This window comes from Phyllobates terribilis, unplaced genomic scaffold (genome assembly GCF_046119375.1).
Source record: "Phyllobates terribilis strain yellow unplaced genomic scaffold, ASM4611937v1 Scaffold_1__5_contigs__length_1240528914, whole genome shotgun sequence".
In the NCBI taxonomy this organism is placed as follows: Eukaryota; Metazoa; Chordata; class Amphibia; order Anura; family Dendrobatidae; genus Phyllobates; species Phyllobates terribilis.
This window is the reverse complement of record NW_027362761.1, coordinates 144,816,358-144,888,446: the sequence shown is the minus strand read 5'-3', so window position 1 is coordinate 144,888,446 and position 72,089 is coordinate 144,816,358.

Here is a 72,089-nt window from a genome sequence, read left to right as displayed (position 1 = left end):
GGATAACACTGAAAACAGAGGAGCCAGAGGTGTAATTGGAGCAACTTTAAAATCTGTAGTAGTGAGAATGTGGGCAGAGCAGGAGAAATTGCCGTCCGCACAGCACGGAAACAGCTGACGTTACTGAACCCCAATAACATGGCAGCAAGTGTTGACTGTGCAGACGGCACTTCCGAGCGCCAACTGGCGGTGTTGGAGCTCAGGGATAATACTGAAAACAGAGGAGCCAGAGGTGTATTTGGAGGAGGTTTTAAATCAGTAGTACAGTGGATGTGGACAGAGCAGGAGAAAATGCCGTCCGCACAGCAGGGGAACAGCTGACGTTACCGAACCCCAATAACATGGCAGCAAGTGTTGACTGTGCAGACGGCACTTCCGAGCGCCAACTGGCGGTGTTGGAGCTCAGGGATAATACTGAAAACAGAGGAGCCAGAGGTGTAATTGGAGTAACTTTAAAATCTGTAGTAGTAAGAATGTGGACAGAGCAGGAGAAATTGCCGTCCGCACAGCAGGGGAACAGCTGATGTTACCGAACCCCAATAACATGGCAGCTAGTGTTGACTGTGCAGACGGCACTTCCGAGTGCCAACTGGCGGTGTTGGAGCTCAGGGATAACACTGAAAACAGAGGAGCCAGAGGTGTAATTGGAGCAAATTTAAAATCTGTAGTAGTGAGAATGTGGACAGAGCAGGAGAAATTGCCGTCCGCACAGGAGGGGAACAGCTGACGTTACTGAACCCCAATAACATGGCAGCAAGTGTTGACTGTGCAGACGGCACTTCCGAGCGCCAACTGGCGGTGTTGGAGCTCAGGGATAATACTGAAAACAGAGGAGCCAGAGGTGTATTTGGAGGAGGTTTTAAATCAGTAGTACAGTGGATGTGGACAGAGCAGGAGAAATTGCCGTACGCACAGCAGGGGAACAGCTGACGTTACCGAACCCCAATAACATGGCAGCAAGTGTTGACTGTGCAGACGGCACTTCCGAGCGCCAACTGGCGGTGTTGCAGCTCAGGGATAATACTGAAAACAGAGGAGCCAGAGGTGTAATTGGAGCAACTTTAAATTCTGTAGTAGTGAGAATGTGGACAGAGCAGGAGAAATTGCCGTCCGCACAGCAGGGGAACAGCTGACGTTACCGAACCCCAATAACATGGCAGCAAGTGTTGACTGTGCAGACGGCACTTCCGAGCACCAACTGGCGGTGTTGGAGCTCAGGGATAACACTGAAAAGAGAGGAGCCAGAGGTGTAATTGGAGCAACTTTAAAATCTGTAGTAGTGAGAATGTGGACAGAGCAGGAGAAATTGCCGTCCGCACAGCAGGGGAACAGCTGACGTTACTGAACCCCAATAACATGGCAGCAAGTGTTGACTGTGCAGACGGCACTTCCGAGCACCAACTGGCGGTGTTGGAGCTCAGGGATAATACTGAAAACAGAGGAGCCAGAGGTGTATTTGGAGGAGGTTTTAAATTAGTAGTACAGTGGATGTGGACAGAGCAGGAGAAATTGCCGTCCGCACAGCAGGGGAACAGCTGACGTTACTGAACCCCAATAGCACGGCAGCAAGTGTTGACTGTGCAGACGGCACTTCCGAGCGCCAACTGGCGGTGTTGGAGCTCAGGGATAATACTGAAAACAGACGAGCCAGAGGTGTAATTGGAGCAACTTTAAAATCTGTAGTAGTGAGAATGTGGACAGAGCAGGAGAAATTGCCGTCCGCACAGCAGGGGAACAGCTGACATTACTGAACCCCAATAACATGGCAGCAAGTGTTGACTGTGCAGACGGCACTTCCAAGCGCCAACTGGCGGTGTTGGAGCTCAGGGTTAATACTGAAAACAGAGGAGCCAGAGGTGTAATTGGAGCAACTTCAAAATCTGTAGTAGTGAGAATGTGGACAGAGCAGGAGAAATAGCCGTCCGCACAGCAGGGGAACAGCTGACGTTACTGAACCCCAATGACACGGCAGCAAGTGTTGACTGTGCAGACGGCACTTCCGAGCGCCAACTGGCGGTGTTGGAGCTCAGGGATAATACTGAAAACAGAGGAGCTAGAAGTGTAATTGGAGCAACTTTAAAATCTGTAGTAGTGAGAATGTGGACAGAGCAGGAGAAATTGCCGTCTGCTCAGCAGGGGAACAGCTGACGTTACTCAACCCCAATAACATGGCAGCAAGTGTTGACTGTGCAGACGGCACTTCCGAGCGCCAACTGGCGGTGTTGGAGCTCAGGGATAATACTGAAAACAGAGGAGCCAGAGGTGTATTTGGAGGAGGTTTTAAATCAAAAGTACAGTGGATGTGGACAGAGCAGGAGAAATTGCCGTCCGCACAGCAGGGGAACAGCTGACATTACTGAACCCCAATAACATGGCAGCAAGTGTTGATTGTGCAGACGGCACTTCCGAGCGCCAACTGGCGGTGTGGAGCTCAGGGATAATACTGAAAACAGAGGAGCCAGAGGTGTATTTGGAGGAGGTTTTAAATCAGTAGTACAGTGGATGTGGACAGAGCAGGAGAAATTGCCGTCCGCACAGCAGGGGAACAGCTGACGATACTGAACCCCAATAACATGGCAGCAAGTGTTGACTGTGCAGTCGGCACTTCCGAGCGCCAACTGGCGGTGTTGGAGCTCAGGGATAATACTGAAAACAGAGGAGCCAGAGGTGTATTTGGAGGAGGTTTTAAATCAGTAGTACAGTGGATGTGGACAGAGCAGGAGAAATTGCCGTCCGCACAGCAGGGGAACAGCTGACGTTACTAAACCCCAATAACACGGCAGCAAGTGTTGACTGTGCAGACGGCACTTCCGAGCACCAACTGGCGGTGTTGGAGCTCAGGGATAATACTGAAAACAGAGGAGCCAGAGGTGTAATTGGAGCAACTATAAAATCTGTAGTAGTGAGAATGTGGACAGAGCAGGAGAAATTGCCGTCCGCACAGCAGGGGAACAGCTGACGTTACAGAACCCCAATAACATGGCAGCAAGTGTTGACTGTGCAGACGGCACTTCCGAGCGCCAACTGGCGGTGTTGGAGCTCAGGGATAATACTGAAAACAGAGGAGCCAAAGGTGTAATTGGAGCAACTTTAAAATCTGTAGTAGTGAGAATGTGGACAGAGCAGGAGAAATAGCCGTCCGCACAGCAGGGGAACAGCTGACGTTACTGAACCCCAATGACACGGCATCAAGTGTTGACTGTGTAGACGGCACTTCCGAGCGCCAACTGGCGGTGTTGGAGCTCAGGGATAATACTGAAAACAGAGGGGCCAGAGGTGTAATTGGAGCAACTTTAAAATCTGTAGTAGTGAGAATGTGGACAGAGCAGGAGAAATTGTCGTCTGCACAGCAGGGGAACAGCTGACGTTACTGAACCCCAATAACATGGCAGCAAGTGTTGACTGTGCAGACGGCACTTCCGAGCGCCAACTGGCGGTGTTGGAGCTCAGGGATAGTACTGAAAAGAGAGGAGCCAGAGGTGTATTTGGAGGAGGTTTTAAATCAGTAGTACAGTGGATGTGGACAGAGCAGGAGAAATTGCCGTCCGCACAGCAGGGGAACAGCTGACGTTACTGAACCCCCAATAACATGGCAGCAAGTATTGACTGTGCAGACGGCACTTCCGAGCGCCAACTGGCGGTGTTGGAGCTCAAGAATAATACTGAAAACAGAGGAGCCAGAGGTGTATTTGGAGGAGGTTTTAAATCAGTAGTACAGTGGATGTGGACAAAGCAGGAGAAATTGCCGTCCGCACAGCAGGGGAACAGCTGACGTTACTGAACCCCAATAACACGGCAGCAAGTGTTGACTGTGCAGACGGCACTTCCGAGCGCCAACTGGCGGTGTTGGAGCTCAGGGATAATACTGAAAACAGAGGAGCCAGAGGTGTAATTGGAGCAACTTTAAAATCTGTAGTAATGAGAAAGTGGACAGAGCAGGAGAAATTGCCGTCCGCACAGCAGGGGAACAGCTGACGTTACTGAACCCCAATAACATGGCAGCAAGTGTTGACTGTGCAGACGGCACTTCCGAGCACCAACTGGCGGTGTTGGAGCTCAGGGATAATACTGAAAACAGAGGAGCCAGAGGTGTATTTGGAGGAGGTTTTAAATTAGTAGTACAGTGGATGTGGACAGAGCAGGAGAAATTGCCGTCCGCACAGCAGGGGAACAGCTGACGTTACTGAACCCCAATAGCACGGCAGCAAGTGTTGACTGTGCAGACGGCACTTCCGAGCGCCAACTGGCGGTGTTGGAGCTCAGGGATAATACTGAAAACAGACGAGCCAGAGGTGTAATTGGAGCAACTTTAAAATCTGTAGTAGTGAGAATGTGGACAGAGCAGGAGAAATTGCCGTCCGCACAGCAGGGGAACAGCTGACATTACTGAACCCCAATAACATGGCAGCAAGTGTTGACTGTGCAGACGGCACTTCCAAGCGCCAACTGGCGGTGTTGGAGCTCAGGGTTAATACTGAAAACAGAGGAGCCAGAGGTGTAATTGGAGCAACTTCAAAATCTGTAGTAGTGAGAATGTGGACAGAGCAGGAGAAATAGCCGTCCGCACAGCAGGGGAACAGCTGACGTTACTGAACCCCAATGACACGGCAGCAAGTGTTGACTGTGCAGACGGCACTTCCGAGCGCCAACTGGCGGTGTTGGAGCTCAGGGATAATACTGAAAACAGAGGAGCTAGAAGTGTAATTGGAGCAACTTTAAAATCTGTAGTAGTGAGAATGTGGACAGAGCAGGAGAAATTGCCGTCTGCTCAGCAGGGGAACAGCTGACGTTACTCAACCCCAATAACATGGCAGCAAGTGTTGACTGTGCAGACGGCACTTCCGAGCGCCAACTGGCGGTGTTGGAGCTCAGGGATAATACTGAAAACAGAGGAGCCAGAGGTGTATTTGGAGGAGGTTTTAAATCAAAAGTACAGTGGATGTGGACAGAGCAGGAGAAATTGCCGTCCGCACAGCAGGGGAACAGCTGACATTACTGAACCCCAATAACATGGCAGCAAGTGTTGATTGTGCAGACGGCACTTCCGAGCGCCAACTGGCGGTGTGGAGCTCAGGGATAATACTGAAAACAGAGGAGCCAGAGGTGTATTTGGAGGAGGTTTTAAATCAGTAGTACAGTGGATGTGGACAGAGCAGGAGAAATTGCCGTCCGCACAGCAGGGGAACAGCTGACGATACTGAACCCCAATAACATGGCAGCAAGTGTTGACTGTGCAGTCGGCACTTCCGAGCGCCAACTGGCGGTGTTGGAGCTCAGGGATAATACTGAAAACAGAGGAGCCAGAGGTGTATTTGGAGGAGGTTTTAAATCAGTAGTACAGTGGATGTGGACAGAGCAGGAGAAATTGCCGTCCGCACAGCAGGGGAACAGCTGACGTTACTAAACCCCAATAACACGGCAGCAAGTGTTGACTGTGCAGACGGCACTTCCGAGCACCAACTGGCGGTGTTGGAGCTCAGGGATAATACTGAAAACAGAGGAGCCAGAGGTGTAATTGGAGCAACTATAAAATCTGTAGTAGTGAGAATGTGGACAGAGCAGGAGAAATTGCCGTCCGCACAGCAGGGGAACAGCTGACGTTACAGAACCCCAATAACATGGCAGCAAGTGTTGACTGTGCAGACGGCACTTCCGAGCGCCAACTGGCGGTGTTGGAGCTCAGGGATAATACTGAAAACAGAGGAGCCAGAGGTGTAATTGGAGCAACTTTAAAATCTGTAGTAGTGAGAATGTGGACAGAGCAGGAGAAATAGCCGTCCGCACAGCAGGGGAACAGCTGACGTTACTGAACCCCAATGACACGGCATCAAGTGTTGACTGTGTAGACGGCACTTCCGAGCGCCAACTGGCGGTGTTGGAGCTCAGGGATAATACTGAAAACAGAGGAGCCAGAGGTGTAATTGGAGCAACTTTAAAATCTGTAGTAGTGAGAATGTGGACAGAGCAGGAGAAATTGTCGTCTGCACAGCAGGGGAACAGCTGACGTTACTGAACCCCAATAACATGGCAGCAAGTGTTGACTGTGCAGACGGCACTTCCGAGCGCCAACTGGCGGTGTTGGAGCTCAGGGATAGTACTGAAAAGAGAGGAGCCAGAGGTGTATTTGGAGGAGGTTTTAAATCAGTAGTACAGTGGATGTGGACAGAGCAGGAGAAATTGCCGTCCGCACAGCAGGGGAACAGCTGACGTTACTGAACCCCCAATAACATGGCAGCAAGTATTGACTGTGCAGACGGCACTTCCGAGCGCCAACTGGCGGTGTTGGAGCTCAAGAATAATACTGAAAACAGAGGAGCCAGAGGTGTATTTGGAGGAGGTTTTAAATCAGTAGTACAGTGGATGTGGACAAAGCAGGAGAAATTGCCGTCCGCACAGCAGGGGAACAGCTGACGTTACTGAACCCCAATAACACGGCAGCAAGTGTTGACTGTGCAGACGGCACTTCCGAGCGCCAACTGGCGGTGTTGGAGCTCAGGGATAATACTGAAAACAGAGGAGCCAGAGGTGTAATTGGAGCAACTTTAAAATCTGTAGTAATGAGAAAGTGGACAGAGCAGGAGAAATTGCCGTCCGCACAGCAGGGGAACAGCTGACGTTACTGAACCTCAATAACATGGCAGCAAGTGTTGACTGTGCAGACGGCACTTCCAAGCGCCAACTGGCGGTGTTGGAGCTCATGGATAATACTGAAAACAGAGGAGCCAGAGGTGTATTTGGAGGAGGTTTTAAATCAGTAGTACAGTGGATGTGGACAGAGCAGGAGAAATTGCCGTCCGCACAGCAGGGGAACAGCTGACGTTACTGAACCCCAATAACACGGCAGCAAGTGTTGACTGTGCAGACGGCACTTCCAAGCGCCAACTGGCGGTGTTGGAGCTCAGGGATAATACTGAAAACAGAGGAGCCAGAAGTGTTATTGGAGCAACTTTAAAATCTGTAGTAGTGAGAATGTGGACAGAGCAGGAGAAATTGCCGTCCGCACAGCAGGGGAACAGCTGACGTTACTGAACCCCAATAACATGGCAGCAAGTGTTGACTGTGCAGACGGCACTTCCGAGCGCCAACTGGTGGTGTTGGAGCTCAGGGATAGTACTGAAAACAGAGGAGCCAGAGGTGTATTTGGAGGAGGTTTTAAATCAGTAGTACAGTGGATGTGGACAGAGCAGGAGAAATTGCCGTCCGCACAGCAGGGGAACAGCTGACGTTACTGAACCCCCAATAACATGGCAGCAAGTGTTGACTGTGCAGACGGCACTTCCGAGCGCCAACTGGCGGTGTTGGAGCTCAGGAATAATACTGAAAACAGAGGAGCCAGAGGTGTATTTGGAGGAGGTTTTAAATCAGTAGTACAGTGGATGTGGACAAAGCAGGAGAAATTGCCGTCCGCACAGCAGGGGAACAGCTGACGTTACTGAACCCCAATAACACGGCAGCAAGTGTTGACTGTGCAGACGGCACTTCCAAGCGCCAACTGGCGGTGTTGGAGATCAGGGATAATACTGAAAACAGAGGAGCCAGAGGTGTAATTGGAGCAACTTTAAAATCTGTAGTAGTGAGAATGTGGACAGAGCAGGAGAAATTGCCGTCCGCACAGCAGGGGAACAGCTGACGTTACAGAACCCCAATAACATGGCAGCAAGTGTTGACTGTGCAGACGGCACTTCCGAGCGCCAACTGGTGGTGTTGGAGCTCAGGGATAATACTGAAAACAGAGGAGTCAGAGGTGTATTTGGAGGAGGATTTAAATCAGTAGTACAGTGCATGTGGACAGAGCAGGAGAAATTGCCGTCCGCACAGCAGGGGAACAGCTGACATTACTGAACCCCAATAACACGGCAGCAAGTGTTGACTGTGCAGACGGCACTTCCGAGCGCCAACTGGCGGTGTTGGAGCTCAGGGATAATACTGAAAACAGAGGAGCCAGAGGTGTAATTGGAGCAACTTTAAAATCTGTAGTAATGAGAATGTGGACAGAGCAGGAGAAATTGCCGTCCGCACAGCAGGGGAACAGCTGACGTTACTGAACCCCAATAACATGGCAGCAAGTGTTGACTGTGCAGACGGCACTTCCGAGCGCCAACTGGCGGTGTTGGAGCTCAGGGATAATACTGAAAACAGAGGAGCCAGAGGTGTATTTGGAGGAGGTTTTAAATCAGTAGTACAGTGGATGTGGACAGAGCAGAAGAAATTGCCGTACGCACAGCAGGGGAACAGCTGACGTTACTGAACCCCAATAACACGGCAGCAAGTGTTGACTGTGCAGACGGCACTTCCGAGCGCCAACTAGCGGTGTTGGATCTCAGGGATAATACTGAAAACAGACGAGCCAGAGGTGTAATTGGAGCAACTTTAAAATCTGTAGTAGTGAGAATGTGGACAGAGCAGGAGAAATTGCCGTCCGCACAGCAGGGGAACAGCTGACGTTACTGAACCCCAATAACATGGCAGCAAGTGTTGACTGTGCAGACGGCACTTCCGAGCGCCAACTGGTGGTGTTGGAGCTCAGGGATAGTACTGAAAACAGAGGAGCCAGAGGTGTATTTGGAGGAGGTTTTAAATCAGTAGTACAGTGGATGTGGACAGAGCAGGAGAAATTGCCGTCCGCACAGCAGGGGAACAGCTGACGTTACTGAACCCCCAATAACATGGCAGCAAGTGTTGACTGTGCAGACGGCACTTCCGAGCGCCAACTGGCGGTGTTGGAGCTCAGGAATAATACTGAAAACAGAGGAGCCAGAGGTGTATTTGGAGGAGGTTTTAAATCAGTAGTACAGTGGATGTGGACAAAGCAGGAGAAATTGCCGTCCGCACAGCAGGGGAACAGCTGACGTTACTGAACCCCAATAACACGGCAGCAAGTGTTGACTGTGCAGACGGCACTTCCAAGCGCCAACTGGCGGTGTTGGAGATCAGGGATAATACTGAAAACAGAGGAGCCAGAGGTGTAATTGGAGCAACTTTAAAATCTGTAGTAGTGAGAATGTGGACAGAGCAGGAGAAATTGCCGTCCGCACAGCAGGGGAACAGCTGACGTTACAGAACCCCAATAACATGGCAGCAAGTGTTGACTGTGCAGACGGCACTTCCGAGCGCCAACTGGTGGTGTTGGAGCTCAGGGATAATACTGAAAACAGAGGAGTCAGAGGTGTATTTGGAGGAGGATTTAAATCAGTAGTACAGTGCATGTGGACAGAGCAGGAGAAATTGCCGTCCGCACAGCAGGGGAACAGCTGACATTACTGAACCCCAATAACACGGCAGCAAGTGTTGACTGTGCAGACGGCACTTCCGAGCGCCAACTGGCGGTGTTGGAGCTCAGGGATAATACTGAAAACAGAGGAGCCAGAGGTGTAATTGGAGCAACTTTAAAATCTGTAGTAATGAGAATGTGGACACAGCAGGAGAAATTGCCGTCCGCACAGCAGGGGAACAGCTGACGTTACTGAACCCCAATAACATGGCAGCAAGTGTTGACTGTGCAGACTGCACTTCCGAGCGCCAACTGGCGGTGTTGGAGCTCATGGATAATACTGAAAACAGAGGAGCCAGAGGTGTATTTGGAGGAGGTTTTAAATCAGTAGTACAGTGGATGTGGACAGAGCAGGAGAAATTGCCGTCCGCACAGCAGGGGAACAGCTGACGTTACTGAACCCCCAATAACATGGCAGCAAGTGTTGACTGTGCAGACGGCACTTCCGAGCGCCAACTGGCGGTGTTGGAGCTCAGGAATAATACTGAAAACAGAGGAGCCAGAGGTGTATTTGGAGGAGGTTTTAAATCAGTAGTACAGTGGATGTGGACAAAGCAGGAGAAATTGCCGTCCGCACAGCAGGGGAACAGCTGACGTTACTGAACCCCAATAACACGGCAGCAAGTGTTGACTGTGCAGACGGCACTTCCAAGCGCCAACTGGCGGTGTTGGAGATCAGGGATAATACTGAAAACAGAGGAGCCAGAGGTGTAATTGGAGCAACTTTAAAATCTGTAGTAGTGAGAATGTGGACAGAGCAGGAGAAATTGCCGTCCGCACAGCAGGGGAACAGCTGACGTTACAGAACCCCAATAACATGGCAGCAAGTGTTGACTGTGCAGACGGCACTTCCGAGCGCCAACTGGTGGTGTTGGAGCTCAGGGATAATACTGAAAACAGAGGAGTCAGAGGTGTATTTGGAGGAGGATTTAAATCAGTAGTACAGTGCATGTGGACAGAGCAGGAGAAATTGCCGTCCGCACAGCAGGGGAACAGCTGACATTACTGAACCCCAATAACATGGCAGCAAGTGTTGACTGTGCAGACGGCACTTCCGAGCGCCAACTGGCGGTGTTGGAGCTCAGGGATAATACTGAAAACAGAGGAGCCAGAGGTGTAATTGGAGCAACTTTAAAATCTGTAGTAATGAGAATGTGGACAGAGCAGGAGAAATTGCCGTCCGCACAGCAGGGGAACAGCTGACGTTACTGAACCCCAATAACATGGCAGCAAGTGTTGACTGTGCAGACGGCACTTCCGAGCGCCAACTGGCGGTGTTGGAGCTCATGGATAATACTGAAAACAGAGGAGCCAGAGGTGTATTTGGAGGAGGTTTTAAATCAGTAGTACAGTGGATGTGGACAGAGCAGGAGAAATTGCCGTCCGCACAGCAGGGGAACAGCTGACGTTACTGAACCCCAATAACACGGCAGCAAGTGTTGACTGTGCAGACGGCACTTCCAAGCGCCAACTGGCGGTGTTGGAGCTCAGGGATAATACTGAAAACAGAGGAGCCAGAAGTGTTATTGGAGCAACTTTAAAATCTGTAGTAGTGAGAATGTGGACAGAGCAGGAGAAATTGCCGTCCGCACAGCAGGGGAACAGCTGACGTTACTGAACCCCAATAACATGGCAGCAAGTGTTGACTGTGCAGACGGCACTTCCGAGCGCCAACTGGCGGTGTTGGAGCTCAGGGATAATACTGAAAACAGAGGAGTCAGAGGTGTATTTGGAGGAGGATTTAAATCAGTAGTACAGTGCATGTGGACAGAGCAGGAGAAATTGCCGTCCGCACAGCAGGGGAACAGCTGACATTACTGAACCCCAATAACACGGCAGCAAGTGTTGACTGTGCAGACGGCACTTCCGAGCGCCAACTGGCGGTGTTGGAGCTCAGGGATAATACTGAAAACAGAGGAGCCAGAGGTGTAATTGGAGCAACTTTAAAATCTGTAGTAATTAGAATGTGGACAGAGCAGGAGAAATTGCCGTCCGCACAGCAGGGGAACAGCTGACGTTACTGAACCCCAATAACATGGCAGCAAGTGTTGACTGTGCAGACGGCACTTCCGAGCGCCAACTGGCGGTGTTGGAGCTCATGGATAATACTGAAAACAGAGGAGCCAGAGGTGTATTTGGAGGAGGTTTTAAATCAGTAGTACAGTGGATGTGGACAGAGCAGGAGAAATTGCCGTCCGCACAGCAGGGGAACAGCTGACGTTACTGAACCCCAATAACACGGCAGCTAGTGTTGACTGTGCAGACGGCACTTCCAAGCGCCAACTGGCGGTGTTGGAGCTCAGGGATAATACTGAAAACAGAGGAGCCAGAAGTGTTATTGGAGCAACTTTAAAATCTGTAGTAGTGAGAATGTGGACAGAGCAGGAGAAATTGCCGTCCGCACAGCAGGGGAACAGCTGACGTTACAGAACCCCAATAACATGGCAGCAAGTGTTGACTGTGCAGACGGCACTTCCGAGCGCCAACTGGCGGTGTTGGAGCTCAGGGATAATACTGAAAACAGAGGAGTCAGAGGTGTATTTGGAGGAGGATTTAAATCAGTAGTACAGTGCATGTGGACAGAGCAGGAGAAATTGCCGTCCGCACAGCAGGGGAACAGCTGACGTTACAGAACCCCAATAACACGGCAGCAAGTGTTGACTGTGCAGACGGCACTTCCGAGCGCCAACTGGCGGTGTTGCAGCTCAGGGATAATACTGAAAACAGAGGAGCCAGAGGTGTAATTGGAGCAACTTTAAAATCTGGAGTAATGAGAATGTGGACAGAGCAGGAAAAATTGCCGTCCGCACACCAGGGGAACAGCTGACATTACTGAACCCCAATAACATGGCAGCAAGTGTTGACTGTGCAGACAGCACTTCCGAGCGCCAACTGGCGGTGTTGGAGCTCAGGGATAATACTGAAAACAGACGAGCCAGAGGTGTATTTGGAGGAGGTTTTAAATCAGTAGTACAGTGGATGTGGACAGAGCAGGAGAAATTGCCGTCCGCACAGCAGGGGAACAGCTGACGTTACTGAACCCCAATGACACGGCATCAAGTGTTGACTGTGCAGACGGCACTTCCGAGCGCCAATGGTGGTGTTGGAGCTCAGGGATTACAGTTCAGGTGGTAGAAACATGAACAGAACAGTAGACCTGGATACTGTTGCCAACAATTATTTATTCTGGAAGAGGACTGGCAAATTCATGAGAGATCCAGGCCTTGTTCATTTTGAGAAAAGTAAGCCGGTCAACGTTATCGGAGGATAGTCGCATGCGACGGTCTGTTAGTACACCACCTGCGGCACTAAAGACGCGTTCCGATAATACACTAGCAGCAGGGCAAGCTAGCACCTCCAATGCATACTGACTAAGCTATGGCCATGTATCCAGCTTACAGACCCAAAACTTGAAGGGAGAAGAGCCGTCTGGGAGTACTCTAAGAGGGCAAGACATGTAGTCTGTCACCATCTGACGGAAACGTTGCCTCCTGCTGACTGGAGCCGTCTGTGATGGTGTAGACATTTGTGGCGGCGGGGACACAAAACTTTGACACATTTCGGCCATACTGGTCTTGCCTTGTGCTGAGGCGCTGCTTCTGCTCCCTCTTTGTGCAGAGCTTCCTCCACTGCCTCGACGCACTGAGCTGCTTTGTAAAGCACTAGCAGCACTGCTCTCGGTTGGAATGGAGAACATGATGGAATACACCAGTGCGTCTTGGTACTCCCGCATTTTACGCTCCCGGTCCAACGGTGTTATGATACTTTGTAAGTTGTCCCGGTAGCGAGGATCTAGGAGGGTGGACACCCAATAATCAGCCGTGTTGAGAATGTGGGCGATGCAGCGGTCGTTTCTCAGGCACTGCAGCATGAAATCAACCATGTGCTGCATACTGCCAACTGGCCAAGAAACGCTGTCCCCTGCTTGAGGCGTGATCTCTGCCTGCTCTGCATCACCCCACCCTCGCTCTAGATACTGACTACTAGAGCATTGTGTACCTCCCTCCTCTGGACAGATGTCTTCCTCATCCATTGACTCCTCCTCATCCTCCTCACAAAGTGTCCCCTGCCTAGGCCTTTGTGAGGAACCACGTTGCGCAGACTGTAGAGAAGCAGATGGCATTTGTGACTCCTCATCCTCCACCTCTTCCAAAACCTCATCCCTTAGTGCTTGCAGTGTTTTTTCAAGCAGGCAGATAAGGGGGATAGTCATGCTGACTAGTGCATCATCTGCACTCGCCATCCGCGTGGAATAATCGAAGGCACGCAAAACGTGGCAAATGTCCTTCATAGAGGACCACTCAATGGTGGTGAAGTGTGAACGGCGCGCACTGCGACATGTTTGCGCCTGCTGCAGCTGGTACTCCATTACTGCTGCCTGCTGCTCACACAACCTCTCCAACATATGTAACGTTGAATTCCACCTGGTGGGTAGGTCACATATGATGCGATGTTCCAGAAGACGTAATCGGCGCTGCAGAGCTGCAATGCGTGATCTTGCATTGCTGGAACGCCACAAGTGAGCGCACTCTATGCGGACCTTGTGAAGCAGTGCATCAAGATCCGGTTAGTCCCTCAAAAAACTCTGCACGACCCAGTTGAGCACATGTGCCAGACATGGGATGTGAGTGAGGTTGCCTAGGCCCAGAGCTGCCACTAGATTTCGGCCATTGTCACACACTACCATGCCTGGCTGGAGATTCGCTGGCACAAACCACACGTCGCTCTGCTGCTTGATGGCATTCCAGAGCTACTGCGCTGTGTGGCTTTGATTCCCCAAAGAAATTTATTTTAATACGGCCTGTTGACGTTTGGCCACGGCTGTGCTCATATTGGTCACCATAACAGGTAACCGTTCACGGGTCGATGTGGAGGTAGACCGTGACGGCTCCTGCAGCGCTGATTCAGAGAAACTGGAGTATGAGGAGGAGTCAATGTGTACCGACTGGATTCCTGCAATCCTTGGAGTTGGCAGAACACGTACAGCGCCACTCTCAAGATCTGTACCCTGCTCCACAACATTTACCCAATGGGCAGTGAGGGAAAGGTATCGTCCCTGTCCATGCTTACTGGTCCACGCATCGGTGGTCAGGTGGACCTTGCTACTGACGGCGTTTTGTAGCGCATGTTTAATTTTTCCCTCCACATGATGTTGCAGGGCAGGGACGGCTTGCCTGCTGAAATAAGAGCGGCTGGGCATGTTGTATTGTGGGACTGCCAATGCCATAAAGTTACGGAATGTGTCAGTCTCCACCAGCCTGAATGATAGCATTTCAAGGGCCAGTAGTTTAGCAATGCCAGCATTCAGAGCCTGTGCTCGGGGGTGGTTTGCCGAGTATGGGCGCCTTTTCTCCCATGCCTGTGCTAACGATGGCTGTAGACTGGCCTGGGAGTGTGAGGATGACTGGGAAAGTGGTGCTGTGGGTGGAATTACACTGTGTCTCTGTACAACAGTGCCAGAGATTCTTCCATGGCGATTCTGTGAGGAAGCCGAACCAGCTGTGTGTGAGCTCGAGGAAGAGGCTACAACACGAGCTGAAGAGGTGGTAGGTGGCGCTGTAGGTTGGCCTAGGTCTTCAGTGTGTTTTTGTAACTCCACCACGTGATTGGTCCGCACATGTTTCCACATATTTGTGGTATTGAGGTTGCTGACACTTTTCCCTCTTTTCACCTTCTGATTACACAGCTTGCATTTGACAAAGCAAATGTCATCTGCAACTGTGTCAAAAAAGGACCAGGCACTGCAAGTCTTGGGAGCACCCACTTTGGATTTTGGAAGAGCCATGCTCCTAATGGGTGCAGAAGTGGAGGCTACAGGCAACCAAGTCTGCCCCCTCCCTCTCCCTCCTTTTTGGGCTGTTCGGGGAATCTCTTCCTCAGAGCTGCTCCCACCACCTTCCTGTCCCTCACGCCATGATGGGTCAAGGACATCATCATCTACACCACCCTCTTCAAACAAGTGCTTCTCCTGGGTAGCCTCGACAGCACAGTATGCACCAGAAAATGGCACCTGAGTCTCATCATCAGATGCGTACTGAGGTGTGCTGCTGACCATAGGCACTGGCCCACCCGCCTCTTCAGATTCAGAGAGACAAAACGGTTGCGCATCACTGCATACTACCTCTTCAAATTCTCGAATTCGGCTTGGCTGGCCCCCTCTTTCCAAGCCAAGAGATTCAGAGAACAGAAGTAGTGATGGCTCCTGTCCAGGGCTCTCTGACTGCCTGGGCAATTTGGCAGGTGGTGAAGAGACAGATGGGTGCTCTTCAGTTCTCAGGACCTGAGAGGATCTGGAACTAATTGAAGTCGATGCGTTAGCTGCCATCTATCCGACAACGGCTTCAATTTGGTCCTCCCGCAGCAGTGGGGTACGGCTAGCTCCTACAAACCGGCTCATAAAGGACTGTTCCCTGGTAAAACTGGGGGATGCTGAGTCACTGGTGCCCGCAGCAGGCACAGAATCCCCACGTCCTCTCCCTGCAGGCACAGAATCCCCACGTCCTCTCCCTGCAGAAACTCCACGCCCACGCCCACGACCACATGCCTTACTCCCTGCCTTCTTCATCTTGGTAGACTGATAAAGATAGGCAGAAAAGTACTAAGGGCTTAGTGTGCTTATTCCTGAATAGCTGCTAACAGGTATAAGAAACACTAATTTTATAAAGTGTGGACTAGACTTTAATATGAGCTAATGTGGCCTACACAACTGTAAAGTGGAGTGTTTGGTGAACTTTATTTAGTTTTTTTTTGTCACAAAAAGACACTGGATGTGCCTAAAGATGTAATAACGATAGTATCACAAACTTTTTGTAGCTATTACAATGTAGGAAGATAACCTACAATGCAATAGATGAGGCTACAAAAAATAGGCTAATACTAATCTGGCTGGGGCTGCAGGGCCAAATGCTGCAGAAAGGCTCCTCTAAATACTCCTATATAGTGTGTTTGGAACCAATTTAGATGAATACGGATGGAACCACCACACTAATAGGAGAAATCAGGAAAAATTATGAATTGGCAAAAAAGGACAATGTATGAGGCAGTGACACACACTGAGTGCACTACAACCAGACGTGGTTGAAGCACACACTACAGGGTGAGCTGCACTCACACCAGACCTTGCAGACAGCGGTGAACAGTACAGATGCAGAGCACTGTGCACTAGTGCTGCAAGACCAAAAAAATTTCTCTATCTACTCCTATATAGTGTGTTTGGAACCAATTTAGCTGAATACGGATGGAACCACCACACTAATAGGAGATATCAGGAAAAATTATGAATTGTCAAAAAAGGACAATGTATGAGGCAGTGACACACACTGAGTGCACTACAACCAGACGTGGTTGAAGCACACACTACAGGGTGAGCTGCACTCACACACCAGACCTTGCAGACAGCGGTGAACAGTACAGATGCAGAGCACTGTGCACTAGCGCTGCAAGACCAAAAAAATTTCTCTATCTACTCCTATATAGTGTGTTTGGAACCAATTTAGCTGAATACGGATGGAACCACCACACTAATAGGAGATATCAGGAAAAATTATGAATTGGCAAAAAAGGACAATGTATGAGGCAGTGACACACACTGAGTGCACTACAACCAGATGTGGTTGAAGCACACACTACAGGGTGAGCTGCACTCACACACCAGACCTTGCAGACAGCGGTGAACAGTACAGATGCAGAGCACTGTGCACTAGTGCTGCAAGACCAAAAAAATTTCTCTATCTACTCCTATATAGTGTGTTTGGAACCAATTTAGCTGAATACGGATGGAACCACCACACTAATAGGAGATATCAGGAAAAATTATGAATTGTCAAAAAAGGACAATGTATGAGGCAGTGACACACACTGAGTGCACTACAACCAGACGTGGTTGAAGCACACACTACAGGGTGAGCTGCGCTCACACACCAGACCTTGCAGACAGCGGTGAACAGTACAGATGCAGAGCACTGTGCACTAGCGCTGCAAGACCAAAAAAATTTCTCTATCTACTCCTATATAGTGTGTTTGGAACCAATTTAGCTGAATACGGATGGAACCACCACACTAATAGGAGATATCAGGAAAAATTATGAATTGTCAAAAAAGGACAATGTATGAGGCAGTGACACACACTGAGTACACTATAACCAGACGTGGCTGAAGCACACACTACAGGGTGAGCTGCACTCACACACAGAGACCTTGCAGAAAGCGGTGAACAGCACAGAGAACTGTGCACTAGCACTGCAAGGCACAGCGATTTATAAAGTAGCTTGGGTAAAGCAGAATAGACCAAATAGGTAGCTAAAACTGTCCCTCAGAACAACAGCGTCCTATCCCTAACTGAATTCACAGCAGAGTGAGCTCAAAATGGCGGCGGCGGCTTTTATAGTGCATCATGATATCATTTCAGCAGCTAATCACAGCCATGCCATTAGTTAAGATGCCTACATGCCTAACAGGATGTGCCCACACTTCTTAGGATCCTCATTGGCTGAATAAAATGAAAATGGCTCATTGCATTATGGGAACTTCCGATTCCGGTATACGATATTGCAAAAGTATCGGAATTAAGTATCGGAATTCCGATACCGCGAATATCGGCCGATACCCGATATTTCAGTATCGGAATGCTCAACACTACCTGTAACATAAAAATAAATGAACAACTGGAAATGACAAACAACTATATACCTGAGGAATACCTAGGGTTTCAAAATCCTAACTAAAGTAATCTTGCAGAAAACAGAAAACAATTAACAGGGCGGGCCTGCGAGGCCCCAGGTATGCGTTCAAGGGTTAAATACGAAGGTGGTGTAGCTTGGTACAGATGGGCTACTCCAATGAGTAACAGACACTGCTACTATGCCCAAAAGGTTTTACTTGGCTAGATTCAGTTAAAAATTGTTATTAAATACAAAGTTGGTGTAGCTTGGTACAGATGGGCTACTACAATGAGTAATAGACACTGCTACTATGCCCAAAAGTATTTACTGGGCTAGATGCAGTAAAAAATTGTTATTAAATACAAAGGTGGTGTAGCTTGGTACAGATGGGCTACTACAATGAGTAACAGACACTGCTACAGGCCCAAAAGTATTTACTGGGCATTTTGCAGTAAAAAATTGTTATTAAACCTAGAACGCATGACCATAAAAATGGGTATTTTCAATAACGAGTTGTTATGCTGAAACTGCCTGTAACATAAAAATAAATGAACAACTGGAAATGACAAACAACTATATACCTGAGGAATACCTAGAGTTTGAAAATTCTAACTAAAGTAATCTTGCAGAAAATAGAAAACAATTAACAGGGCGGGCCTGCGAGGCTCCAGGTATGCGTTCAAAGGTTAAATACGAAGGTGGTGTAGCTTGGTACAGATGGGCTACTCCAATGAGTAACAGACACTGCTACTATGCCCAAAAGGTTTTACTTGGCTAGATGCAGTTAAAAATTGTTGTTAAATACAAAGTTGGTGTAGCTTGGTACAGATTGGCTACTACAATGAGTAATAGACACTGCTACTATGCCCAAAAGTATTTACTGGGCTAGATGCAGTAAAAAATTGTTATTAAAAACAAAGGTGGTGTAGCTTGGTACAGATGGGCTACTACAATGAGTAACAGACACTGCTACAGGCCCAAAAGTATTTACTGGGCTAGATGCAGTAAAAAATTGTTATTAAATACAAAGGTGGTGTAGCTTGGTACAGATGGGCTACTCCAATGAGTAACAGACACTGCTACTATGCCCAAAAGTATTCAATGGGCTGGATGCAGTAAAAAGTTCTTATTAAATACAAAGGTGGTGTAGCTTGGTACAGATGGGCAACTACAATGAGTAACAGACACTGCTACAGGCCCAAAAGTATTTACTGGGCTAGATGCAGTAAAAAATTGTTAATAAATACAACGGTGGTGTAGCTTGGTACAGATGGGCCACTCCAATGAGTAACAGACAATGCTATAGGCCCAAAAGTATTTACTGGGCTAGATGCAGTAAAAATTGTTATTAAATACAAAGGTGGTGTAGCTTGGTACAGATGGGCTACTACAATGAGTAACAGACACTGCTACAGGGCCAAAAGAATTTACTGGGCCAGATGCAGTAAAAAAATGTTTTTAAATACAAAGGTGGTGTAGCTTGGTACAGATGGGCTACTACAATGAGTAGCACACACTGCTACTATGCCCAAAAGGCTTTAATTGGCCAGATGCAGTAAAAAATTGTTATTAAATACAAAGGTGGTGTAGCTTGGTACAGATGGGCTACTCCAATGAGTAACAGACATTGCTACAGGCCCAAAAGTATTTACTGGGCTAGATGCAGTAAAAAATTGTTATTAAATACAAAGGTGGTGTAGCTTGGTACAGATGGGCTACTACAATGAGTAGCACACACTGCTACTATGCCCAAAAGGTTTTACTGGGCTAGATGCAGTAAAAAATTGTTATTAAATACAAAGGTGGTGTAGCTTGGTACTGATGGGCTACTACAATGAGTAACAGACACTGATACTATGCCCAAAAGTATTTACTGTGCTAGATGCAGTAAAAAATTGTTGTTAAATACAAAGGTGGTGTAGCTTAGTACAGATGGGCTACTACAATGTGTAACAGACACTGCTACAGGCCCAAAAGGTTTTACTTGGCTAGATGCAGTAAAAATTGTAATTAAATACAAAGGAGGTGTATCTTGGTACAGATGGGCTACTACAATGAGTAACAGACACTGCTACAGGCCCAAAAGTATTTACTGGGCTAGATGCAGTTAAAAATTGTTATTAAATACAAAGGTGGTGTAGCTTGGTACAGATGGGCTACTACAATGAGTAACAGACACTGATACAGGCCCAAAATTATTTACTGGGCTAGATACAGTAAAAAATTGTTATTAAATACAAAGGTGGTGTAGCTTGGTACAGATGGGCTACTTCAATGAGTTATAGACACTGCTACAGTCCCAAAAGGTTTTACTTGGCTAGATGCAGTAAAAAATTGTTATTAAATACAAAAGTGGTGTAGCTTGGTACAGATGGGCTACTACAATGAGTAACAGACACTGATACTATGCCCCTAAGTTTTTACTGGGCTAGATGCAGTAAAAAAATGTTTTTAAATACAAAGGTGGTGTACCTTGGTACAGATGGGCTACTACAATGAGTAACAGACACTGCTACAGGCCCAAAAGAATTTACTGGGCTAGATGCAGTAAAAAATTGTTATTAAATAAAACGGTGGTGTAGCTTGGTACAGATGGGCTACTACAATGAGTAACAGACACTGATACAGGCCCAAAATTTTTACTGGGCTATATGCAGTAAAAATTGTTATTAAATACAAAGGAGGTGTAGCTTGGCACAGATGGGCTACTACAATGAGTAACAGACACTTCTACAGGCCCAAAAGTATTTACTGGGCTAGATGCAGTAAAAAATTGTTATTAAATAAAAAGGTGGCGTAGCTTGGTACGGATGGGCTATACAATGAGTAACAGACACTGATACAGGCCCAAAAGTATTTACTGGGCTAGATGCAGTAAAAAATTGTTATTAAATACAAAGGTGGTGTAGCTTGGTACATATGGGCTACTCCAATGAGTTATAGACACTGCTACAGGCCCAAAAGCTTTTACTTGGCTAGATGCAGTAAAATATTGTTATTAAATACAAATGTGGTTCAGCTTGGTACAGATGGGCTACTACAATGAGTAACAGAAACTAATACTATGCCCAAAAGTATTTACTGGGCTAGATGCAGTAAAAAATTGTCATTAAATAAAAAGGTGATGTAGCTTGGTACAGATGGGCTACTACAATGAGTAACAGACACTGCTACAGGCCCAAAAGTATTTACTGGGCTAGATGCAGTAAAAAAATGTTATTAAAACAAAGGTGGTGTAGCTTGGTACAGATTTGCTACTACAATGAGTAACAGACACTGCTACAGGCCTAAAAGTATTTACTGGGATAGATGCAGTAAAAAAATGTTATTAAATACAAAGGTGGTGTAACTTGGTACAGATGGGCTACTACAATGAGTAACAGACACTGATACTATGCCCAAAAGTATTTATTGGGCTAGATGCCGTAAAAAATTGTTATTAAATACAAAGGTGGTATAGCTTGGTACAGATGGGCTACTACAATGAGTAACAGACACTGCTACAGGCCCAAAAGTATTTACTGGGCTAGCTGCAGTTAAAAAAAAAATATTAAATACAAAGGTGGTGTAGCTTGGTACAGATGGGCTACTCCAATGAGTTACAGACACTGCTACTATGCCCAAAAGGTTTTACTTGGCTAGATGCAGTAAAAAAATTTATTAAATACAAAGGTGGTGTAGCTTGGTACAGATGGGCTACTCCAATGAGTAACAGACACAGCTACAGATCCAAAAGGTTTTACTTGGCTAGATGCAGTAAAAAATTGTTATTAAATACAAAGGTGGTGTAGCTTGGTACAGATGGGCTACTACAATGAGTAACAGACACTGCTACAGGCCCAAAAGTATTTACTGGGCTACATGCAGTAAAAAATTGTTATTAAATACAAAGGTGGTGTAGCTTGGTACATATGGGCTACTCCAATGAGTTATAGACACTGCTACAGGCCCAAAAGGTTTTACTTGGCAAGATGCAGTAAAATATTGTTAGTAAATGCAAATGTGGTGTAGCTTGGTACAGATGGGCTACTACAATGAGTAACAGACACTGATACTATGCCCAAAAGTATTTACTGGGCTAGATGAAGTAAAAAATTGTTATAAAATACAAAGGTGGTGTAACTTCGTACAGATGGGCTGCTACAATGAGTAACAGACACTGCTACAGGCCCAAAAGTATATACTGGGCTAGATGCAGTAAAAAATTGTTATTAAATACAAAGGTGGTGTAGCTTGGTACAGATGGGCTACAACAATGAGTAACAGACACTGCTACAGGCCTAAAAGTATTTACTGGGCTAGATGCAGTAAAAAAATGTTATTAAATACAAAGGTGATGTAGCTTAGTACAGATGGGCTACTCCAATGAGTTATAGACATTGCTACAGGCCCAAAAGTATTTATTGGGCTAGATGCCATAAAAAATTGTTATTAAATACAAAGGTGGTGTAGCTTGGTACAGATGGGCTACTACAATGAGTAACAGTCACTGATACTCTGCCCAAAAGTATTTATTGGGCTAGATGCCATAAAAAATTGTTATTAAATACAAAGGTGGTGTAGCTTGGTACAGATGGGCTACTACAATGAGTAACAGACACTGCTACAGGCCCAAAAGTATTTAATGGGTTAGATGCAGTAAAAAAAATTATTAACTACAAAGGTGGTGTAGCTTGGTACAGATGGGCTACTACAATGAGTTACAGACACTGCTACTATGCCCAAAAGGTTTTACTTGGCTAGATGCAGTAAAAAATTGTTATTAAATACAAAGGTGGTGTAACTTGGTACAGATGGGCTACTACAATGAGTAACAGACACTGATACTATGCCCAAAAGTATATATTGGGCTAGATGCCGTAAAAAAATGTTATTAAATAAAAAGGTGGTGTAGCTTGGTACAGATGGGCTACTACAATGAGTAACAAACACTGCTACAGGCCCAAAAGTATTTACTGGGCTAGATGCAGTAAAAAAATGTTATTAAATACAAAGGTGATGTTGCTTGGAACAGATGGGCTACTCCAATGAGTTATAGACACTGATACAGACCAAAAAGGATTTATTTGGCTAGATGCAGTAAAAAATTGTTATTAAATACAAAGGTGGTGTAACTTGGTACAGATGTGCTACTACAATGAGTAACAGACACTGATACTATGCCAAAAAGAATATATTGGGCTAGATGCCGTAAAAAAATGTTATTAAATACAAAGGTGGTGTAGCTTAGTACAGATGGGCTGCTACATTGAGTTACAGACACTGCTGCAATGCCCAAAAGGTTTTACTTGGCTAGATGCAGTAAAAATTGTTATTAAATACAAAGGTGGTGTAGCTTGGTACAGATGGGCTACTCCAAAGAGTAACAGACACTGCTACAGGCCCAAAAGGTTTTACTTGGCTAGATGCAGTAAAAAATTGTTATTAAATACAAAGGTGGTGTAGCTTGGTACAGATGGGCTACTACAATGAGTAACAGACACTGCTACAGGCCCAAAAGTATTCACTGGGCTGGTTGCAGTAAAAAAATGTTATTAAATACATAGGTGGTTAGCTTGGTACAGATGGGCTACTACAATGAGTAACAGACACTGCTACAGGCCCAAAAGTATTTACTGGGCTACATGCAGTAAAAAAGTGTTATTAAATACAAAGGTGGTGTAGCTTGGTACATATGGGCTACTCCAATGAGTTATAGACACTGCTACAGGCCCAAAAGGTTTTACTTGGCTAGATGCAGTAAAATATTGTTATTAAATACAAAGGTGGTGTAGCTTGGTACAGATGGGCTACTACAATGAGTAACAGACACTGATACTATGCCCAAAAGTATTTACTGGGCTAGATGCAGTAAAAAATTGTTATTAAATACAAAGGTGGTGTAGCTTGGTACAGATGGGCTACTACAATGAGTAACAGACACTGCTACAGGCCCAAAAGTATTTACTGGGCTAGATGCAGTAAAAAATTGTTATTAAATACAAAGGTGGTGTAGCTTGGTACAGATGGGCTACTACAATGAGTAACAGACACTGCTACAGGCCTAAAAGTATTTACTGAGCTAGATGCAGTAAAAAAATGTTATTAAATACAAAGGTGATGTAGCTGGGTACAGCTGGGCTACTCCAAGGAGTTATAGACACTGCTACAGGCCCAAAAGTTCTTATTTGGCTAGATGCAGTAAAAAATTGTTAATAAATACAAAGGTGGTGTAACTTGGTACAGATGGGCTACTACAATGAGTAACAGACACTGATACTATGCCCAAAAGTATTTATTGTGCTAGATGCCGTAAAAAATTGTTATTAAATACAAAGGTGGTATAGCTTGGTACAGATGGGCTACTACAATGAGTAACAGACACTGCTACAGGCCCAAAAGTATTTACTGGGCTAGCTGCAGTTAAAAAAAAAATATTAAATACAAAGGTGGTGTAGCTTGGTACAGATGGGCTACTCCAATGAGTTACAGACACTGCTACTATGCCCAAAAGGTTTTACTTGGCTAGATGCAGTAAAAAATTGTTATTAAATACAAAGGTGGTGTAGCTTGGTACAGATGGGCTACTCCAATGAGTAACAGACACAGCTACAGATCCAAAAGGTTTTACTTGGCTAGATGCAGTAAAAAATTGTTATTAAATACAAAGGTGGTGTAGCTTGGTACAGATGGGCTACTACAATGAGTAACAGACACTGCTACAGGCCCAAAAGTATTTACTCGGCTACATGCAGTAAAAAATTGTTATTAAATACAAAGGTGGTGTAGCTTGGTACATATGGGCTACTCCAATGAGTTATAGACACTGCTACAGGCCCAAAAGGTTTTACTTGGCAAGATGCAGTAAAATATTGTTTTTAAATGCAAATGTGGTGTAGCTTGGTACAGATGGGCTACTACAATGAGTAACAGACACTGATACTATGCCCAAAAGTATTTACTGGGCTAGATGAAGTAAAAAATTGTTATTAAATACAAAGGTGGTGTAGCTTCGTACAGATGGGCTACTACAATGAGTAACAGACACTGCTACAGGCCCAAAAGTATATAGTGGGCTAGATGCAGTAAAAAATTGTTATTAAATACAAAGGTGGTGTAGCTTGGTACAGATGGGCTACAACAATGAGTAACAGACACTGCTACAGGCCTAAAAGTATTTACTGGGCTAGATGCAGTAAAAAAATGTTATTAAATACAAAGGTGATGTAGCTTAGTACAGATGGGCTACTCTAATGAGTTATAGACACTGCTACAGGCCCAAAAGTATTTATTGGGCTAGATGCCATAAAAATTGTTATTAAATACAAAGGTGGTGTAGCTTGGTACAGATGGGCTACTACAATGAGTAACAGTCACTGATACTATGCCCAAAAGTATTTATTGGGCTAGATGCCATAAAAAATTGTTATTAAATACAAAGGTGGTGTAGCTTGGTACAGATGGGCTACTCCAAAGAGTATCAAACACTGCTACAGGCCGAAAAGGTTTTACTTGGCTAGATGCAGTAAAAAATTGTTATTAAATACAAAGGTGGTGTAGCTCGGTACAGATTGGCTACTACATTGAGTAACAGACACTGCTACAGGCCCAAAAGTATTCACTGGGCTGGATGCAGTAAAAAAATGTTACTAAATACAAAGGTGGTTAGCTTGGTACAGATGGGCTACTATAATGAGTAACGGACACTGCTACAGGCCAAAAAGTATTTACTGGGCTACATGCAGTAAAAAAGTGTTATTAAATACAAAGGTGGCTTAGCTTGGTACATATGGGCTACTCCAATGAGTTATAGACACTGCTACAGGCCCAAAAGGTTTTACTTGGCTAGATGCAGTAAAATATTGTTATTAAATACAAAGGTGGTGTAGCTTGGTACAGATTGGCTACTACAATGAGTAACAGACACTGATAGTATGCCCAAAAGTATTTACTGGGCTAGATGCAGTAAAAAAGTGTTATTAAATACAAAGGTGGCTTAGCTTGGTACATATGGGCTACTCCAATGAGTTATAGACACTGCTACAGGCCCAAAAGGTTTTACTTGGCTAGATGCAGTAAAATATTGTTATTAAATACAAAGGTGGTGTAGCTTGGTACAGATGGGCTACTACAATGAGTAACAGACACTGCTACAGGCCCAAAAGTATTTACTGGGCTAGATGCAGTAAAAAATTGTTATTAAATACAAAGGTGGTGTAGCTTGGTACAGATGGGCTACTACAAGGAGTAATAGACACTGATACAGGCCCAAAAGTATTTACTGGGCTATATGCATTAAAAATTGTTATTAAATACAAAGGAGGTGTAGCTTGGTACAGATGGGCTACTACAATGAGTAACAGACACTTCTACAGGCCCAAAAGTATTTACTGGGCTAGATGCAGTAAAAAATTGTTATTAAATAAAAAGGTGGTGTAGCTTGGTACAGATGGGCTACTACAATGAGTAACAGACACTGCTACAGGCCCAAAAGTATTTACTGGGCTACATGCAGTAAAAAATTGTTATTAAATACAAAGGTGGTGTAGCTTGGTACAGATGGGCTACTACAATGAGTTATAGACACTGCTACAGGCCCAAAAGGTCTTATTTGGCTAGATGCAGTAAAAAATTGTTATTAAATACAAAGGTGGTGTAACTTGGTACAGATGGGCTACTACAATGAGTAACAGACATTGATACTATGCCCAAAAGTATTTATTGGGCTAGATGCCGTAAAAATTGTTATTAAATACAAAGGTGGTATAGCTTGGTACAGATGGGCTACTACAATGAGTAACAGACACTGCTACAGGCCCAAAATTATTTACTGGGCTAGCTGCAGTTAAAAAAAAATATTAAATACAAAGGTGGTGTAGCTTAGTACAGATGGGCTACTCCAATGAGTTACAGACACTGCTACTATGCCCAAAAGGTTTTACTTGGCTAGATGCAGTAAAAAATTGTTATTAAATACAAAGGTGGTGTAGCTTGTACAGATGGGCTACTCCAATGAGTAACAGACACAGCTACAGGCCCAAAAGGTTTTACTTGGCTAGATGCAGTAAAAAATTGTTATTAAATGCAAAGGTGGTGTAGCTTGGTACAGATGGGCTACTACAATGAGTAACACACACTGCTACAGGCCCAAAAGTATTTACTGGGCTACATGCAGTAAAAAATTGTTATTAAATACAAAGGTGGTGTAGCTTGGTACATATGGGTTACTCCAATGAGTTATAGACACTGCTACAGGCCCAAAAGGTTTTACTTGGCTATGTGCAGAAAAATATTGTTATTAAATGCAAATGTGGTATAGCTTGGTACAGATGGGCTACTACAATGAGTAACAGACACTGATACTATGCCCAAAAGTATTTACTGGGCTAGATGAAGTAAAAAATTGTTATTAAATACAAAGGTGGTGTAGCTTCGTACAGATGGGCTACTGCAATGAGTTACAGACACTGCTACAGGCCCAAAAGTATATACTTGGCTAGATGCAGTAAAAAATTGTTATTAAATAAAAAGGTGGTATAGCTTGGTACGGATGGGCTACAACAATGAGTAACAGACACTGATACAGGTCTAAAAGTATTTACTGGGCTAGATGCAGTAAAAAAATGTTATTAAATACAAAGGTGATGTATCTTAGTACAGATGGGCTGCTCCAATGAGTTATAGACACTGCTACAGGCCCAAAAGTATTTATTGGGCTAGATGCCATAAAAAATTGTTATTAAATACAAACGTGGTGTAGCTTGGTACAGATGCGCTACTACAATGAGTATCAGACACTGATACTATGCCAAAAGTATTTATTGGGCTAGATGCCATAAAAATTTTTTATTAAATACAAAGGTGGTGTAGCTTGGTACAGATGGGCTACTACAATGAGTAACAGACACTGATACAGGCCCAAAAGTATTTAATGGGCTAGATGCAGTAAAAAAAAAATATTAAATACAAAGGTGGTGTAGCTTGGTACAGATGGGCTACTACAATGAGTTACAGACACTGCTACTATGCCCAAAATGTTTTACTTGGCTAGATGCAGTAAAAAATTCTTATTAAATACAAAGGTCGTGTAGCTTGGTACAGATGGGCTACTACAATGAGCAACAGACACAGCTACAGGCCTAAAAGGTTTTACTTGGCTAGATGCAGTAAAAAATTGTTATTAAATACAAAGGTGGTGTAGCTTGGTACAGATGGGCTACTACAATGAGTAACAGACACAGCTACAGGCCCAAAGGTATTCACTGGGCTTTATGCAGTGAAAAATTGTTATTAAATACAAAGGTGGTTAGCTTGGTTCAGATGGGCTACTACAATGAGTAACAGACACTGCTACTATGCCCAAAAGGTTTTACTGGCCAGATGCAGTAACAGCTTGTTAATAAATACAAAGGTGGTGTAGATTGGTACAGATGGGCTACTACAATGAGTAACAGACACTGATACAGGCCCAAAAGTTTTTACTGGGCTAGATGCAGTAAAGAATTGTTATTAAATACAAAGGTGGTGTAGCTTGATACAGATGGGCTACTCCAATGAGTAACAGACACTGCTACAGGCCCAAAAAGTTTTACTTGGCTAGATGCAGTAAAAAATTGTTATTAAATACAAAGGTGGTGTAGCTTGGTACAGATGGGCTACTCCAATAAGTAACAGACAATGCTACAGGCCCAAAAGTATTTACTGGGCTAGATGCAGTAAAAAATTGTTATTAAATACAAAGTAGGTGTAGCTTGGTACTGATGGGCTACTACAATGAGTAGCACACACTGCTACTATGCCCAAAAGGTTTTACTGGGCTAGATGCAGTAAAAAATGGTTATTAAATACAAAGGTGTTGTAGCTTGGTACTGATGGGCTACTGCAATGAGTAACAGACACTGATACTATGCCCCAAAGTTTTTACTGGGCGAGATGCAGTAAAAAAATGTGATTAAATACAAAGGTGGTTAGCTTGGTACAGATGGGCTACTACAATGAGTAACAGACACTGCTGCAGGCCCAAAAGAATTTACTGGGCTAGATGCAGTAAAAAAATTGTTATTAAATAAAAAGGTGGTGTAGCTTGGTACAGATGGGCTACTACAATGAGTAACAGACAGTGCTACAGGCCCAAAAGATTTTACTGGGTTATATGCAGTAAAAATTGCTATTAAATACAAACGAGGTGTAGCTTGGTACAGATGGGCTACTACAATGAGTAACAGACACTTCTACAGGCCCAAAAGTATTTACTGGGCTAGATGCAGTAAAAAATTGTTATTAAATAAATAGGTGGTATAGCTTGGTACAGATGGGCTACTACAATGAGTAACAGACACTGCTACAGGCCCAAAAGTATTTACTGGGCTACATGCAGTAAAAAATTGTTATTAAATACAAAGGTGGTGTAGCTTTGTACATATGGGCTACTCCAATGAGTTATAGACACTGCTACAGGCCCAAAAGGGTTTACTTGGCTAGATGCAGTAAAATATAATTATTAAATACAAATGTGGTGTAGCTTGGTACATATGGGCTACTACAATGAGTAACAGACACTGATACTATGCCCAAAAGTATTTACTGGGCTAGATGCAGTAAAAAATTGTCAATAAATACAAAGGTGTTGTAGCTTGGTACAGATGGGCTACTACAATGAGTAACAGACACTGCTACAGGCCCAAAAGTATTTACTGGGCTAGATGCAGTAAAAAATTCTTATTAAATACAAAGGCTGTGTAGTTTGGTACTGATGGGCTACTACAATGAGTAGCACACACTGCTACTATGCCCAAAAGGTTTTACTGGGCTAGATGCAGTAAAAAATGGTTATTAAATACAAAGGTGGTGTAGCTTGGTACTGATGGGCTACTACAATGAGTAACAGACACTGATACTATGCACAAAAGTATTTACTGGGCTACATGCAGTAAAAATTTGTTATTAAATACAAAGGTGGTGTAGCTTGGTACTGATGGGCTACTACAATGAGTAACAGACACTGCTGCAGGCCCAAAAGAATTTACTGGGCTAGATGCAGTAAAAAAAATGTTATTAAATAAAAAGGTGGTGTAGCTTGGTACAGATGGGCTACTACAATGAGTAACAGACAGTGCTACAGGCCCAAAAGATTTTACTGGGTTATATGCAGTAAAAATTGCTATTAAATACAAACGAGGTGTAGCTTGGTACAGATGGGCTACTACAATGAGTAACAGACACTTCTACAGGCCCAAAAGTATTTACTGGGCTAGATGCAGTAAAAAATTGTTATTAAATAAATAGGTGGTATAGCTTGGTACAGATGGGCTACTACAATGAGTAACAGACACTGCTACAGGCCCGAAAGTATTTACTGGGCTACATGCAGTAAAAAATTGTTATTAAATACAAAGGTGGTGTAGCTTTGTACATATGGGCTACTCCAATGAGTTATAGACACTGCTACAGGCCCAAAACGTTTTACTTGGCTAGATGCAGTAAAATATAATTATTAAATACAAATGTGGTGTAGCTTGGTACATATGGGCTACTACAATGAGTAACAGACACTGATACTATGCCCAAAAGATGTGGTTGAAGCACACACTACAGGGTGAGCTGCACTCACACACCAGACCTTGCAGACAGCGGTGAACAGTACAGATGCAGAGCACTGTGCACTAGTGCTGCAAGACCAAAAAAATTTCTCTATCTACTCCTATATAGTGTGTTTGGAACCAATTTAGCTGAATACGGATGGAACCACCACACTAATAGGAGATATCAGGAAAAATTATGAATTGTCAAAAAAGGACAATGTATGAGGCAGTGACACACACTGAGTGCACTACAACCAGACGTGGTTGAAGCACACACTACAGGGTGAGCTGCGCTCACACACCAGACCTTGCAGACAGCGGTGAACAGTACAGATGCAGAGCACTGTGCACTAGCGCTGCAAGACCAAAAAAATGTCTCTATCTACTCCTATATAGTGTGTTTGGAACCAATTTAGCTGAATACGGATGGAACCACCACACTAATAGGAGATATCAGGAAAAATTATGAATTGTCAAAAAAGGACAATGTATGAGGCAGTGACACACACTGAGTGCACTATAACCAGACGTGGCTGAAGCACACACTACAGGGTGAGCTGCACTCACACACAGAGACCTTGCAGAAAGCGGTGAACAGCACAGAGAACTGTGCACTAGCACTGCAAGGCACAGCGATTTATAAAGTAGCTTGGGTAAAGCAGAATAGACCAAATAGGTAGCTAAAACTGTCCCTCAGAACAACAGCGTCCTATCCCTAACTGAATTCACAGCAGAGTGAGCTCAAAATGGCGGCGGCGGCTTTTATAGTGCATCATGATATCATTTCAGCAGCTAATCACAGCCATGCCATTAGTTAAGATGCCTACATGCCTAACAGGATGTGCCCACACTTCTTAGGATCCTCATTGGCTGAATAAAATGAAAATGGCTCATTGCATTATGGGAACTTCCGATTCCGGTATACGATATTGCAAAAGTATCGGAATTAAGTATCGGAATTCCGATACCGCGAATATCGGCCGATACCCGATATTTCAGTATCGGAATGCTCAACACTACCTGTAACATAAAAATAAATGAACAACTGGAAATGACAAACAACTATATACCTGAGGAATACCTAGGGTTTCAAAATTCTAACTAAAGTAATCTTGCAGAAAACAGAAAACAATTAACAGGGCGGGCCTGCGAGGCCCCAGGTATGCGTTCAAGGGTTAAATACGAAGGTGGTGTAGCTTGGTACAGATGGGCTACTCCAATGAGTAACAGACACTGCTACTATGCCCAAAAGGTTTTACTTGGCTAGATTCAGTTAAAAATTGTTATTAAATACAAAGTTGGTGTAGCTTGGTACAGATGGGCTACTACAATGAGTAATAGACACTGCTACTATGCCCAAAAGTATTTACTGGGCTAGATGCAGTAAAAAATTGTTATTAAATACAAAGGTGGTGTAGCTTGGTACAGATGGGCTACTACAATGAGTAACAGACACTGCTACAGGCCCAAAAGTATTTACTGGGCATTTTGCAGTAAAAAATTGTTATTAAACCTAGAACGCATGACCATAAAAATGGGTATTTTCAATAACGAGTTGTTATGCTGAAACTGCCTGTAACATAAAAATAAATGAACAACTGGAAATGACAAACAACTATATACCTGAGGAATACCTAGAGTTTGAAAATTCTAACTAAAGTAATCTTGCAGAAAATAGAAAACAATTAACAGGGCGGGCCTGCGAGGCTCCAGGTATGCGTTCAAAGGTTAAATACGAAGGTGGTGTAGCTTGGTACAGATGGGCTACTCCAATGAGTAACAGACACTGCTACTATGCCCAAAAGGTTTTACTTGGCTAGATGCAGTTAAAAATTGTTGTTAAATACAAAGTTGGTGTAGCTTGGTACAGATTGGCTACTACAATGAGTAATAGACACTGCTACTATGCCCAAAAGTATTTACTGGGCTAGATGCAGTAAAAAATTGTTATTAAAAACAAAGGTGGTGTAGCTTGGTACAGATGGGCTACTACAATGAGTAACAGACACTGCTACAGGCCCAAAAGTATTTACTGGGCTAGATGCAGTAAAAAATTGTTATTAAATACAAAGGTGGTGTAGCTTGGTACAGATGGGCTACTCCAATGAGTAACAGACACTGCTACTATGCCCAAAAGTATTCAATGGGCTGGATGCAGTAAAAAGTTCTTATTAAATACAAAGGTGGTGTAGCTTGGTACAGATGGGCAACTACAATGAGTAACAGACACTGCTACAGGCCAAAAAGTATTTACTGGGCTAGACGCAGTAAAAAATTGTTAATAAATACAACGGTGGTGTAGCTTGGTACAGATGGGCCACTCCAATGAGTAACAGACAATGCTATAGGCCCAAAAGTATTTACTGGGCTAGATGCAGTAAAAATTGTTATTAAATACAAAGGTGGTGTAGCTTGGTACAGATGGGCTACTACAATGAGTAACAGACACTGCTACAGGGCCAAAAGAATTTACTGGGCCAGATGCAGTAAAAAAATGTTTTTAAATACAAAGGTGGTGTAGCTTGGTACAGATGGGCTACTACAATGAGTAGCACACACTGCTACTATGCCCAAAAGGCTTTAATTGGCCAGATGCAGTAAAAAATTGTTATTAAATACAAAGGTGGTGTAGCTTGGTACAGATGGGCTACTCCAATGAGTAACAGACATTGCTACAGGCCCAAAAGTATTTACTGGGCTAGATGCAGTAAAAAATTGTTATTAAATACAAAGGTGGTGTAGCTTGGTACAGATGGGCTACTACAATGAGTAGCACACACTGCTACTATGCCCAAAAGGTTTTACTGGGCTAGATGCAGTAAAAAAATGTTATTAAATACAAAGGTGGTGTAGCTTGGTACTGATGGGCTACTACAATGAGTAACAGACACTGATACTATGCCCAAAAGTATTTACTGTGCTAGATGCAGTAAAAAATTGTTGTTAAATACAAAGGTGGTGTAGCTTAGTACAGATGGGCTACTACAATGTGTAACAGACACTGCTACAGGCCCAAAAGGTTTTACTTGGCTAGATGCAGTAAAAATTGTAATTAAATACAAAGGAGGTGTATCTTGGTACAGATGGGCTACTACAATGAGTAACAGACACTGCTACAGGCCCAAAATATTTACTGGGCTAGATGCAGTTAAAAATTGTTATTAAATACAAAGGTGGTGTAGCTTGGTACAGATGGGCTACTACAATGAGTAACAGACACTGATACAGGCCCAAAATTATTTACTGGGCTAGATACAGTAAAAAATTGTTATTAAATACAAAGGTGGTGTAGCTTGGTACAGATGGGCTACTTCAATGAGTTATAGACACTGCTACAGTCCCAAAAGGTTTTACTTGGCTAGATGCAGTAAAAAATTGTTATTAAATACAAAAGTGGTGTAGCTTGGTACAGATGGGCTACTACAATGAGTAACAGACACTGATACTATGCCCCTAAGTTTTTACTGGGCTAGATGCAGTAAAAAAATGTTATTAAATACAAAGGTGGTGTACCTTGGTACAGATGGGCTACTACAATGAGTAACAGACACTGCTACAGGCCCAAAAGAATTTACTGGGCTAGATGCAGTAAAAAATTGTTATTAAATAAAACGGTGGTGTAGCTTGGTACAGATGGGCTACTACAATGAGTAACAGACACTGATACAGGCCCAAAAAGTTTTACTGGGCTATATGCAGTAAAAATTGTTATTAAATACAAAGGAGGTGTAGCTTGGCACAGATGGGCTACTACAATGAGTACCAGACACTTCTACAGGCCCAAAAGTATTTACTGGGCTAGATGCAGTAAAAAATTGTTATTAAATAAAAAGGTGGCGTAGCTTGGTACGGATGGGCTATACAATTAGTAACAGACACTGATACAGGCCCAAAAGTATTTACTGGGCTAGATGCAGTAAAAAATTGTTATTAAATACAAAGGTGGTGTAGCTTGGTACATATGGGCTACTCCAATGAGTTATAGACACTGCTACAGGCCCAAAAGCTTTTACTTGGCTAGATGCAGTAAAATATTGTTATTAAATACAAATGTGGTTCAGCTTGGTACAGATGGGCTACTACAATGAGTAACAAAAACTAATACTATGCCCAAAAGTATTTACTGGGCTAGATGCAGTAAAAAATTGTCATTAAATAAAAAGGTGGTGTAGCTTGGTACAGATGGGCTACTACAATGAGTAACAGACACTGCTACAGGCCCAAAAGTATTTACTGGGCTAGATGCAGTAAAAAAATGTTATTAAAACAAAGGTGGTGTAGCTTGGTACAGATTTGCTACTACAATGAGTAACAGACACTGCTACAGGCCTAAAAGTATTTACTGGGATAGATGCAGTAAAAAAATGTTATTAAATACAAAGGTGGTGTAACTTGGTACAGATGGGCTACTACAATGAGTAACAGACACTGATACTATGCCCAAAAGTATTTATTGGGCTAGATGCCGTAAAAAATTGTTATTAAATACAAAGGTGGTATAGCTTGGTACAGATGGGCTACTACAATGAGTAACAGACACTGCTACAGGCCCAAAAGTATTTACTGGGCTAGCTGCAGTTAAAAAAAAAATATTAAATACAAAGGTGGTGTAGCTTGGTACAGATGGGCTACTCCAATGAGTTACAGACACTGCTACTATGCCCAAAAGGTTTTACTTGGCTAGATGCAGTAAAAAAATTTATTAAATACAAAGGTGGTGTAGCTTGGTACAGATGGGCTACTCCAATGAGTAACAGACACAGCTACAGATCCAAAAGATTTTACTTGGCTAGATGCAGTAAAAAATTGTTATTAAATACAAAGGTGGTGTAGCTTGGTACAGATGGGCTACTACAATGAGTAACAGACACTGCTACAGGCCCAAAAGTATTTACTGGGCTACATGCAGTAAAAAATTGTTATTAAATACAAAGGTGGTGTAGCTTGGTACATATGGGCTACTCCAATGAGTTATAGACACTGCTACAGGCCCAAAAGGTTTTACTTGGCAAGATGCAGTAAAATATTGTTAGTAAATGCAAATGTGGTGTAGCTTGGTACAGATGGGCTACTACAATGAGTAACAGACACTGATAGTATGCCCAAAAGTATTTACTGGGCTAGATGAAGTAAAAAATTGTTATAAAATACAAAGGTGGTGTAACTTCGTACAGATGGGCTGCTACAATGAGTAACAGACACTGCTACAGGCCCAAAAGTATATACTGGGCTAGATGCAGTAAAAAATTGTTATTAAATACAAAGGTGATGTAGCTTAGTACAGATGGGCTACTCCAATGAGTTATAGACATTGCTACAGGCCCAAAAGTATTTATTGGGCTAGATGCCAAAAAAAATTGTTATTAAATACAAAGGTGGTGTAGCTTGGTACAGATGGGCTACTACAATGAGTAACAGTCACTGATACTCTGCCCAAAAGTATTTATTGGGCTAGATGCCATAAAAAATTGTTATTAAATACAAAGGTGGTGTAGCTTGGTACAGATGGGCTACTACAATGAGTAACAGACACTGCTACAGGCCCAAAAGTATTTAATGGGTTAGATGCAGTAAAAAAAATTATTAACTACAAAGGTGGTGTAGCTTGGTACAGATGGGCTACTACAATGAGTTACAGACACTGCTACTATGCCCAAAAGGTTTTACTTGGCTAGATGCAGTAAAAAATTGTTATTAAATACAAAGGTGGTGTAACTTGGTACAGATGGGCTACTACAATGAGTAACAGACACTGATACTATGCCCAAAAGTATATATTGGGCTAGATGCCGTAAAAAAATGTTATTAAATAAAAAGGTGGTGTAGCTTGGTACAGATGGGCTACTACAATGAGTAACAAACACTGCTACAGGCCCAAAAGTATTTACTGGGCTAGATGCAGTAAAAAAATGTTATTAAATACAAAGGTGATGTAGCTTGGAACAGATGGGCTACTCCAATGAGTTATAGACACTGATACAGACCAAAAAGGATTTATTTGGCTAGATGCAGTAAAAAATTGTTATTAAATACAAAGGTGGTGTAACTTGGTACAGATGTGCTACTACAATGAGTAACAGACACTGATACTATGCCCAAAAGAATATATTGGGCTAGATGCCGTAAAAAAATGTTATTAAATACAAAGGTGGTGTAGCTTAGTACAGATGGGCTGCTACATTGAGTTACAGACACTGCTGCAATGCCCAAAAGGTTTTACTTGGCTAGATGCAGTAAAAATTGTTATTAAATACAAAGGTGGTGTAGCTTGGTACAGATGGGCTACTCCAAAGAGTAACAGACACTGCTACAGGCCCAAAAGGTTTTACTTGGCTAGATGCAGTAAAAAATTGTTATTAAATACAAAGGTGGTGTAGCTTGGTACAGATGGGCTACTACAATGAGTAACAGACACTGCTACAGGCCCAAAAGTATTCACTGGGCTGGTTGCAGTAAAAAAATGTTATTAAATACATAGGTGGTTAGCTTGGTACAGATGGGCTACTACAATGAGTAACAGACACTGCTACAGGCCCAAAAGTATTTACTGGGCTACATGCAGTAAAAAAGTGTTATTAAATACAAAGGTGGTGTAGCTTGGTACATATGGGCTACTCCAATGAGTTATAGACACTGCTACAGGCCCAAAAGGTTTTACTTGGCTAGATGCAGTAAAATATTGTTATTAAATACAAAGGTGGTGTAGCTTGGTACAGATGGGCTACTACAATGAGTAACAGACACTGATACTATGCCCAAAAGTATTTACTGGGCTAGATGCAGTAAAAAATTGTTATTAAATACAAAGGTGGTGTAGCTTGGTACAGATGGGCTACTACAATGAGTAACAGACACTGCTACAGGCCCAAAAGTATTTACTGGGCTAGATGCAGTAAAAAATTGTTATTAAATACAAAGGTGGTGTAGCTTGGTACAGATGGGCTACTACAATGAGTAACAGACACTGCTACAGGCCTAAAAGTATTTACTGAGCTAGATGCAGTAAAAAATGTTATTAAATACAAAGGTGATGTAGCTGGGTACAGCTGGGCTACTCCAAGGAGTTATAGACACTGCTACAGGCCCAAAAGTTCTTATTTGGCTAGATGCAGTAAAAAATTGTTAATAAATACAAAGGTGGTGTAACTTGGTACAGATGGGCTAATACAATGAGTAACAGACACTGATACTATGCCCAAAAGTATTTATTGTGCTAGATGCCGTAAAAAATTGTTATTAAATACAAAGGTGGTATAGCTTGGTACAGATGGGCTACTACAATGAGTAACAGACACTGCTACAGGCCCAAAAGTATTTACTGGGCTAGCTGCAGTTAAAAAAAAAATATTAAATACAAAGGTGGTGTAGCTTGGTACAGATGGGCTACTCCAATGAGTTACAGACACTGCTACTATGCCCAAAAGGTTTTACTTGGCTAGATGCAGTAAAAAATTGTTATTAAATACAAAGGTGGTGTAGCTTGGTACAGATGGGCTACTCCAATGAGTAACAGACACAGCTACAGATCCAAAAGGTTTTACTTGGCTAGATGCAGTAAAAAATTGTTATTAAATACAAAGGTGGTGTAGCTTGGTACAGATGGGCTACTACAATGAGTAACAGACACTGCTACAGGCCCAAAAGTATTTACTGGGCTACATGCAGTAAAAAATTGTTATTAAATACAAAGGTGGTGTAGCTTGGTACATATGGGCTACTCCAATGAGTTATAGACACTGCTACAGGCCCAAAAGGTTTTACTTGGCAAGATGCAGTAAAATATTGTTTTTAAATGCAAATGTGGTGTAGCTTGGTACAGATGGGCTACTACAATGAGTAACAGACCCTGATACTATGCCCAAAAGTATTTACTGGGCTAGATGAAGTAAAAAATTGTTATTAAATACAAAGGTGGTGTAGCTTCGTACAGATGGGCTACTACAATGAGTAACAGACACTGCTACAGGCCCAAAAGTATATAGTGGGCTAGATGCAGTAAAAAATTGTTATTAAATACAAAGGTGGTGTAGCTTGGTACAGATGGGCTACAACAATGAGTAACAGACACTGCTACAGGCCTAAAAGTATTTACTGGGCTAGATGCAGTAAAAAAATGTTATTAAATACAAAGGTGATGTAGCTTAGTACAGATGGGCTACTCCAATGAGTTATAGACACTGCTACAGGCCCAAAAGTATTTATTGGGCTAGATGCCATAAAAATTGTTATTAAATACAAAGGTGGTGTAGCTTGGTACAGATGGGCTACTACAATGAGTAACAGTCACTGATACTATGCCCAAAAGTATTTATTGGGCTAGATGCCATAAAAAATTGTTATTAAATACAAAGGTGGTGTAGCTTGGTACAGATGGGCTACTCCAAAGAGTATCAAACACTGCTACAGGCCGAAAAGGTTTTACTTGGCTAGATGCAGTAAAAAATTGTTATTAAATACAAAGGTGGTGTAGCTCGGTACAGATTGGCTACTACATTGAGTAACAGACACTGCTACAGGCCCAAAAGTATTCACTGGGCTGGATGCAGTAAAAAAATGTTACTAAATACAAAGGTGGTTAGCTTGGTACAGATGGGCTACTATAATGAGTAACGGACACTGCTACAGGCCAAAAAGTATTTACTGGGCTACATGCAGTAAAAAAGTGTTATTAAATACAAAGGTGGCTTAGCTTGGTACATATGGGCTACTCCAATGAGTTATAGACACTGCTACAGGCCCAAAAGGTTTTACTTGGCTAGATGCAGTAAAATATTGTTATTAAATACAAATGTGGTGTAGCTTGGTACAGATTGGCTACTACAATGAGTAACAGACACTGATAGTATGCCCAAAAGTATTTACTGGGCTAGATGCAGTAAAAAAGTGTTATTAAATACAAAGGTGGCTTAGCTTGGTACATATGGGCTACTCCAATGAGTTATAGACACTGCTACAGGCCCAAAAGGTTTTACTTGGCTAGATGCAGTAAAATATTGTTATTAAATACAAAGGTGGTGTAGCTTGGTACAGATGGGCTACTACAATGAGTAACAGACACTGCTACAGGCCCAAAAGTATTTACTGGGCTAGATGCAGTAAAAAATTGTTATTAAATACAAAGGTGGTGTAGCTTGGTACAGATGGGCTACTACAAGGAGTAATAGACACTGATACAGGCCCAAAAGTATTTACTGTGCTATATGCATTAAAAATTGTTATTAAATACAAAGGAGGTGTAGCTTGGTACAGATGGGCTACTACAATGAGTAACAGACACTTCTACAGGCCCAAAAGTATTTACTGGGCTAGATGCAGTAAAAAATTGTTATTAAATAAAAAGGTGGTGTAGCTTGGTACAGATGGGCTACTACAATGAGTAACAGACACTGCTACAGGCCCAAAAGTATTTACTGGGCTACATGCAGTAAAAAATTGTTATTAAATACAAAGGTGGTGTAGGTTGGTACAGATGGGCTACTACAATGAGTTATAGACACTGCTACAGGCCCAAAAGGTCTTATTTGGCTAGATGCAGTAAAAAATTGTTATTAAATACAAAGGTGGTGTAACTTGGTACAGATGGGCTACTACAATGAGTAACAGACATTGATACTATGCCCAAAAGGATTTATTGGCTAGATGCCGTAAAAATTGTTATTAAATACAAAGGTGGTATAGCTTGGTACAGATGGGCTACTACAATGAGTAACAGACACTGCTACAGGCCCAAAATTATTTACTGGGCTAGCTGCAGTTAAAAAAAAATATTAAATACAAAGGTGGTGTAGCTTAGTACAGATGGGCTACTCCAATGAGTTACAGACACTGCTACTATGCCCAAAAGGTTTTACTTGGCTAGATGCAGTAAAAAATTGTTATTAAATACAAAGGTGGTGTAGCTTGTACAGATGGGCTACTCCAATGAGTAACAGACACAGCTACAGGCCCAAAAGGTTTTACTTGGCTAGATGCAGTAAAAAATTGTTATTAAATGCAAAGGTGGTGTAGCTTGGTACAGATGGGCTACTACAATGAGTAACACACACTGCTACAGGCCCAAAAGTATTTACTGGGCTACATGCAGTAAAAAATTGTTATTAAATACAAAGGTGGTGTATCTTGGTACATATGGGTTACTCCAATGAGTTATAGACACTGCTACAGGCCCAAAAGGTTTTACTTGGCTATGTGCAGAAAAATATTGTTATTAAATGCAAATGTGGTGTAGCTTGGTACAGATGGGCTACTACAATGAGTAACAGACACTGATACTATGCCCAAAAGTATTTACTGGGCTAGATGAAGTAAAAAATTGTTATTAAATACAAAGGTGGTGTAGCTTCGTACAGATGGGCTACTGCAATGAGTTACAGACACTGCTACAGGCCCAAAAGTATATACTTGGCTAGATGCAGTAAAAAATTGTTATTAAATAAAAAGGTGGTATAGCTTGGTACGGATGGGCTACAACAATGAGTAACAGACACTGATACAGGCCTAAAAGTATTTACTGGGCTAGATGCAGTAAAAAAATGTTATTAAATACAAAGGTGATGTATCTTAGTACAGATGGGCTGCTCCAATGAGTTATAGACACTGCTACAGGCCCAAAAGTATTTATTGGGCTAGATGCCATAAAAAATTGTTATTAAATACAAACGTGGTGTAGCTTGGTACAGATGCGCTACTACAATGAGTATCAGACACTGATACTATGCCCAAAAGTATTTATTGGGCTAGATGCCATAAAAAAATTTTATTAAATACAAAGGTGGTGTAGCTTGGTACAGATGGGCTACTACAATGAGTAACAGACACTGCTACAGGCCCAAAAGTATTTAATGGGCTAGATGCAGTAAAAAAAAAATATTAAATACAAAGGTGGTGTAGCTTGGTACAGATGGGCTACTACAATGAGTTACAGACACTGCTACTATGCCCAAAATGTTTTACTTGGCTAGATGCAGTAAAAAATTCTTATTAAATACAAAGGTCGTGTAGCTTGGTACAGATGGGCTACTACAATGAGTAACAGACACAGCTACAGGCCCAAAAGGTTTTACTTGGCTAGATGCAGTAAAAAATTGTTATTAAATACAAAGGTGGTGTAGCTTGGTACAGATGGGCTACTACAATGAGTAACAGACACAGCTACAGGCCCAAAGGTATTCACTGGGCTTTATGCAGTGAAAAATTGTTATTAAATACAAAGGTGGTTAGCTTGGTTCAGATGGGCTACTACAATGAGTAACAGACACTGCTACTATGCCCAAAAGGTTTTACTGGCCAGATGCAGTAACAGCTTGTTAATAAATACAAAGGTGGTGTAGATTGGTACAGATGGGCTACTACAATGAGTAGCAGACACTGCTACAGGCCCAAAAGTTTTTACTGGGCTAGATGCAGTAAAGAATTGTTATTAAATACAAAGGTGGTGTAGCTTGATACAGATGGGCTACTCCAATGAGTAACAGACACTGCTACAGGCCCAAAAAGTTTTACTTGGCTAGATGCAGTAAAAAATTGTTATTAAATACAAAGGTGGTGTAGCTTGGTACAGATGGGCTACTCCAATAAGTAACAGACAATGCTACAGGCCCAAAAGTATTTACTGGGCTAGATGCAGTAAAAAATTGTTATTAAATACAAAGTAGGTGTAGCTTGGTACTGATGGGCTACTACAATGAGTAGCACACACTGCTACTATGCCCAAAAGGTTTTACTGGGCTAGATGCAGTAAAAAATGGTTATTAAATACAAAGGTGTTGTAGCTTGGTACTGATGGGCTACTGCAATGAGTAACAGACACTGATACTATGCCCCAAAGTTTTTACTGGGCGAGATGCAGTAAAAAAATGTGATTAAATACAAAGGTGGTTAGCTTGGTACAGATGGGCTACTACAATGAGTAACAGACACTGCTGCAGGCCCAAAAGAATTTACTGGGCTAGATGCAGTAAAAAAATTGTTATTAAATAAAAAGGTGGTGTAGCTTGGTACAGATGGGCTACTACAATGAGTAACAGACAGTGCTACAGGCCCAAAAGATTTTACTGGGTTATATGCAGTAAAAATTGCTATTAAATACAAACGAGGTGTAGCTTGGTACAGATGGGCTACTACAATGAGTAACAGACACTTCTACAGGCCCAAAAGTATTTACTGGGCTAGATGCAGTAAAAAATTGTTATTAAATAAATAGGTGGTATAGCTTGGTACAGATGGGCTACTACAATGAGTAACAGACACTGCTACAGGCCCAAAAGTATTTACTGGGCTACATGCAGTAAAAAATTGTTATTAAATGCAAAGGTGGTGTAGCTTTGTACATATGGGCTACTCCAATGAGTTATAGACACTGCTACAGGCCCAAAAGGTTTTACTTGGCTAGATGCAGTAAAATATAATTATTAAATACAAATGTGGTGTAGCTTGGTACATATGGGCTACTACAATGAGTAACAGACACTGATACTATGCCCAAAAGTATTTACTGGGCTAGATGCAGTAAAAAATTGTCAATAAATACAAAGGTGTTGTAGCTTGGTACAGATGGGCTACTACAATGAGTAACAGACACTGCTACAGGCCCAAAAGTATTTACTGGGCTAGATGCAGTAAAAAATTCTTATTAAATACAAAGGCTGTGTAGTTTGGTACTGATGGGCTACTACAATGAGTAGCACACACTGCTACTATGCCCAAAAGGTTTTACTGGGCTAGATGCAGTAAAAAATGGTTATTAAATACAAAGGTGGTGTAGCTTGGTACTGATGGGCTACTACAATGAGTAACAGACACTGATACTATGCACAAAAGTATTTACTGGGCTACATGCAGTAAAAATTTGTTATTAAATACAAAGGTGGTGTAGCTTGGTACTGATGGGCTACTACAATGAGTAACAGACACTGCTGCAGGCCCAAAAGAATTTACTGGGCTAGATGCAGTAAAAAAAATGTTATTAAATAAAAAGGTGGTGTAGCTTGGTACAGATGGGCTACTACAATGAGTAACAGACAGTGCTACAGGCCCAAAAGATTTTACTGAGTTATATGCAGTAAAAATTGCTATTAAATACAAACGAGGTGTAGCTTGGTACAGATGGGCTACTACAATGAGTAACAGACACTTCTACAGGCCCAAAAGTATTTACTGGGCTAGATGCAGTAAAAAATTGTTATTAAATAAATAGGTGGTATAGCTTGGTACAGATGGGCTACTACAATGAGTAACAGACACTGCTACAGGCCAGAAAGTATTTACTGGGCTACATGCAGTAAAAAATTGTTATTAAATACAAAGGTGGTGTAGCTTTGTACATATGGGCTACTCCAATGAGTTATAGACACTGCTACAGGCCCAAAAGGTTTTACTTGGCTAGATGCAGTAAAATATAATTATTAAATACAAATGTGGTGTAGCTTGGTACATATGGGCTACTACAATGAGTAACAGACACTGATACTATGCCCAAAAGTATTTACTGGGCTAGATGCAGTAAAAAATTGTCATTAAATACAAAGGTGTTGTAGCTTGGTACAGATGGGCTACTACAATGAGTAACAGACACTGCTACAGGCCGAAAAGTATTTACTGGGCTAGATGCAGTAAAAAATTCTTATTAAATACAAAGGCTGTGTAGTTTGGTACTGATGGGCTACTACAATGAGTAGCACACACTGCTACTATGCCCAAAAGGTTTTACTGGGCTAGATGCAGTAAAAAATGGTTATTAAATACAAAGGTGGTGTAGCTTGGTACTGATGGGCTACTACAATGAGTAACAGACACTGATACTATGCACAAAAGTATTTACTGGGCTACATGCAGTAAAAATTTGTTATTAAATACAAAGGTGGTATAGCTTGGTACTGATGGGCTACTACAATGAGTAACAGACACTGATAATATGCACAAAAGTATTTACTGTGCTAGATGCAGTAAAAAATTGTTATTAAATACAAAGGTGGTGTAGCTTGGTACAGATGGGCTACTACAATGAGTAACAGACACTGCTACAAGCCCAAAATTATTTACTGGGCTACATACAGTAAAAAATTGTTATTAAATACAAAGGTGGTGTAGCTTGGTACAGATGGGCTACTCCAATGAGGTATAGACCCTGCTACAGGCCCAAAAGGTTTTACTTGGCTAGATGCAGTAAAAAATTGTTATTAAATATAAAGGTGGTGTAGCTTGGTACAGATGGGCTACTGCAATGAGTAACAGACACTGATACTATGCCCCAAAGTTTTTACTGGGCGAGATGCAGTAAAAAAATGTGATTAAATACAAAGGTGGTTAGCTTGGTACAGATGGGCTACTACAATGAGTAACAGACACTGCTGCAGGCCCAAAAGAATTTACTGGGCTAGATGCAGTAAAAAAAATGTTATTAAATAAAAAGGTGGTGTAGCTTGGTACAGATGGGCTACTACAATGAGTAACAGACAGTGCTACAGGCCCAAAAGATTTTACTGGGTTATATGCAGTAAAAATTGCTATTAAATACAAACGAGGTGTAGCTTGGTACAGATGGGCTACTACAATGAGTAACAGACACTTCTACAGGCCCAAAAGTATTTACTGGGCTAGATGCAGTAAAAAATTGTTATTAAATAAATAGGTGGTATAGCTTGGTACAGATGGGCTACTACAATGAGTAACAGACACTGCTACAGGCCCAAAAGTATTTACTGGGCTACATGCAGTAAAAAATTGTTATTAAATACAAAGGTGGTGTAGCTTTGTACATATGGGCTACTCCAATGAGTTATAGACACTGCTACAGGCCCAAAAGGTTTTACTTGGCTAGATGCAGTAAAATATAATTATTAAATACAAATGTGGTGTAGCTTGGTACATATGGGCTACTACAATGAGTAACAGACACTGATACTATGCCCAAAAGTATTTACTGGGCTAGATGCAGTAAAAAATTGTCATTAAATACAAAGGTATTGTAGCTTGGTACAGATGGGCTACTACAATGAGTAACAGACACTGCTACAGGCCCAAAAGTATTTACTGGGCTAGATGAAGTAAAAAATTCTTATTAAATACAAAGGCTGTGTAGTTTGGTACTGATGGGCTACTACAATGAGTAGCACACACTGCTACTATGCCCAAAAGGTTTTACTGGGCTAGATGCAGTAAAAAATGGTTATTAAATACAAAGGTGGTGTAGCTTGGTACTGATGGGCTACTACAATGAGTAACAGACACTGATACTATGCACAAAAGTATTTACTGGGCTACATGCAGTAAAAATTTGTTATTAAATACAAAGGTGGTGTAGCTTGGTACTGATGGGCTACTACAATGAGTAACAGACACTGATAATATGCACAAAAGTATTTACTGTGCTAGATGCAGTAAAAAATTGTTATTAAATACAAAGGTGGTGTAGCTTGGTACAGATGGGCTACTACAATGAGTAACAGACACTGCTACAAGCCCAAAATTATTTACTGGGCTACATACAGTAAAAAATTGTTATTAAATACAAAGGTGGTGTAGCTTGGTACAGATGGGCTACTCCAATGAGGTATAGACCCTGCTACAGGCCCAAAAGGTTTTACTTGGCTAGATGCAGTAAAAAATTGTTATTAAATACAAAGGTGGTGTAGCTTGGTACAGATGGGCTACTGCAATGAGTAACAGACACTGATACTATGCCCCAAAGTTTTTACTGGGCGAGATGCAGTAAAAAAATGTGATTAAATACAAAGGTGGTTAGCTTGGTACAGATGGGCTACTACAATGAGTAACAGACACTGCTGCAGGCCCAAAAGAATTTACTGGGCTAGATGCAGTAAAAAAAATGTTATTAAATAAAAAGGTGGTGTAGCTTGGTACAGATGGGCTACTACAATGAGTAACAGACAGTGCTACAGGCCCAAAAGATTTTACTGGGTTATATGCAGTAAAAATTGCAATTAAATACAAACGAGGTGTAGCTTGGTACAGATGGGCTACTACAATGAGTAACAGACACTTCTACAGGCCCAAAAGTATTTACTGGGCTAGATGCAGTAAAAAATTGTTATTAAATAAATAGGTGGTATAGCTTGGTACAGATGGGCTACTACAATGAGTAACAGACACTGCTACAGGCCCAAAAGTATTTACTGGGCTACATGCAGTAAAAAATTGTTATTAAATACAAAGGTGGTGTAGCTTTGTACATATGGGCTACTCCAATGAGTTATAGACACTGCTACAGGCCCAAAAGGTTTTACTTGGCTAGATGCAGTAAAATATAATTATTAAATACAAATGTGGTGTAGCTTGGTACATATGGGCTACTACAATGAGTAACAGACACTGATACTATGCCCAAAAGTATTTACTGGGCTAGATGCAGTAAAAAATTGTCATTAAATACAAAGGTATTGTAGCTTGGTACAGATGGGCTACTACAATGAGTAACAGACACTGCTACAGGCCCAAAAGTATTTACTGGGCTAGATGCAGTAAAAAATTCTTATTAAATACAAAGGCTGTGTAGTTTGGTACTGATGGGCTACTACAATGAGTAGCACACACTGCTACTATGCCCAAAAGGTTTTACTGGGCTAGATGCAGTAAAAAATGGTTATTAAATACAAAGGTGGTGTAGCTTGGTACTGATGGGCTACTACAATGAGTAACAGACACTGATGCTATGCACAAAAGTATTTACTGGGCTACATGCAGTAAAAATTTGTTATTAAATACAAAGGTGGTGTAGCTTGGTACTGATGGGCTACTACAATGAGTAACAGACACTGATAATATGCACAAAAGTATTTACTGTGCTAGATGCAGTAAAAAATTGTTATTAAATACAAAGGTGGTGTAGCTTGGTACAGATGGGCTACTACAATGAGTAACAGACACTGCTACAAGCCCAAAATTATTTACTGGGCTACATACAGTAAAAATTGTTATTAAATACAAAGGTGGTGTAGCTTGGTACAGATGGGCTACTCCAATGAGTTATAGACCCTGCTACAGGCCCAAAAGGTTTTACTTGGCTAGATGCAGTAAAAAATTGTTATTAAATACAAAGGTGGTGTAGCTTGGTACAGATGGGCTACTGCAATGAGTAACAGACACTGATACTATGCCCCAAAGTTTTTACTGGGCGAGATGCAGTAAAAAAATGTGATTAAATACAAAGGTGCTTAGCTTGGTACAGATGGGCTACTACAATGAGTAACAGACACTGCTGCAGGCCCAAAAGAATTTACTGGGCTAGATGCAGTAAAAAAATTGTTATTAAATAAAAAGGTGGTGTAGCTTGGTACAGATGGGCTACTACAATGAGTAACAGACAGTGCTACAGGCCCAAAAGATTTTACTGGGTTATATGCAGTAAAAATTGCTATTAAATACAAACGAGGTGTAGCTTGGTACAGATGGGCTACTACAATGAGTAACAGACACTTCTACAGGCCCAAAAGTATTTACTGGCCTAGATGCAGTAAAAAATTGTTATTAAATAAATAGGTGGTATAGCTTGGTACAGATGGGCTACTACAATGAGTAACAGACACTGCTACAGGCCCAAAAGTATTTACTGGGCTACATGCAGTAAAAAATTGTTATTAAATACAAAGGTGGTGTAGCTTTGTACATATGGGCTACTCCAATGAGTTATAGACACTGCTACAGGCCCAAAATTTTTTACTTGGCTAGATGCAGTAAAATATAATTATTAAATACAAATGTGGTGTAGCTTGGTACATATGGGCTACTACAATGAGTAACAGACACTGATACTATGCCCAAAAGTATTTACTGGGCTAGATGCAGTAAAAAATTGTCAATAAATACAAAGGTGTTGTAGCTTGGTACAGATGGGCTACTACAATGAGTAACAGACACTGCTACAGGCCCAAAAGTATTTACTGGGCTAGATGCAGTAAAAAATTCTTATTAAATACAAAGGCTGTGTAGTTTGGTACTGATGGGCTACTACAATGAGTAGCACACACCGCTACTATGCCCAAAAGGTTTTACTGGGCTAGATGCAGTAAAAAATGGTTATTAAATACAAAGGTGGTGTAGCTTGGTACTGATGGGCTACTACAATGAGTAACAGACACTGATACTATGCACAAAAGTATTTACTGGGCTACATGCAGTAAAAATTTGTTATTAAATACAAAGGTGGTGTAGCTTGGTACTGATGGGCTACTACAATGAGTAACAGACACTGATAATATGCACAAAAGTATTTACTGTGCTAGATGCAGTAAAAAATTGTTATTAAATACAAAGGTGGTGTAGCTTGGTACAGATGGGCTACTACAATGAGTAACAGACACTGCTACAAGCCCAAAATTATTTACTGGGCTACATACAGTAAAAATTGTTATTAAATACAAAGGTGGTGTAGCTTGGTACAGATGGGCTACTCCAATGAGTTATAGACCCTGCTACAGGCCCAAAAGGTTTTACTTGGCTAGATGCAGTAAAAAATTGTTATTAAATACAAAGGTGGTGTAGCTTGGTACAGATGGGCTACTGCAATGAGTAACAGACACTGATACTATGCCCCAAAGTTTTTACTGGGCGAGATGCAGTAAAAAAATGTGATTAAATACAAAGGTGGTTAGCTTGGTACAGATGGGCTACTACAATGAGTAACAGACACTGCTGCAGGCCCAAAAGAATTTACTGGGCTAGATGCAGTAAAAAAATTGTTATTAAATAAAAAGGTGGTGTAGCTTGGTACAGATGGGCTACTACAATGAGTAACAGACAGTGCTACAGGCCCAAAAGATTTTACTGGGTTATATGCAGTAAAAATTGCTATTAAATACAAACGAGGTGTAGCTTGGTACAGATGGGCTACTACAATGAGTAACAGACACTGCTACAGGCCCAAAAGTATTTACTGGGCTACATGCAGTAAAAAATTGTTATTAAATACAAAGGTGGTGTAGCTTTGTACATATGGGCTACTCCAATGAGTTATAGACACTGCTACAGGCCCAAAAGGTTTTACTTGGCTAGATGCAGTAAAATATAATTATTAAATACAAATGTGGTGTAGCTTGGTACATATGGGCTACTACAATGAGTAACAGACACTGATACTATGCCCAAAAGTATTTACTGGGCTAGATGCAGTAAAAAATTGTCATTAAATACAAAGGTGTTGTAGCTTGGTACAGATGGGCTACTACAATGAGTAACAGACAATGCTACAGGCCCAAAAGTATTTACTGGGCTAGATGCAGTAAAAAATTGTTATTAAATACAAAGGTGGTGTAGCTTGGTACAGATGGGCTACTACAATGAGTAGCACACACTGCTACTATGCCCAAAAGGTTTTACTGGGCTAGATGCAGTAAAAAATTGTTATTAAATGCAAAGGTGGTGTAGCTTGGTACAGATGGGCTACTACAATGTGTAACAGACACTGCGACAGGCCCAAAAGGTTTTACTTGGCTAGATGCAGTAAAAATTGTTATTAAATACAAAGGAGGAGTAGCTTGGCACAGATGGGCTACTACAATAAGTAACAGACACTGCTACAGGCCCAAAATTATTTACTGGGCTAGATGCAGTAAAAAATTGTTATTAAATACAAAGGTGGTGTAGCTTGGTACAGATGGGCAACTCCAATGAGTTATAGACACTACTACAGGCCCAAAAGGTTTTACTTGGCTAGATGCAGTAAAAAATTGTTATTAAATACAAAGGTGGTGTAACTTGGTACAGATGGGCTACTACAATAAGTAACAGACACTGATACTATGCCCAGAAGTATTTATTGGGCTAGATGCCGTAAAAAATTGTTATTAAATACAAAGGTGGTATAGCTTGGTACAGATGGGCTACTACAATGAGTAACAGACACTGCTACAGGCCCAAAAGTATTTACTGGGCTAAATGCAGTAAAAAATTGTTATTAAATAAAAAGGTGGTGTAGCTTGGTACAGATGTGCTACTACAATGAGTAACAGACACTGCTACAGGCCCAAAAGGTTTTACTGGGCTATATGCAGTAAAAATTATTATTAAATACAAAGGAGGTGTAGCTTGGTACAGATGGGCTACTACAATGAGTAACAGACACTTCTACAGGCCCAAAAGTATTTACTGGGCTAGATGCAGTAAAAAATTGTTATTAAATAAAAAGGTGGTATAGCTTGGTACATATGGGCTACTCCAATGAGTTATAGACACTGCTACAGGCCCAAAAGGTTTTAATTGCCAAGACGCAGTAAAATATTGTTATTAAATAGAAATGTGGTGTAGCTTGCTACAGATGGGCTACTACAATGAGTAACATACACTGATACTATGCCCAAAAGTATTTACTGGGCTAGATGCAGTAAAAAATTGTCATTAATTACAAAGGTGGTGTAGCTTGGTACAGATGGGCTACTACAATGAGTAACAGACACTGCTACAGGCCCAAAAGTATTTACTTGGCTAGATGCAGTAAAAAATTGTTATTAAATACAAAGGTGGTATAGCTTGGTACATATGGGCTACTACAATGAGTAACAGACACTGCTACAGGCCCAAAAGAATTTACTGGGCTAGATGCAGTAAAAAATTGTTTTTAAATAAAAAGGTGGTGTAGCTTGGCACAGATGGGCTTCTACAATGAGTAACAGACACTGCTACAGGCCCAAAAGTATTTACTGGGCTACATGCAGTAAAAAATTGTTATTAAATACAAAGGTGGTGTAGCTCGGTACATATGGGCTACTCCAATGAGTTATAGACACTACTACAGGCCAAAAAGCTTTTACTTGGCTAGATGCACTAAAATATTGTTATTAAATACAAATGTGGTGTAGCTTGGTACAGATGGGCTACTACAATGAGTAACAGACAATGATACTATGCCCAAAAGTATTTACTGGGCTAGATGCAGTAAAAAATTGTCATTAAATATAAAGGTGTTGTAGCTTGGTACAGATGGGCTACTACAATGAGTAACAGATACTGCTACAGGCCCAAAAGTATTTACTGGGCTAGATGAGTAAAAATTTGTTATTAAATACAAAGGTGGTGTAGCTTGGTACAGATGGGCTACTACAATGAGTAACAGACACAGCTACAGGCCCAAAAGCATTTACATGAAAAGATGCAGTAAAGAATTGTTATTAAATACAAAGATGGTTAGCTTGGTACAGATGGGCTACTACAATGAGTAACAGACACTGCTACGGGCCCAAAAGTTTTTACTGGGCTAGAAGCAGTAAAAAATAGTTATTAAATACAAAGGTGGTGTAGCTTTGTACAGATGGACTACTCCAATGAGTAACAGACACTGCTACAGGACCAAAAAGCTTTACTTGGCTAGATGCAGTAAAAAATTGTTATTAAATACAACGCTGGTATAGCTTGGTACAGATGGGCTACTCCAATGAGTAACAGACAATGCTACAGGCCCAAAAGTATTTACTGGGCTAGATGCAGTAAAAAATTGTTATTAAATACAAAGGTGGTGTAGGTTGGTACAGATGGGCTACTACAATGAGTAGCACACACTGCTACTATGCCCAAAAGGTTTTAATGGGCTAGATGCAGTAAAAAATTGTTATTAAATACAAAAGTGGTGTAGCTTGGTACAGATGGGCTACTGCAATGTGTAACAGACACTGCTACAGGCCCAAAAGGTTTTACTTGGCTAGATGCAGTGAAAATTGTTATTAAATACAAAGGAGGAGTAGCTTGGCACAGATGGGCTACTACAATAAGTAACAGACACTGCTACAGGCCCAAAATTATTTGCTGGGATAGATGCAGTAAAAAATTGTTATTAAATACAAAGGTGGTGTAGCTTGGTACAGATGGGCTGCACCAATGAGTTATAAACACTACTACAGGCCCAAAAGGTTTTACTTGGCTAGATGCAGTAAAAAATTGTTATTAAATACAAAGGTGGTGTAGCTTGATACAGATGGGCTACTACAATGAGAAACAGACACTGATACTATGCCCCAAAGTTTTTACTGGGCTAGATGCAGTAAAAAAATGTTATTAAATACAAAGGTGGTGTAGCTTGGTACAGATGGGCTACTACAATGAGTAACAGACACTGCTACAGGCCCAAAAGTATTTACTGGGCTAGATGCAGTAAAAAATTGTTATTAAATAAAAAGGTGGTGTAGCTTGGTACAGATGGGCTACTACAATGAGTAACAGACACTGCTACAGGCCCAAAAGTATTTACTGGACTACATGCAGTAAAAAATTGTTATTAAATACAAAGGTGGTGTAACTTGGTACAGATGGGCTACTACAATGAGTAACAGACACTGATATTATGACCAGAAGTATTTATTGGGCTAGATGCCGTAAAAATTGTTATTAAATACAAAGGTGGTATAGCTTGGTACAGATGGGCTACTACAATGAGTAACAGACACTGCTACAGGCCCAAAAGTATTTACTGGGCTAGATGCAGTAAAAAATTGTTATTAAATAAAAAGGTGGTGTAGCTTGGTACAGATGGGCTACTACAATGAGTAACAGACACTGCTACAGGCCCAAAAGGTTTTACTGGGCTATATGCAGTAAAAATTATTATTAAATACAAAGGAGGTGTAGCTTGGTACAGATGGGCTACTACAATGAGTAAAAGACACTTCTACAGGCCCAAAAGTATTTACTGGGCTAGATGCAGTAAAAAATTGTTATTAAATAAAAAGGTGGTATACCTTGGTACATATGGGCTACTCCAATGAGTTATAGACACTGCTACAGGCCCAAAAGGTTTTAATTGGCAAGACGCAGTAAAATATTGTTATTAAATAGAAATGTGGTGTAGCTTGCTACAGATGGGCTACTACAATGAGTAACATACACTGATACTATGCCCAAAAGTATTTACTGGGCTAGATGCAGTAAAAAATTGTCATTAATTACAAAGGTGGTGTAGCTTGGTACAGATGGGCTACTACAATGAGTAACAGACACTGCTACAGGCCCAAAAGTATTTACTGGGCTAGATGCAGTAAAAATTTTTTATTAAATACAAAGGTGGTATAGCTTGGCACATATGGGCTACTACAATGAGTAACAGACACTGCTACAGGCCCAAAAGAATTTACTGGGCTAGATGCAGTAAAAAATTGTTATTAAATAAAAAGGTGGTGTAGCTTGGTACAGATGGGCTACTACAATGAGTAACAGACACTGCTACAGGCCCAAAAGGTTTTACTGGGCTATATGCAGTAAAAATTATTATTAAATACAAAGGTGGTGTAGCTTGGTACAGATGGGCTACTACAACGAGTAACAGACACTTCTACAGGCCCAAAAGTATGTACTGGGCTAGATGCAGTAAAAAATTGTTATTAAATAAAAAGGTGGTGTAGCTTGGTACAGATGGGCTATTACAATGAGTAACAGACTCTTCTACAGGCCCAAAAGTAATTACTGGGCTACATGCAGTAAAAAATTGTTTTTAAATACAAAGGTGGTGTAGCTTGGTACATATGGGCTACTCCAATGAGTTATAGACACTGCTACAGGCCCTAAAGGTTTTACTTGGCTAGACGCAGTAAAATATTGTTATTAAATACAAATGTGGTGTAGCTTGCTACAGATGGGCTACTACAATGAGTAACATACACTGATACTATGCCCAAAAGTATTTACTGGGCTAGATGCAGTAAAAAATTGTCATTAAATACAAAGGTGGTGTGGCTTGGTACAGATGGGCTACTACAATGAGTAACAGACACTGATACAGGCCAAAAGTATTTACTGGGCTTGATGCAGTAAAAAATTGTTAATAAATACAAAGGTGGTGTAGCTTGGTACAGATGGGCTACTACAATGAGTAACAGACACTGCTACAGGCCCAAAAGTATTTAATGGGCTAGATGCAGTAAAAAAATTTATTAAATACAAAGGTTGTGTAGCTTGGTACAGATGGGCTACTACAATGAGCAACAGACACTGATACTATGCCCAAAAGTATTTACTGGGCTAGATGCAGTAAAAAATTGTCATTAAATACAAAGGTGTTGTAGTTTGGTACAGATGGGCTACTACAATGAGTACCAGACACTGCTACATGCCCAAAAGTATTTACTGGGCTAGATGCAGTAAAAAATTGTTAGTAAATACAAAGGTGGTGTAGCTTGGTACAGATGGGCTACTACAATGAGTAACAGACACTGATACAGGCCCAAAAGTATTTACTGGGCTAGATGCAGTAAAAAAAAATTATTAAATACAAAGTTGGTGTAGCTTGGTACAGATGGGCTACTACAATGAGTTACAGACACTGCTACTGTGCCCAAAAGGTTTTACTTAGCTAGATGCAGTAAAAAATTGTTATTAAATACTAAGGTCGTGTAGCTTGGTACAGATGGGCTACTCCAATGAGTAACAGACACAGCTACAGGCCGAAAAGGTTTTACTTGGCTAGATGCAGTAAAAAATTGTTATTAAATACAAAGGTGGTGCAGCTTGGTACAGATGGGCTACTACAATGAGTAACAGACACTGCTACGGGCCCAAAAGTGTTCACTGGGCTAGATGCAGTAAAAAATTGTTATTAAATACAAAGGTGGTTAGCTTGGTACAGATGGGCTACTACTATGAGTAACAGACACTGCTACTATGCCAAAAAGGATTTACTGGGCTAGATGCAGTAAAAAATTGTTATTAAATACAAAGGTGGTGTAGCTTTGTACAGATGGGCTGCTACTACAATGAGTAACAGACACTGCTACAGGCCCAAAAGTATTTACTCGGCTAGATGCAATAAAAAATATTATAAAATACAAAGGTGGTGTAGCTTGGTACAGATGGGCTACTGCAAAGAGTAACAGACACTGCTACAGGCCCAAAAGTTTTTACTGGGCTAGATGCAGTAAAAAATTGTTATCAAATACAAAGGTGGTGTAGCTTGGTACAGATTGACTACTCCAATGAGTAACAGACACTGCTACAGGCCCAAAAAATTTTACTTGGCTAGATGCAGTAAAAAATTGTTATTAAATACAAAGGTGGTGTAGCTTTGTACAGATGGGCTACTACAATGAGTAACAGACACTGCTACAGGCCCAAAAGTATTTACTCGGCTAGATGCAGTAAAAAATTATTATAAAATACAAAGGTCGTGTAGCTTGGTACAGATGGGCTAATACAATGAGTAACAGACACTGCTACTATGCCCAAAAGGCTTTACTTGGCCAGATGCAGTAAAAGATTGTTATTAAATACAAAGGTGGTGTAGATTGGTACAGAGGGGCTACTACAATGAGTAACAGACACTGCTACAGGCCCAAAAGTTTTTACTGGGCTAGATGCAGTAAAAAATTGTTATTAAATACAAAGGTGGTGTAGCTTGGTACAGATTGACTACTCCAATGAGTAACAGACACTGCTACAGGCCCAAAAAGTTTTACTTGGCTAGATGCAGTAAAAAATTGTTATTAAATACAACGCTGGTGTAGCTTGGTACAGATGGGCTACTCCAATGAGTAACAGACAATGCTACAGGCCCAAAAGTATTTACTGGGCTAGATGCAGTAAAAAATTGTTATTAAATACAAAGATGGTGTAGCTTGGTACAGATGGGCTACTACAATGAGTAGCACACATTGCTAATATGCCCAAAAGGTTTTACTGGGCTAGATGCAGTAAAAAATTGTTATTAAATACAAAGGTGGTGTAGCTTGGTACAGATGGGCTACTACAATGTGTAACAGACACTGCTACAGGCCCAAAAGGTTTTACTTGGCTAGATGCAGTAAAAATTGTTATTAAATACAAAGGAGGAGTAGCTTGGTACAGATGGGCTACTCCAATGAGTAACAGACACTGCTACAGGCCCAAAAGTATTTACTGGGCTAGATGCAGTAAAAAATTGTTATTAAATACAAAGGTGGTGTAGCTTGGTACAGATGGGCTACTACAATGAGTTATAGACACTACTACAGGCCCAAAAGGTTTTACTTGGCTAGCTGCAGTAAAAAATTGTTATTAAATACAAAGATGGTGTAGCTTGATACAGATGGGCTACTACAATGAGTAACAGACACTTTTACTATGCCCCAAAGTTTTTAATGGGCTAGATGCAGTAAAAAAATGTTATTAAATACAAAGGTGGTGTAGCTTGGCACAGATGGGCTACTACAATGAGTAACAGACACTGCTACAGGCCCAAAAGGTTCTACTTGACTATATGCAGTAAAAATTGTTATTAAATACAAAGGAGGTGTAGCTTGGTTCAGATGGGTTTACTACAATGAGTAACAGACACTTCTACAGGCCCAAAAGTATTTACTGGGCTAGATGCAGTAAAAAATTGTTATTAAATACAAAGGTGGTGCAGCTTGGTACATATGGGCTACTCCAATGAGTTATAGACACTGCTACAGGCCCAAAAGGTTTTATTTGGCTAGACGCAGTAAAATATTGTTATTAAATACAAGTGTGGTGTAGCTTGGTACAGATGAGCTACTACAATGAGTAACAGACACTGATACTATGCCCAAAAGTGTTTACTGGGCTAGATGCAGTTAAAAATTGTCATTAAATACAAAGGTGATGTAGCTTGGTACAGATGGGCTACTACAATGAGTACCAGACACTGCTACAGGCCCAAAAGTATTTACTGGGCTAGATGCAGTAAAAAATTGTTATTTAATACAAAGGTGGTGTATCTTGGTACAGATGGGCTACTACAATGAGTAACAGACATCGCTACAGGCCTAAAAGTATTTACTGGGCTAGATGCAGTAAAAAATTGTTATTAAATACAAAGGTGATGTTGCTTGGTACAGATGGGCAACTCCAATGAGTTATAGACACTGCTACCGGCCCAAAAGTTTTTATTTGGCTAGATGCAGTACAAAAATTGTTATTAAATACAAAGGTGGTGTAAGTTGGTACAGATGGGCTACTACAATGAATAACAGACACTGATACTATGCCCAAAAGTATTTATTGGGCTAGATGCCGTAAAAAATTGTTAATAAATACAAAGGTGGTATAGCTTGGTACAGATGGGCTACTACAAGGAGTAACAGACACTGCTACAGGCCCAAAAGAATTTACTGGGCTAGATGCAGTAAAAAATTGTTATTAAATAAAAAGGTGGTGTAGCTTGGTACAGATGGGCTACTACAATAAGTAACAGACACTGCTACAGGCCCAAAAGGTTTTACTGGGCTATATGCAGTAAAAATTATTATTATATACAAAGGAGATGTAGCTTGGTACAGATGGGCTACTACAATGAGTATCAGACACTGCTACAGGCCCAAAAGATTTTACTGGGTTATATGCAGTAAAAATTGTTATTAAATACAAAGGAGGTGTAGCTTGGTACAGATGGGCTACTACAATGAGTAACAGACACTTCTACAGGCCCAAAAGTATTTACTGGGCTAGATGCAGTAAAAAATTGTTATTAAATAAAAAGGTGGTGTAGCTTGGTACAGATGGACTACTACAATGAGTAACAGACACTGCTACAGGCCCAAAAGTATTTACTGGGCTAGATTCAGTAAAAAATTGTTATTAAATATAAAGGTGGTGTAGCTTGGTACAGATGGGCTACTACAATGAGTAACAGACACTGCTACAGGCCCAAAAGTATTTACTGGGCTAGATGCAGTAAAAAAAAAATATTAAATACAAAGGTGGTGTAGCTTGGTACAGATGGGCTACTACAATGAGTTCCAGACACTGCTACTATGCCCAAAAGGTTTTACTTGGTTAGATGCAGTAAAAAAATGTTATTAAATACAAAGGTGGTGTAGCTTGGTACAGATGGGCTACTCCAATGAGTAACAGACACAACTACAGGCCCAAAAGGTTTTACTGGGCTAGATGCAGTAAAAAATTGTTATTAAATGCAAAGATGGTGTAGCTTGGTACAGATGGGCTACTACAATGAGCAACAGACACTGCTACTATGCCCAAAAGGCTTTACTTGGCCAGATGCAGTAAAAGATTGTTATTAAATACTAAGGTCGTGTAGCTTGGTACAGATGGGCTACTCCAATGAGTAACAGACACAGCTACAGGCCGAAAAGGTTTTACTTGGCTAGATGCAGTAAAAAATTGTTATTAAATACAAAGGTGGTGCAGCTTGGTACAGATGGGCTACTACAATGAGTAACAGACACTGCTACGGGCCCAAAAGTGTTCACTGGGCTAGATGCAGTAAAAAATTGTTATTAAATACAAAGGTGGTTAGCTTGGTACAGATGGGCTACTACTATGAGTAACAGACACTGCTACTATGCCAAAAAGGATTTACTGGGCTAGATGCAGTAAAAAATTGTTATTAAATACAAAGGTGGTGTAGCTTTGTACAGATGGGCTGCTACTACAATGAGTAACAGACACTGCTACAGGCCCAAAAGTATTTACTCGGCTAGATGCAATAAAAAATATTATAAAATACAAAGGTGGTGTAGCTTGGTACAGATGGGCTACTGCAAAGAGTAACAGACACTGCTACAGGCCCAAAAGTTTTTACTGGGCTAGATGCAGTAAAAAATTGTTATCAAATACAAAGGTGGTGTAGCTTGGTACAGATTGACTACTCCAATGAGTAACAGACACTGCTACAGGCCCAAAAAATTTTACTTGGCTAGATGCAGTAAAAAATTGTTATTAAATACAAAGGTGGTGTAGCTTTGTACAGATGGGCTACTACAATGAGTAACAGACACTGCTACAGGCCCAAAAGTATTTACTCGGCTAGATGCAGTAAAAAATTATTATAAAATACAAAGGTCGTGTAGCTTGGTACAGATGGGCTAATACAATGAGTAACAGACACTGCTACTATGCCCAAAAGGCTTTACTTGGCCAGATGCAGTAAAAGATTGTTATTAAATACAAAGGTGGTGTAGATTGGTACAGAGGGGCTACTACAATGAGTAACAGACACTGCTACAGGCCCAAAAGTTTTTACTGGGCTAGATGCAGTAAAAAATTGTTATTAAATACAAAGGTGGTGTAGCTTGGTACAGATTGACTACTCCAATGAGTAACAGACACTGCTACAGGCCCAAAAAGTTTTACTTGGCTAGATGCAGTAAAAAATTGTTATTAAATACAACGCTGGTGTAGCTTGGTACAGATGGGCTACTCCAATGAGTAACAGACAATGCTACAGGCCCAAAAGTATTTACTGGGCTAGATGCAGTAAAAAATTGTTATTAAATACAAAGATGGTGTAGCTTGGTACAGATGGGCTACTACAATGAGTAGCACACATTGCTAATATGCCCAAAAGGTTTTACTGGGCTAGATGCAGTAAAAAATTGTTATTAAATACAAAGGTGGTGTAGCTTGGTACAGATGGGCTACTACAATGTGTAACAGACACTGCTACAGGCCCAAAAGGTTTTACTTGGCTAGATGCAGTAAAAATTGTTATTAAATACAAAGGAGGAGTAGCTTGGTACAGATGGGCTACTCCAATGAGTAACAGACACTGCTACAGGCCCAAAAGTATTTACTGGGCTAGATGCAGTAAAAAATTGTTATTAAATACAAAGGTGGTGTAGCTTGGTACAGATGGGCTACTACAATGAGTTATAGACACTACTACAGGCCCAAAAGGTTTTACTTGGCTAGCTGCAGTAAAAAATTGTTATTAAATACAAAGATGGTGTAGCTTGATACAGATGGGCTACTACAATGAGTAACAGACACTTTTACTATGCCCCAAAGTTTTTAATGGGCTAGATGCAGTAAAAAAATGTTATTAAATACAAAGGTGGTGTAGCTTGGCACAGATGGGCTACTACAATGAGTAACAGACACTGCTACAGGCCCAAAAGGTTCTACTTGACTATATGCAGTAAAAATTGTTATTAAATACAAAGGAGGTGTAGCTTGGTTCAGATGGGTTTACTACAATGAGTAACAGACACTTCTACAGGCCCAAAAGTATTTACTGGGCTAGATGCAGTAAAAAATTGTTATTAAATACAAAGGTGGTGCAGCTTGGTACATATGGGCTACTCCAATGAGTTATAGACACTGCTACAGGCCCAAAAGGTTTTATTTATCTAGACGCAGTAAAATATTGTTATTAAATACAAGTGTGGTGTAGCTTGGTACAGATGAGCTACTACAATGAGTAACAGACACTGATACTATGCCCAAAAGTGTTTACTGGGCTAGATGCAGTTAAAAATTGTCATTAAATACAAAGGTGATGTAGCTTGGTACAGATGGGCTACTACAATGAGTACCAGACACTGCTACAGGCCCAAAAGTATTTACTGGGCTAGATGCAGTAAAAAATTGTTATTTAATACAAAGGTGGTGTATCTTGGTACAGATGGGCTACTACAATGAGTAACAGACATCGCTACAGGCCTAAAAGTATTTACTGGGCTAGATGCAGTAAAAAATTGTTATTAAATACAAAGGTGATGTTGCTTGGTACAGATGGGCAACTCCAATGAGTTATAGACACTGCTACCGGCCCAAAAATTTTTATTTGGCTAGATGCAGTACAAAAATTGTTATTAAATACAAAGGTGGTGTAAGTTGGTACAGATGGGCTACTACAATGAATAACAGACACTGATACTATGCCCAAAAGTATTTATTGGGCTAGATGCCGTAAAAAATTGTTAATAAATACAAAGGTGGTATAGCTTGGTACAGATGGGCTACTACAAGGAGTAACAGACACTGCTACAGGCCCAAAAGAATTTACTGGGCTAGATGCAGTAAAAAATTGTTATTAAATAAAAAGGTGGTGTAGCTTGGTACAGATGGGCTACTACAATAAGTAACAGACACTGCTACAGGCCCAAAAGGTTTTACTGGGCTATATGCAGTAAAAATTATTATTATATACAAAGGAGATGTAGCTTGGTACAGATGGGCTACTACAATGAGTATCAGACACTGCTACAGGCCCAAAAGATTTTACTGGGTTATATGCAGTAAAAATTGTTATTAAATACAAAGGAGGTGTAGCTTGGTACAGATGGGCTACTACAATGAGTAACAGACACTTCTACAGGCCCAAAAGTATTTACTGGGCTAGATGCAGTAAAAAATTGTTATTAAATAAAAAGGTGGTGTAGCTTGGTACAGATGGACTACTACAATGAGTAACAGACACTGCTACAGGCCCAAAAGTATTTACTGGGCTAGATTCAGTAAAAAATTGTTATTAAATATAAAGGTGGTGTAGCTTGGTACAGATGGGCTACTACAATGAGTAACAGACACTGCTACAGGCCCAAAAGTATTTACTGGGCTAGATGCAGTAAAAAAAAAATATTAAATACAAAGGTGGTGTAGCTTGGTACAGATGGGCTACTACAATGAGTTCCAGACACTGCTACTATGCCCAAAAGGTTTTACTTGGTTAGATGCAGTAAAAAAATGTTATTAAATACAAAGGTGGTGTAGCTTGGTACAGATGGGCTACTCCAATGAGTAACAGACACAACTACAGGCCCAAAAGGTTTTACTGGGCTAGATGCAGTAAAAAATTGTTATTAAATGCAAAGATGGTGTAGCTTGGTACAGATGGGCTACTACAATGAGCAACAGACACTGCTACTATGCCCAAAAGGCTTTACTTGGCCAGATGCAGTAAAAGATTGTTATTAAATACAAAGGTGGTGTAGCTTGGTACAGATGGGCTAATCCAATGAGTAACAGACACAGCTACAGGCCCAAAAGTTTTACTAGGCTAGATGCAGTAAAAAATTGTTATTAAATACAAAGGTGGTGTAGCTTGGTACAGATGGGCTACTACAATGAGTAACAGACACTGTTACAGGCCCAAAAGTATTCACTGGGATAGATGCAGTAAAAAATTGTTATTAAATACAAAGGTGGTTAGCTTGGTACAGATGGGCTACTACAATGAGTAACAGACACTGATACTATGCCCCAAAGTTTTTACTGGGCTAGATGCAGTAAAAAAATGTTATTAAATACAAAGGTGGTGTAGCTTGGTACAGATGGGCTACTACAATGAGTAACAGACACTGCTGCAGGCCCAAACGAATTTACTGGGCTAGATGCAGAAAAAAATTGTTATTAAATAAAAAGGTGGTGTAGCTTGGTACAGATGGGCTACTACAATGAGTAACAGACACTGCTACAGGCCCAAAAGATTTTACTGGGTTATATGCAGTAAAAATTGGTATTAAATACAAAGGAGGTGTAGCTTGGTACAGATGGGCTACTACAATGAGTAACAGACACTTCTACAGGCCCAAAAGTATTTACTGGGCTAGATGCGGTAAAAAATTGTTATTAAATACAAAGGTGGTGTAGCTTGGCACAGATGGGCTACTACAATGAGTAACCGACACTGCTACAGGCCCAAAAGTATTTACTGGGCTAGATGCAGTAAAAAAAAAATATTAAATACAAAGGTGGTGTAGCTTGGTACAGATGGCCTACTGCAATGAGTAACAGACACTGCTGCAGGCCCAAAAAAATTTACTGGGCTAGATGCAGAAAAAAATTGTTATTAAATAAAAAGGTGGTGTAGCTTGGTACAGATGGGCTACTACAATGAGTAACAGACACTGCTACAGGCCCAAAAGATTTTACTGGGTTATATTCAGTAAAAATTGTTATTAAATACAAAGGAGGTGTAGCTTGGTACAGATGGGCTACTACAATGAGTAACAGACACTTCTACAGGGCCAAAAGTATTTACTGGGCTAGATGCAGTAAAAAAATTTTATTAAATAAAAAGGTGGTGTAGCTTGGTACAGATGGGCTACTACAATGAGTAACAGACACTGCTACAGGCCCAAAAGTATTTACTGGGCTAGTTGCAGTAAAAAATTGTTATTAAATACAAAGGTGGTGTAGCTTGGTACATATGGGCTATGCCAATGAGTTATAGACACTGCTACAGGCCCAAAAGGTTTTACTTGGCTAGATGCAGTAAAATATTGTTATTAAATACAAATGTGGTGTAGCTTGGTACAGATAGGCTACTACAATGAGTAACAGACACTGATACTATGCCCAAAAGTATTTACTGGGATAGATGCAGTAAAAAATTGTCATTAAATACAAAGGTGTTGTAGCTTGGTACAGATGGGCTACTACAATGACTAACAGACACTGCTACAGGCCCAAAAGTATTTACTGGGCTAGATGCAGTAAAAAAAAATTATTAAATACAAAGGTGGTGTAGCTTGGTACAGACGGGCTACTACAATGAGTTACAGACACTGCTACTATGCCCAAAAGGTTTTACTTGGCTAGATGCAGTAAAAAATTGTTATTAAATACAAAGGTGGTGTAGCTTGGTACAGATGGGCTACTACCATGAGTAACAGACACTGCTATTATGCCCAAAAGGCTTTACTTGGCGAGATGCAGTAAAAGATTGTTATTAAATACAATGCTGGTGTAGTTTGGTACAGATGGGCTACTCCAATGAGTAACAGACAATGCTACAGGCCCAAAATTATTTACTGGGCTAGATGCAGTAAAAAATTGTTATTAAATACAAAGGTGGTGTAGCTTGGTACCGATGAGCTACTACAATGAGTAACAGACACTGCTATTATGCCCAAAAGTATTTACTGGGCTTCATGCAGTAAAAATTTGTTATTAAATACAAAGGTGGTGTAGCTTGGTACAGATGGGCTGCTACAATGAGTAAAAGACACTGATACTATGCACAAAAGTTTTTACTGGGCTAGATGCAGTAAAAAATTGTCATTAAATAAAAAGGTGATGTAGCTTGGTACAGATGGGCTACTACAATGAGTAACAGACACTTCTACAGGCCCAAAAGGTTTTACTGGGCTATATGCAGTAAAAATTATTATTAAATACAAAGGAGGTGTAGCGTGGTGCAGATGGGCTGCTACAATGAGTAACAGACACATCTACAGGCCCAAAAGTATTTACTGGGCTAGATGCAGTAAAAAATTGTTATTAAATAAAAAGGTGGTGTAGCTTGGTACAGATGGGCTACTACAATGAGTAACAGACTCTGCTACAGGCCCAAAAGTATTTACTGGGCTACATGCAGTAAAAAATTGTTATTAAATACAAAGGTGGTGTAGCATGGTACATATGGGCTACTCCAATGAGTTATAGACACTGCTACAGGCCCAAAAGGCTTTACTTGGCTAGATGCAGTAAAATATTGTTATTAAATACAAATGTGGTGTAGCTTGATACAGATGGGCTACTACAATGAGTAACAGACACTGCTACAGGCCCAAAAGTATTTACTGGGCAAGATGCAGTAAAAAATTATTATTAAATACAAAGGTGGTGTAGCTTGGTACAGATGGGCTACTACAATGAGTAACAGACACTGCTACAGGCCTAAAAGTATTTACTGGGCTAGATGCAGTAAAAAAATGATATTTAATACAAAGGTGATGTAGCTTGGTACAGATGGGCAACTCCAATGAGTTATAGACACTGCTACAGGCCCAAAAGGTTTTATTTGGCTAGATGCAGTAAAAAATTGTTATTAAATACAAAGGTGGTGTAACTTGGTACAGATGGGCTGCTTCAATGAGTAACAGACACTGATACTATGCCCAAAAGTATTTATTGGGCTAGATGCCGTAAATAATTGTTATTAAATACAAAGGTGGTGTAGCTTGGTACAGATGGGCTACTACAATGAGTAACAGACACTGATACAGGCCCAAAAGAATTTCCTGGGCTAGATGCAGTAAAAAATTGTCATTAAATAAAAAGGTGATGTAGCTTGGTACAGATGGGCTACTACAATGAGTAACAGACACTTCTACAGGCCCAAAAGGTTTTACTGGGCTATATGCAGTAAAAATTATTATTAAATACAAAGGAGGTGTAGCTTGGTGCAGATGGGCTGCTACAATGAGTAACAGACACATCTACAGGCCCAAAAGTATTTACTGGGCTAGATGCAGTAAAAAATTGTTATTAAATAAAAAGGTGGTGTAGCTTGGTACAGATGGGCTACTACAATGAGTAACAGACTCTGCTACAGGCCCAAAAGTATTTACTGGGCTACATGCAGTAAAAAATTGTTATTAAATACAAAGGTGGTGTAGCATGGTACATATGGGCTACTCCAATGAGTTATAGACACTGCTACAGGCCCAAAAGGCTTTACTTGGCTAGATGCAGTAAAATATTGTTATTAAATACAAATGTGGTGTAGCTTGATACAGATGGGCTACTACAATGAGTAACAGACACTGATACTATGCCCAAAAGTATTTACTGGGCTAGATGCAGTAAAAAATTGTCACTAAATACAAAGGTGGTGTAGCTTGGAACAGATGGGCTACTACAATGAGTAACAGACACTGCTACAGGCCCAAAAGTATTTACTGGGCAAGATGCAGTAAAAAATTATTATTAAATACAAAGGTGGTGTAGCTTGGTACAGATGTGCTACTACAATGAGTAACAGACACTGCTACAGGCCTAAAAGTATTTACTGGGCTAGATGCAGTAAAAAAATGATATTTAATACAAAGGTGATGTAGCTTGGTACAGATGGGCAACTCCAATGAGTTATAGACACTGCTACAGGCCCAAAAGGTTTTATTTGGCTAGATGCAGTAAAAAATTGTTATTAAATACAAAGGTGGTGTAACTTGGTACAGATGGGCTGCTTCAATGAGTAACAGACACTGATACTATGCCCAAAAGTATTTATTGGGCTAGATGCCGTAAATAATTGTTATTAAATACAAAGGTGGTGTAGCTTGGTACAGATGGGCTACTGCAATGAGTAACAGACACTGCTACAGGCCCAAAAGTATTTACTGGGCTAGATGCAGTAAAAAATTGTTATTAAATACAAAGGTGGTGTAGCTTGGTACAGATGGGCTACTCCAATGAGTAACAGACACAGCTACAGGCCCAAAAGGTTTTTCTTGGCAAGATGCAGTAAAAAATTGTTATTAAATACAAATGTGGTTAGCTTGGTACAGATGGGCTACTACAATGAGTAACAGACACTGCTACTATGCCCAAAAGGTTTTACTGGGCTAGATGCAGTAAAAAATTGTTATTAAATACAAAGGTTGTGTAGCTTGGTACAGATTGGCTACTCCAATGAGTAACAGAAACTGCTACTATGCCTAAAAGGTTTTAATTGGCTAGGTGCAGTAAAAAATTGTTATTAAATACAAAGGTGGTGTAGCTTGGTACAGATGGGCTACTACAATGAGTAACAGACACTGCTACAGGCCCAAAAGTATTTACTGGGCTAGATGCAGTAAAAAATTGTTATTAAATTCAAAGGTGGTGTAGCTTGGTACAGATGGGCTACTACAATGAGTAACAGACACTGCTACAGGCCGAAAAGTATTTACTGGGCTAGATGCAGTAAAAAATTGTTATTAAATACAAAGGTGGTGTAGCTTGGCACAGATGGGCTACTACAATGACTAACAGACACTGCTACAGGCCCAAAAGTATTTACTGGGCTAGATGCAGTAAAAAAAAATTATTAAATACAAAGGTGGTGTAGCTTGGTACAGACGGGCTACTACAATGAGTTACAGACACTGCTACTATGCCCAAAAGGTTTTACTTGGCTAGATGCAGTAAAAAATTGTTATTAAATACAAAGGTGGTGTAGCTTGGTACAGATGGGCTACTCCAATGAGTAACAGACACAACTACAGGTCCAAAAGGTTTTACTTGGCTAGATGCAGTAAAAAATTGTTATTTAATACAAAGGTGGTGCAGCTTGGTACAGATGGGCTGCTACAATGAATAACAGACACTGCTACGGGCCCAAAAGTGTTCACTGGGCTAGATGCAGTAAAAAATTGTTATTAAATACAAAGGTGGTGTAGCTTGGTACCGATGAGCTACTACAATGAGTAACAGACACTGCTATTATGCCCAAAAGTATTTACTGGGCTTCATGCAGTAAAAATTTGTTATTAAATACAAAGGTGGTGTAGCTTGGTACAGATGGGCTGCTACAATGAGTAAAAGACACTGATACTATGCACAAAAGTTTTTACTGGGCTAGATGCAGTAAAAAATTGTTATTAAATACAAAGGTGGTGTAGCTTGGTACAGATGGGTTACTACAATGTGTAACAGACACTGCTACAGGCCCAAAAGGTTTTACTTGGCTAGATGCAGTAAAAATTGTTATTAAATACAAAGGAGGATTGGCTTGGTACAGATGGGCTACTACAATGAGTAACAGACACTGCTACAGGCCCAAAAGCATTTACTGGACTAGATGCAGTTAAAAAATTGTTATTAAATACAAAGGTGGTGTAGCTTGCTACAGATGGGCTACTACAATGAGTAGCAGACACTGCTACAGGCCCAAAATTATTTACTGGGCTAGATGCAGTAAAAAATTGTTATTAAATTCAAAGGTGGTGTAGCTTGGAACAGATGGGCTACTCCATTGAGTTATAGACACTACTACAGGCTCAAAAGGTTTTACTTGGCTAGATGCAGTAAAAAATTGTTATTAAATACAAAGGTGGTGTAGCTTGGTACAGATGGGCTACTACAATGAGTAACAGACACTGATACTAGCCCCAAAGTTTTTACTGGGCTAGACGCAGTAAAAAAATGTTATTAAATACAAAGGTGGTGTAGCTTGGTACAGATAGGCTACTACAATGAGTAACAGACACTGATACAGGCCCAAAAGAATTTCCTGGGCTAGATGCAGTAAAAAATTGTCATTAAATAAAAAGGTGGTGTAGCTTGGTACAGATGGGCTGCTACAATGAGTAACAGACACTGCTACAGGCCCAAAAGGTTTTACTGGGCTATATGCTGTAAAAATTATTATTAAATACAAAGCAGGTGTAGCTTGGTGCAGATGGGCTACTACAATGAGTAACAGACACTGATACTATGCCCAAAAGTATTTACTGGGCTAGATGCAGTAAAAAATTGTCACTAAATACAAAGGTGGTGTAGCTTGGTACAGATGGGCTACTACAATGAGAAACAGACACTGCTACAGGCCCAAAAGTATTTACTGGGCAAGATGCAGTAAAAAATTATTATTAAATACAAAGGTGGTGTAGCTTGTTACAGATGGGCTACTACAATGAGTAACAGACACTGCTAAAGGCCTAAAAGTATTTACTGGGCTAGATGCAGTAAAAAAATGATATTAAATACAAAGGTGATGTAGCTTGGTACAGATGGGCAACTCCAATGAGTTATAGACACTGCTACAGGCCCAAAAGGTTTTATTTGGCTAGATGCAGTAAAAAATTGTTATTAAATACAAAGGTGGTGTAACTTGGTACAGATGGGCTGCTTCAATGAGTAACAGACACTGATACTATGCCCAAAAATATTTATTGGGCTAGATGCCGTAAATAATTGTTATTAAATACAAAGGTGGTGTAGCTTGGTACAGATGGGCTACTGCAATGAGTAACAGACACTGCTACAGGCCCAAAAGTATTTACTGGGCTAGATGCAGTAAAAAATTGTTATTAAATACAAAGGTGGTGTAGCTTGGTACAGATGGGCTACTCCTATGAGTAACAGACACAGCTACAGGCCCAAAAGGTTTTTCTTGGCTAGATGCAGTAAAAAATTGTTTTTAAATACAAATGTGGTGTAGCTTGGTACATATGGGCTACTACAATGAGTAACAGACACTGCTACTATGCCCAAAAGGTTTTACTGGGCTAGTTGCAGTAAAAAATTGTTATTAAATACAAAGGTTGTGTAGCTTGGTACAGATTGGCTACTCCAATGAGTAACAGAAACTGCTACTATGCCTAAAAGGTTTTACTTGGCTAGGTGCAGTAAAAAATTGTTATTAAATACAAAGGTGGTGTAGCTTTGTACAGATGGGCTACTACGATGAGTAACAGACACTGCTACAGACCGAAAAGTATTTACTGGGCTAGATGCAGTAAAAAATTGTTATTAAATTCAAAGGTGGTGTAGCTTGGTACAGATGGGCTACTACAATGTGTTCCAGACACTGCTACTATGCCCAAAAGGTTTTACTTGGCTAGATGCAGTAAAAAATTGTTATTAAATACAAAGGTGGTGTAGCTTGGTACAGATGGGCTACTCCAATGAGTAACAGACACTGCTTAAGGCCCAAAAGTATTTACTGGGCTAGATGCAGTAAAAAATTGTTATTAAATACAAAGGTGGTGTAGCTTGCTACAGATGGGCTACTCCAATGAGTAACAGACACTACTACTATGCCCAAAAGGTTTTACTTAGCTTGGTGCAGTAAAAAATTGGTATTAGATACACAGGTGGTGTAGCTTCAACACAGATTGGCTTCTCCACTGACTAACACACACTGCTAGAGGCCCAAAAGGATTGGCTTAGCTAGATTTAGCCAAATGCTGTGAAAATCACTTGCACAGCACTGGCACAGACCTGCCTGGCAAAAAGTGCTCGGAACTGCTGTAACCTAGCCCTCAAAAGGGCTGCAATTACAACTAGTCCCTACTCCCTAGACCTATCTGTCTATTTAAGAGCAAATTCTCTTGCAATTCACACAGTTACAAAGTATAGCACCCACAGCAGCAGCAGTGCTGTCTAACACTCAGCTGCAGCAGTGAGAAAATGGTGGTGACTGGGAAAATGGTTGGATCTTATAGGGCAAGGACATGTGACATACACAGCCAATGACACATGCCCTTGCTTGTGTGAAAAAAAGCACTTTGCTGCGTGTGTGCGCTGCTGATAGGCTGACAGACTGCATCTCCCCACTGTAAATGCGGGAAAGAAAAAAAAATGGAGATCGGCATTATTTCTGCAGAGATCCCTCCCCTGCCCCTCCCCCCGCCCACTCTACACTGAAACTGTCTATTAACATTGATTAACAGTATTACTGTGAAAAAATCCAGCTACGATTTTAGTGCACGAACAGTTATCGAACATAACCTCGAACAGCCGGATTTTTTGCAAATCGTTCGGGTTCGTCGAACGGCTCGAACACCGCCCAAATCAGTTCAAATTTGAGATTGGCGAACAGTTCGAGTCGAACACCGCTCATCTCTAGTCTTGTGCTTTTTGTTTCACTTTCTTTAGGAATAGATATCCTTTTGATTTTATACAACATTCACATCTTACAGTAATTGAGCAATCAGATATCAATAGATCCTTTGTCAATTCTTCCCTTTGTAGCTCCATTATACTTTCAGGATGTCTGTGTCCTAGACGTCTATGCCACATGTGAATACAATTCTTGTGATCATGTGTACACAACTTCATCTGTTCCTTTAATGTGTCTAGATTATATAATTGTTCCTCTGCTTTGACATTGGTTATTACCTTGTTTCCTGTTAGGATTGTACACTCATCATCTTTGAATTTTACAGTAAGTTCTTTAGCTGTTAGACGTTTTACAGATAACAATCCTCCTTCTAATCCTGGAACATATAACACATCCTGTACAAGTATTTTTGAATTATGCCCAAACTTGTTAGAACAGTTTTGCATTCCTTGTCCAACACCTTCTGCAGTTATTTTGCTTCCATCTGCAAGATAAATGGCTTCCTTCTTATTTAAATTAAGTTCAGTAAAGAAATTTTTATTATTTGTCATGTGACTTGTTGCTCCTGAGTCAATAAACCAACCCAACGATGATTTCTTATCAGTCACTTTAAATGTGCCTTTCCAATTATTTTCACATAAATCAGAAATTGTGTTTTTCACCTTCTGTGTATTCTCTTTATGATGTAATTTGTGTTGTTCTGCTTTCCATATAGAACAGTCTTTCTTTAAATGTCCTTGTTTCTTAGATCTGAAACATTCTCTTGTCTCTTTATTATAGGGTCTTTTTGATTCTGTAGCTTTAAGACCATTTCCATTATCTTTTTCAGTAGAAGAATCATTTGTTTGTTCTTTCCTTCTTTGATATTAATCTATGAGTCTGGCCTTCACAAACTCTAATGTAAAGTCTGTTTCAGGTCTTGTCTCTAGTGCATTTATCAAAGCAGTATATGAATCCAGTAAACTGCACAATAATATTGCTGCTACATGGCTTTCCTTAATATCTTTAACAATTGATCTCAGCTGTGATATCTCTTCCATAATAGAGAATATATGCTTCTGCATGTCATTGTCTGCACTTAGTCTCATACTGTAAAGCTTTCTTAGCAGAAATAACTTGTGATTTAAGCTCGGTCTTTCATGTAGCTTTCTTAGTGCTTCCCACATTCCCTTTGCTGTATCCTCATTCCTTATGTGGATTAATTGAGCATCATCCACTAATAGGCTGATGGTAGCTCTTGCTTGTCTATTTTTCTTACTCCACGTCGGATTATCTTCATCAGGTCTATCTGTAGTGATTACTTCCCATAAATCATCTTTAGACAATAACATTTCTACTTTGAACTTCCATAACTGATAATTCTCATTATTCAGCTTAGCTACTGTGAGTTTAAGCCCTGTGCTACTTGTCATCTTTAACTTGTCTTACTTGCTTGGAGAGAATTGTACTGAAGAATTCTTCTGCATTCACCAGGGTCTTGCTGAGAGTTCCGGTGTCCTGGGTGCCTGGGGTCCTCGGTGCCTGGGCCCATAACCTGTTGCACAGCTTCTGGATACCCACAGTTGCAGTAGAAACTTCACAGAGCAGATTACATGGGATAACAAGCATTTACTTCTCAGAATATGAGGTAAAGGAAAAAAATGCACAGTCAC